The sequence below is a fragment of the Lutjanus erythropterus genome, chromosome 19 (assembly GCF_056507025.1).
Source record: "Lutjanus erythropterus isolate fLutEry1 chromosome 19, fLutEry1.hap2, whole genome shotgun sequence".
Taxonomy (NCBI): Eukaryota; Metazoa; Chordata; class Actinopteri; order Lutjaniformes; family Lutjanidae; genus Lutjanus; species Lutjanus erythropterus.
In genome coordinates, this window is record NC_139335.1 from 34,209,148 (window position 1) to 34,281,236 (window position 72,089).

At 38.7% G+C, this 72,089-nt stretch overlaps 2 protein-coding genes, 1 long non-coding RNA gene and 1 pseudogene across 3 annotated transcripts; 3 read left to right on the plus strand and 1 right to left on the minus strand.

Annotated features, from left to right (window-relative positions):
* The first annotated feature begins 10,959 nt into the window (after nucleotides 1-10,959).
* Nucleotides 10,960-17,392, plus strand: LOC146310332 (amine oxidase [copper-containing] 3-like). The gene is made up of 5 exons (XM_084744701.1): nucleotides 10,960-12,569; nucleotides 12,694-12,812; nucleotides 16,465-16,631; nucleotides 16,776-16,908; nucleotides 17,020-17,392. Exons 1-5 carry the CDS (start codon nucleotides 10,997-10,999, stop codon nucleotides 17,311-17,313), a joined length of 2,286 nt encoding a protein of 761 aa, XP_084600827.1. The 5' UTR covers nucleotides 10,960-10,996; the 3' UTR covers nucleotides 17,314-17,392.
* Nucleotides 17,393-17,671: 279 nt separating this feature from the next.
* Nucleotides 17,672-18,245, plus strand: LOC146310333 (uncharacterized). Its single transcript, XR_014772481.1, has 2 exons — nucleotides 17,672-17,781; nucleotides 17,862-18,245. It is a non-coding gene; the product is annotated as an uncharacterized LOC146310333 (long non-coding RNA).
* A 15,927-nt stretch (nucleotides 18,246-34,172) lies between these two features.
* LOC146310334 (uncharacterized) lies at nucleotides 34,173-37,319 on the plus strand (annotated as a pseudogene).
* A 14,791-nt stretch (nucleotides 37,320-52,110) lies between these two features.
* On the minus strand, nucleotides 52,111-66,882 carry LOC146310335 (primary amine oxidase, liver isozyme-like). Its single transcript, XM_084743740.1, has 5 exons — nucleotides 65,040-66,882; nucleotides 61,812-61,930; nucleotides 58,032-58,198; nucleotides 55,185-55,317; nucleotides 52,111-55,070 (listed from the first exon to the last, which is right to left on the minus strand). Exons 1-5 carry the CDS (start codon nucleotides 66,610-66,612, stop codon nucleotides 54,780-54,782), a joined length of 2,283 nt encoding a protein of 760 aa, XP_084599866.1. The 5' UTR covers nucleotides 66,613-66,882; the 3' UTR covers nucleotides 52,111-54,779.
* Nucleotides 66,883-72,089: the final 5,207 nt, after the last annotated feature.

The following is a 72,089-nucleotide window of genomic DNA, read 5'->3' on the forward strand; positions in this document are numbered from 1 at the left end:
CATTTAATCTGGGTAGTTTGGTTTCACGTTAAAGTTGACACTAAAGAACTACATGACATGCCTACATCCATGTCATCACCTAAATGAGCTGCTTGTCTTTATTCTTCAGTTGACTGGTTTGTAGACAAGTGTGCATCTGATGTCTGCATGTTGTCATATCATTTCATTTCATTTTTTCTCTTCTCCTTTGTCTCTTTCACCCTCTTGGAAAATAATTGAAAAGTGTTGACATTTTTATCTTTTTTCCCAGATGTCTCTTTTTAAAGTCATTGCACCAAACATTGAATATTGGTCTCCTCCTCTCCCCACATGCGACTGCAGCTCTTTCTGCAGTTCTGTTGATAGCCTGCTAAAACTTGCTGTTTGTACAAAAGTCTGAACTGTCAAAAAAAAGTTTTCACACAAGAAATGAACCAAGCTACTGCTGTGTCCTCTTCATACGTCTGTACTTAGACTTCCTGTTTGAACGCATAAATACATTAACATTGACATTTATGGCAAAATGAAGTGCACTGAGTACCCTGTTCTGAAAACAGCCAAAAAGTTGAGTGTGAACGCTGGACACGTCTCACTCTCAACACTCACCATTTTGTCTATGTAGTGGACCCTGGCCCAGGGGAGGTATCACACCAGTAATTTATGTTCGGATCAAACATGAAAGTCCAGACCAAGGAAAGCAGATGTGAAAGTTAGTTAGTTAGTTGTCATAAATCCCTATCCTCATGTTCAAACCTGTCCAGTAGCTCTGATTAGTCCAGGGTTAAGTGTGTGTGAACTTCTAACTTTGGAGTTTGTATAAATATTGGTAATTTCTAAATAGTGATAAATTATCTTGTGAAATAAGCAATGACTCACAGGTAGAGACAGGAGGAAAAGGAGGCATCTTATACAGTAATGATTCAGGGCCTGCAGCTTTTGACCTAATCATTGAAAATGCATGTGTTGATATGTATACGTGTTACCATGGCACCAGAGTCTGCTTGGTCATGATAGGATCCTGAAAAACATTGAGAAGATCAAGAAACACAGAAGCAGCAACTCTGAAGCTCTTTAATGACAACCCTTTACACACACACACACACACACACAGAGAGAGAGAGAGAGAGAGAGAGAGAGAGAGATAGAGAGAGAGAGAGAGAGAGAGAGAGAGAGGGAGAGATAGAGAGAGAGAGAGAGAGAGAGAGAGAGAGAGAGAGAGAGAGCAACAGTCACTAAACCTTACATGCACTCATATCCTGTCCTCTGTTCCCATGAAGTATGTAGAATGGGTGTGGGGTTGAGTGGGTATGTGCTACACTGTGAGTGTGTTTATGTGTGTGTGTGTGTGTGTGTGTGTGTGTGTGTGTGTGTGTGTGTGTGTGTGTGTGTGTGTGTGGTTTCACTTTCCTCCCTCTTGAAAAAACCTGGCCTACACATCTGTGTGTGAGAGACTGAAGCTAATTTCAGGGACATATTTCAGACTCCTCGAAACCAGATAATTGGAGACAGCTTATGGAACTGGGGAGAAAAGCCCAGTCGGAAAAACACAGATCTTTAAGTCAGTGGTTAGGGTTAGGGTAAGACTGCGGGTTAGGGAAAGTGAAAATGACATAAGTAACCGTGTGTGTGTGTGTGTGTTTGTGAGAGAGAGAGAGAGAGAGAGACAGCATCAGACCTCAAGACCCTTTCTTGAACAAATAATCTCATCTTTCATTTTGTGAAGAAACAACAACCCATGGGCTATGCAGCCTGGGAGCCCGCTGTGCACAAGGGGACATTTTAATTTACAAGCTAAAGGCCTGCTGACGTGTCCTCTCCTCCCTCCTCACATCATTCTCTGGTTCTCTCTTCCTCTCCTAGATTGCTCTTGGTTTGGACTACAATGACACCTCTAACCAAAGAACCCTACACTAACTTCCAGAGGCTGGTTTAGGCCATCTACAAACTTCTCCAGACCACCATCATCCACATCTCTCCAAATATCAGGCCGTATACTTGACAGGACAGCGCCCCCCCCCCCACACACACACACAAAAAAATAAATAAATAAATAAAAAAAAAAAAAAATCCCCAAAAAGTCTAGAATTATGGACCCAACACCCAAGTTACATGAATTCATCAGCAAGGTAAAGTCCCTATCATTGCCTGAACAATGCCTGCCCATTTCCATGGATGTGGAAATCCTCTACACCAACATTGATAGACAGATGGGCATAGCAGCAGGTCATAGAATTTTGGAAAAATACCCAGATGCATCATGCCCTGACCAACATTTACTGGAACTCCTACACATCAACCTGACATGTAATAACTTTGACTTTAATGGACAAGAGTTCCTCCAAGTTAAGTGCACAGTGATGGGCAAACAATTCTCACCAGACTACACCCACATGAATTGTTCATTCCACTACAATTAAAAAGTAACTTCAACGAACTAAAGTAATCACCTTAAATTAAAAGACCATCAATATTTTTACAATTAATGTATCTCAAGGATTTAAAAAAAAAGATATCCAGTTTGTTTTAAAGCTTAAAACAGAACAACAACTTTAAAATCTACACCCAGGTAAATAATATTTTGCAAGAAGAACCAAACTGTTTACAGGACATTCAACCTTCATTTCATTAAAATATTTAATTGTTCCAAATACTTGACCTGTGTGTGAATAGATATGAGTTTTCAATTAATTAAAATTTTTCCCCAGCACCGAGAAGCTGTATAGTCAGTACGTTCTCACTCCCAACTCATCAAATACAGCAGCTTGCTCAGTGGCCATCTAAACTACTTGGGCAGATGCAGAAAAGGATCATGGTCAGGATTATGTCACGTAAGTTACATACACAAAAAGTGACTTGTGTACGCAACGTACATAATATCTTTAAAAGAAGTATATGCTGACTTTTGGTTTCACATGGCATACAGACCCCAGTCTTCTGGGTGAAAGCCCTGTGTTTGTTTGACCCCTCAATCCACCTCCACCATACATGGACATTCTCACTCTTTACACTATGTCACCTGACTTTGAAGTCTCATTATAACATAACGCCTGGAGGTGTGCCTCCAGAAATGACGGTGCGTGTGTACCTATAAACGACACAGCTTGATGCACAGGTGCACTGACCAAACCATTGTATTTGATGGACTGAGAGTGTGCACCTATGTTTAGTCTATGATGTTCCTCTGGTAAGAATATTGACTTAACACTTGTTGCTTCTTCTCAGAGTGTTTGATTTGTATTGCCTCTGGTCTTTCTGAGCATACTTGAGCATGGCCTCTGTGCAGGCTCGTAACTCAGACACAATCTGCAGAGACTCAAGCTGCAGTGTCTCGTTCACAAACAACACTTAAAAGCCTCCTTTGAGACTCTAAGTGAGTCCACACTTATTCATTTTGAAAGAGCAATGGCCAATGGCCAGAACACTCGACCCACAAATAGTGTAACTTCATTAGGGACAGACTTAGGCTTTTAGGGCTGGCCTGTGTTCCTGTGGTGCAGTCAAAAAATGTATGAGTCAGATATCAGTCAGATGTTCAGTGGTCTCAGCCTTGAGCTACATAGAGTGAGCCTACTTTGGACTGAATGCTCATGTTTGTCAGTGCATACATTTACAGTGTCAGTTTACAATGTTTACATTACAGTTTATACTACAGTGGTTTGTCAGTAAGAAACAGCGATCCAAAATTATTCAGACACATTTTTGCATTTCATTCAAAAAAGTGACTGCTGTCATTAAAGCAAAAATAATTATTATTAAATATTACTGAAATGATGACAGAGGATTCTTCACATGCAAAATCTTAAACCAGGGATACTCAACCTGGTTTCCCTTGGGGCCACTTTTGTTAAATGACATGATTCTAGGAACTGTTTTTTTTTTTTTTTTTTTTTTTTTCAACTTCACTTTTGAACTAAATTAGGATTGATACAAGGCATATGTGACAGATAAATTAGGTTTAACAGCTACACCTGCATTTTAGTATATTATGTGGAAACCCTGCAGCTGTTGTCCTCCAAATATGAAATGAAAAAAATATAAAACTATGTTCAGTAGATTAACAAAATAGTTGTCCATTAATTTGGTGTTGATCAAATAACCAATTAATTAACTAATTATTGTGTATCTAATCAGTGGCACAAGTAGAAAACAGTCATAATATCAACACATTGAGTTATACAGTGATGTTTATCTTAAGTTTGTTAACTTTAGCTAAGTTTAGCCACCATGAGGTACTGGTCTTACCAGACTAAGTAAGGCTGTATCAGCAAAACCAGAGTTTCTGAATTGATCAAGGGTGTATTCTTATTGATTACAAATGAAAGGATGTAACTTTTTGTAAAAGGGAGATTATTATGCTTTAATCCACCGGGACCTGAGTGCCTCATTTTGTTCCTTGTCACGTTCAACATGACATGCTCAGTAAAATATCAGTATACTTGCTTTAAAGTTTATCAACAGAATTGAAAGAAAGTTAGTAACGTCTGACTCACATGTCCAACCAACATTGCAAGATTCATTAAAGGATAACATATAGCAGTGTGATGTCTGCATAGAGGTGAAATTTGATGTCATATTTTAATACTATTGGATCCAGCGACAGAATAGTGGTCTAACAATAAATCATTATCAAATTTAGAAGATGCATTCTGCCACTTGGCAGCATAGATGTCTTCTGGTTTCCAAAAGTCCGCAGAAAAAAAAAAAAAAACATCACACAGAAATATAAACATACAGTCTGGCTCCAGGACTTTCCTGTCCACATGGGGTCTTGTCCTCTCATTGTTGCTTTCCAGCCATGCTGCACAACAAGTACTGACTGATTTTCACTAGAAATATTTATTAAAATTGGTGAATGTTCAAAAAGATTATATTCTTGTACTCCTTGTTCTTGATACTCATATCACAAATTTTAATCATCAGCTTTGTTTGTTTTGCTTTTTTACTTTGCAGCTCTCTAGTCTCACCTGGCCCATGACATGGCCCTCTCCTCGGCTTCGCTCTCTGGGAGGTGATCCCCAGTGAAGCTGAACACCTGCAGCATGTAGGAGCGCTGGTGACCCCAGCGGTTCTTGTCTTTGCTGGCAGTGTGGAGGTAGCGAGGTATTTGATAGTTTTCAGATCATTTTATATTATTATATTCATTGGTTTGTCAAATACACACACTATTACTATGTTATTACTGTATTATTATTATTAATACAGTATATTTTGAGTTTAGAACGAAAAACGCATGTTGTCCACTCAAGTGGACATGTGAAAATATCATTGAAAAATATGAATAAAAAAAATTCAAATCTTGTTTTTTCATGCCCTAAGAACAATAAAAACACTTAAGAAAAAAAATCCTGACTGAGGTTGTCATAATTCATGCATGAAAGGGTTATAGCCCCTGCACAGCCATGCCACAGCCATACATGCATTTTTAAACATGATCAGACATCAGGTCTGTGTGGGCATGTATAGATTACACTTGATTGACACCCATCTGTTCCTCTTATTGGTTTTGTTTCATACCTTATCATTTTTAATGATTCATCAACTTTGGTGATGTGATGTCATTCCAGCCCAACTACAACCTGAGCAGAGGTCTGATAAGATTAGATTAGAATAAGTAAAACCACCAGTGTGGAGTGTATAAGGCCTCATTTTAACCCAAACCACAGCCTTTTACTAAACCTAACCAAGTACTTTTTTTTTTTTTTTTTTTTTTTGGCTTTTTTTTTCTTGCTTTTCTACTTTGAAGCCATTGACCAAGCTGACAACAACATGTTGGGAAAAAGACAAACTGAAGTTAGGGATTGACTTTACAGTGCATATAAAATATTTATACAGAGTTTGCACTTTTCCACAGTTTTTAAGCAAACAAAGTAATAAGGGAACAGACCTGCCTGCAGGTATGCAGATAAAGGCTGTCACTCCTCTAAAAAAATCTAGTTTCAACAAATTCAAACTAACTCATGATTCTTTGGAATAAATTGTAATGCAGCTCATGTAATTTTTCCAGATTCCTCTATTCATTCAGTCCTGTGAAGAATGGGGCAAGATCATTTCAGTCATGTCTGTCAGTCATGAATTAATGCAGCTCATGCAATTTCAGTCAGATTAAACATGTAACACTGTCTCCTGATTGCAGCCAGTTAAAGAGAAGGGCAGGGAAAAGCTGATTGTTTCTACATTGTCCTTGTTTATATAAGGGCATGGTAAAAGGTTATTAATACTGTGATGACAATCAAGTGTTTGATAAGGTACTGGATAATATTCAACCACATTTACTTTGTGTTCCTCCTGCTTTTTGCCCTCAGTATATGCGGACATTTGAACAAGCAAAATCAGACGGTGTTTCGTTCATTCACAGTGCCTTACTTAAAGCTATTACAAGGAACTTTAATATTGTGTTGATCACAAAATATAATGTCAAAAATGAAATTTTGTCAAAAAAAAGTCTCCTCCTCCCACTTTTAAACTGGGTAATGATCTACTCACTGTAATGCTGCTTGGGAAAAACGTAAATACAGGCTTTTAATTCTGGTGTCAACAAGAATCCAAGAAATAGCTGATCTTGTGGATGGTCTTATTTGCTTATGTAGGTCATATAGAGGCATCAGTATTACAATTGAGACTGTTTTATGACCAGCTAAAAATTCCTTTTAGTAGCTTTAAGTAACAAACTAGCATATGACATGGCTGTGGCATTTTAAACAGTGCATTGAGGGAACCCCTTTTGAGTACATGGCATAGTCTGGTGTTCTTGCTGAATATTTAAAGGATGCTTTTTTGGTCATAAAATGAAGCCCATATGTAAGCTGATACAGCTTCAGCAGGCTGAATTAGACAAATAAGAGAGTATCTTGAAATTTTGCAGATTCCTTTGTGCAAAATTACAGTGCAGACCAGCTGTTACTTTTATACCCTATATTGAAGACTAGCATGTTGACCTTGTTTGATTTAAGATTAGATTAGAAAATGACAAACTGAAGTTAAGGACTGTCTCAAAAGTGCATGCAAAATGGTTTTATTTTCATTTGGACCTCCTCCCATTACTTTTTTGTTTTGTTTTTTTTATCATAAAAAAAATAATTTTCTCAGAGGTATGGGCTAAATACAGTTAGGCTTTAAAGTGTCATTATTTTAAGTACACTTATTTTGTGTGATTGTGAGCAGCTAAACAAACACACAAAATGAGGCAATTATGAGAATTTCCAGCTACTTCCTGTATAGGCCCCACACAAATCTGAATAAATATATTTTTGTAAAATGACCGGACACAAATAGTAGCTTTGTCTTACATCTCATGAATGCCTTTCTAGTACCAGTTAATCACATTGCAGAATCATCTACAACTTGTACCCTTATCTGATTAAGACGACATTATAAGCCATGTGTGTTAACCCAAATGCCACAGACTTCACATGAACCATGTCAGAGGTTTAACAAACTGCAGTCCATGTGGTTTCCTAACATGCTTCCCACATGGCAAAAGTTAGTCTTGATTGTTACTAATCCTGTCATCAAAGCCAGCCAACTTCACACATAACAGAATCTGAAATGAATCCAAAACCATAATGTATTTGGCTGGACGTTAATTTACCTGGGCATGTCTCCCAAACCTTAACATTGTGGGAATGGAAAACATTGGCTGGACTAGAGGCCTGTTTATTTATTAATGTTTGTGTTCTGTTCAAGGAAATCAGTGGTGTACATTCAAGTGCACTTTAAATCAGCAGGATCAGTCAAGTTCTGACAGGCGAGCCAAAAACCTGCAGGGCTTCATCCAGCCAAACAGTAGCAGGTCCTTCCATATTCAACCCCCTTTCTGACAGCAAGTATGTCATACAGTCCCACTTAAAAAAAAACAAAAACAAACTATCCCTTTAAGATTCTGTAAAGAAGCCATCTTAAGGTTACTTAGTTCAACTTATATTGTGCATTTGTGTGTATCTTGTCAAATTACCACAAACTAATTACCACAGACAATCTAGGTGGGACAGGCTGCTCTGTTGCCTTCATGGGGAGTTAGTCTGTTTCTTCCACATGTTTGTCCCTTGTTGTTAAATGTTGCTCTTTCTTTTTGAGAATCATTATTTTAAGATAATAAAAAACATTTTTAAGAATCTGGCAGTGATATTTGTCCTTGTAGTTTTAGTTTTGTAGAAATTGTAATGTTGACAATTAATGATGATAATTGGAGGTATCTTTTTAAATATTGTTTGGTTATACTATATACCAGTCCTGCAGGTAGGCCTACTGTGGCAGCATCAAGTTGTTGACTTGTATTGACCCAACTAAGGTCTTGCATGCATGCATGCATTAAGGACACGGTTGGTCAGAGTCTGTTTGCCTTTTGAACTTTTATGCCATACAAGCAGTTTTTCATGATAAGATCTCTTCCACTAGAACAACACAGCAATTTGAATGTTGCTATTAAATTTTACGATCGTTCAACTTTTATAACCTACATAAAATCTCTACCCACATAATTTCTGTACCCTAACCCCTAAAACTGAAAATGACACAAAGTACCATCAAGAGGTCAAAGACTAAGAAAAGCCAAGCAGAGGTGTATTTTATCACCCACAGTTAAAATAATAAAACTATAGATCCAAATTGAGGTTGGCTTACAGGATAAATGTGATTACTGACATGCCTGCAGGTGTACAGAAACCAAATTACTAGAAACCAATTTTTTAAGTAACCTTTTTACTTAAAGCTATAATATATAACATTGCTGCCAGTGGTGGACAGTAATGAAGTACATTACCTGAGTACTGTACTTTAGCACATTTTTTAATATCTGTACTTTTCTTGACTTTCACTCCACTACATTTCTAGGAAGGTTGTTGTTACTCTTTACTTTTAGTCTAAGCATAGCTTTGAAGTCAGCTGTTGGTGGTTTTTCTTTTCTAAAATGCAATTGGTCACACACTGTGTTCCTCACAGAAGGAAACCAATCACAGTAGCTCCTCTCAACTGGGACTGATGTAAAAGCAGAAATACATCATCCAGATGCTCTGTAGTAAACTCAAGTAAACTCTCCTTCTGTCATTCAAACAAAACTTGGTAATGGTGACAGCAGGAAAAAGACAAAATTAATTCTCAAGATATTATTATAATTAGAAAAAGTGAAATAATTCCAGGTAGCTTTTAATGTTGGATTGTTTTTATTGGGGTGAAAAATACCACATAATTCATGTATATACTGCCCCTGAAGACAGAAAGAAATCTCAGTTATTTAACAGACTTGGAGAACTCCTTACAGTTAACTTCAATCTAATTTTATGCAGTGATTTTAATACAGTTACATCAGAAAATGACAATAGCTGTCCTTTTTGTTTTTGATTATATTTCTATGCTGAAGTTTTTATAGGTGTTTCTATAGGCTTTGTGTAGCAGAGTGGTTCTACAAGCAGGTCAATGAATGGAATAAAAGGCTTTGTACTTCATGTAATAATAAACTGGGGATGATATCTTGTTTTGTTTTAATGTAAAAATTCAACCATTGCTGAGTATAGAAGGAGGCACTTCCCAAAATACTCTGTTAGTCTTCCGTCTATATTTAAACTCATATTATTAGTGTAGACACACAAACCAAGAGTAGTAGGTAAAGTAGGTGCTTTTTTGAACAAGGTCCTGTCTGCTTTTAAATGACGTAGTTTGTCATATCACTCTATTCTGGTTGTTTACCGCTTTGTTGTTGAAAAAATATATTTTTGAAGTGTCACTTTAACTACTAAATATCAGCATGTCAGCAGTCATACTCTTTGTTTAGCATGACCATTTTTCTAATGATCTCTGAAAGCAGTATAGCTGAGGCTAATAGGAATGTCATTAGTTTTGCAGGTATTTGGTCTTTAAAAAAGTATTGAACAACCTCATGAAGACACTAGAAGAAAAGTAGGGGGTCACCAAAGTTATCTGGATACATCATCAGGAAACAATGAATGATCTTTTTCACATTTTCTGCTGTACCCATATAGTAGATGACTAGATATTAAGTTAGATAGCTACAAAATCTTTGGCCTAATGATGACATTAAATGAATAGTTACATAGTTTTTAAGATTTATTCTTTGGAGAACTTGTATATGTGTACCAATGTTCATGACAACCCATCCAATAGTTTTTGAGACACACTGTGTCACTTAAAACCAAAAATGTCACCCTGCTGGTGGTGGTGCTTGATGACAAGTCAGGTGATTGCTCATTAGGATTCATCCTGTGAGAATATAGAATATCTGTAAAAAGTTCATTCAATTGTTGAGATTTTTTAGTCTAAACCAAAATGAAGAGCCAGCCAACCCACCAACAATGTATATCCACAGTTCAATAGTCAGGTTTCCATCCAAATGTCTTGGATGTCTTTCCATTTGTTATTATTTTGCGATCATTGAGAGAGTGCGCCATGAGATGACGTCATCTTTTATTAACTCCAGAAAAATTTCAGTTTCTTCGTCCCCACAAACATATCTTACTTCATCATCCACCACCATTTTTTTGTGATCACAACGTATACGTGTGACATGGTATCCAGTCCAGTCATCATTTATCCACAAAACCTCTTTCTATAGCAAAAAGTCGTACTTTCCTTTTATCAATACGCAGACAAAAAACTTTTTTGCGAATTTTCGGCCTTTTTTTGAATTTCTAGTGTTTCCATTAATGTTTATTTTCACTATTTTTGAAAATTCGAATAAGAATAGGTGGATGGAAACCCTATTATCATCACTGCAGGAAAGTATGGCTCTTAATGTTTATGCTTAAGCATTCTGAAACTGAGAAACAATTTGTTGCGCACAAGCACTTGCCTGAATATCTATGTGCTTTTTCCTTCTGTAAGAATTGTTATCTCTTTTCATGTTACCCAGTATTAATCATTACAGTTTTATGGGCACTGCTGTGTTCTCTCTCATCAAAGGAAATGCCTCTCAGGTTGTAAAAGCATGGCCTCACTCCTTTAGGCTGCCTCCTAAACAGCTACAATTTTTTCTCCTCATCTACAACTGTTGTTCATCTGCAGAGAGATGGTCCCTCACACTGTTCGCACTGTCCTCTTATGCCTTCTGGTTCTGGCACTTGTTGCCTCATTGATAGGTAACTTTGTCCAGATATGGCTCAATACTCAACGCACTCCAAGCTGCCCTGCTCAACAGGTAAACCCAGTCCAACGTGCAGTGCACAATGAGCATAGCAATGTCTTTGCTGACCTCTCAGTGGAAGAGTTTCTGCAGGTGCGTGACTACATGTCCAAGATCCCAGGGATGCGCATCACATTTGAACCAGCTTCACCTCCTTCAGCTGACTACCTGTATCTGATTGACCTCTCCCTGCCGAAGAAACAGGACATTTTGCACTATCTCGATGCCAAGGGACCAAAACCAGCAAGAGAGGCAACTGCAGTGGTTTTTCATGGCACTAAGAACAACATAAAGGAGTACGTCGTAGGCCCACTCCCGAACCCATCCTACCACCGTGATGTCACCTTTGAGAGATATAAAAAAGAGATTCCTTTGACTGCTCGTCCAGTACATTTTGGGGAACACATTCTCATAACAATGTTTCTGCAGCAAGCATTTCAGCCAATCCGTACACTTCTGAAGGAGAGTTTTGGTATTAATGCATCGGCCTACCCTGCTTACTATGACAGCATGCCCAGAGGAGTCAAGCCAGGGGACAGGCAGACTTGGATTGCACTATGTCGAAATGAGGAGGGCTTCTACATCCATCCGGTGGGCTTTGAGGTCTTAATCAATCATCAAAGCACCAATTACTTGTCCTGGAATGTGATGAAAGTGCTTTATAATGGTCAGTACTTTGACAGTCTAGCGGATCTGAAGCAGCAATACGAGGCAGGAACTGTGATAAAAGTCTACTACAATCCTGTGGTGAATTATGCATCACTCAAACCCAAGCAGAAACCCACAGGCATTGGACCTCAGCAGTATTATGTACAAGGCAAGCGATTCAGTGTGAAGGACAATCACGTCGTATACCTTGACTGGAGCTTTGCCTTTGGTCTGAGCCCGCTTAGAGGCATGAAAGTTTTTGATGTTCGTTTTAGAGGAGAGAGGATCATCTACGAGCTAAGCATTCAAGAGGCTATGTCGGTCTACGGGTCAGTCACCCCAAACATCATGCTCACCAAGTTCCTTGACGGCAGCTTGGGTATTGGTCGATGTGCCTATGAGTTGGTCAGGGGGGTTGACTGTCCTTATTCTGCCACGTGCATAGACACTGTCCATTTCCTGGACACTGGTGTTCCACGCCGACTCAGAAACTCAATTTGTGTCTTTGAGCATGACATGGGTCGTCCTCTACGGAGGCACTTCTCAGAGATTGTCTTCAACAGTTATGGAGCACTAGCAAACAGTGCCTTAGTATTCAGGACAATCACATCTATAGGAAACTATGACTACATGTGGGATTTCATTTTCCATCAGAGTGGTTCAGTGGAGGCCAAGGTGCATGCCAGCGGCTACATCGCATCTTCCTTTACATTGAAGGACAGTTTTCCATTTGGTCACCAAGTGGCACAAAAAGTCACTGGAAATATCCACACCCACTTTATCAACTTCAAAGTGGATCTTGATGTATTAGGTGTGTATCCTAGGAATCCAGATCTTGAGCATGTCTGAATATAATTAAACAATTTATTATCACCTACATATGATTGTAGAAAGTGAATGTAACATGTAGTCAACTGCATGTGTCCCTTCTCCAGGAGTGAAGAATGTGTTCCAGACCAAAGACATGGAGTTTGTGAATGTCTCGCTGCCCTGGATGCCTGAACGCTACGCCATGATCCCTCAGGTGGTGGAGAAACAGCTTCAAACAGAGCAGGTGCAGTGTTACTTCAGAATTTAATATTGTAACAGTGATGGTCTGATATAGCTGCATAAGTGCAAACAAAGGTACAATCTCACTGCAAATGTAATTTTTAACATTAAATTGATTTGCACTTTTATCCAAAGCAACTTACAACCAACCATGTGAATACAACCCAGAGATTCTGAGAATCGTGCATACAGACCTACATCAACTTCAAGTGCTACATTTAGAGTAAATTATTGTTAGAGTTAAATCTGAGAAAGCTCAACATCTTTCCCCAATTTACTCTGCATCATTTTGGATGAGGCAGGTTCATTCTGCTAAATTTGGTGCATTTTCATTCTCAACAACTCACATACAGCAGGTCAAGGTAAAAAAAAAAAATGGAAAGATACAACATTCGGAGCATTCAGACAACTGAAATGTTACACTTGGCCATGCCCATGTTTTTATACTTTTGGTGTGCCCCATGGGACCTAACTACGACACTACGACGTATTTTTATTTTGATCATGTTTGAACTGTTCCAGGAATTACACAATGTTTGTCAATTTAATATATAATTTTACAAGTCCAGAAAGTTGTTATTTGTGTTTTTTTCTCATTAAGGCTACAGTATCTCATTGAAAAATAGTTCACCCAAAACCCAAAATTCAGTCATTATCTAGTCAGATAGAGTGAAGATTGGGTTTAGTTTTTTAGTTCAAATAACACTGCTGAAGCTTCACAGGAAAACAGTTTTGCAGAATCTTCCAAACAATGGTATGGTACACCCAAAATTGTGTGACCACCTTTGTGTTTAATTGAATTATTGAGCTGTAGAACATAATTCTTTCTAATTTTGAGGGTTTAAAATTGTCCCTAATGAGATCTGTGACAGTCACATTATTTTATTTTTCATATGTAAAGTGAAGGAAATATGGTGAGTGTAAGCAGCACCCAAGCGGAACCTTTCTCTCAGGAGCAGTTGTGCCCCGGGTGGTCTAAGGTGGGACCTCCCGCCTACACCTCAGACGCAACCTGGACGATGAACTGAGTGTTCTATGTCTTCATTGCCACTACATTTTATCTGTTTTTTACAGATTTGTACTTTGTTGCTGTGGTACCATATTCTGGGACTCGTAACAATGGCAGTGAATGGTGATCAGTTTTCAAACGTAAAAAAAAACCTGAGAATTAAAAAAACAAACAAACAAACAAAAATTATATATATATATAAAATGCCTCTATACTGCTTGTTTGGTGTAATCCAAGTCTCCTTAAGCCATGACATGCCTTGAAAGACATCATTTACACCATATTTTTAGCCTGAATCTTCCCTGCAGATCCTTAGCTTTGACCCAGATGAGCACTGTGGAAGCTTTTTATGATGTTTTTCTGCTCGTTTTTTCCGTTTGAAAACTGGTCACCATTTGGTTCAGTTGCTTGGAAGATTCTAAATCACTGTTTTCCTGCGAAACTCCAGTAGTGTTTTGTGGACTTAAAAACTAAACCCAACCTTCGATTGGCATGAGGGAGAGGAAGTAGATAATGACTGACTGTTCATTTTTTGGTGCATTATCTCTTTAACACCACTGTAATGTTCTTTTCTCACTTTCTCTCCTTTCACTGGATTTAGTAAAGCTATGAAGATTGCTTCATGCAACTAAAAGCACCCTACAAATAAAGCATTAATGGAATCAAAATGTAAAGATTTACAAACTGCATCTTGACAGGGCTGAATCATATCATACTGAATCATTAGCTATTTAAAAATTTTGAGGTGTATGATATTGTTGAAGATGTATCGAGATGGTTAGCACATCATCTCAGTCAGTGAGATGCACACCCCTAGTGGCATGTTCGCTGTCAGCTGATAGGAGCTCTGTTAAGTTACTGCTAATGGAACCAACACTTCCTGAGTTTGCTGCTTCATAATAAAAACTTTTAATTAAAAAATAATGCTGAAGAATTTATAGGAAGTGAACATTCAGCATCAGTCACTTGACTGAAAAGCTTTTCAGCTAACAGGCACACACTTTGGCAGCACTGAAATGTCAAGACCGTGGGGGCTGATTAGCCAAGTCAAACCAAGTCAAGACAAACAGCACAACGATAACAGAGAAGTAGACCCAACAATTTTATGGGATGCCCTGAACGCAGTAATAAGAGGGAAGCTGATTTCACACACATTTGCAAAATAGTCAGAAACATACCAGAAACAAAGTGAAAAATTAAAAGAACTGGAACAACAACATAAACAGTCAAAAGATTCAAGAATACTTAATCAGGTTAAAGAAGCTATGGAAAAAATAGATGATATCCTGCTGGAAGAGGTGGAAAGGAAAGTAAGATTTATAAAACAAACCTACTATGAGGGAGGATCTAAAGCCACTAAAATCATGGCTAGACGCATAAAGAAACAACAAGTATTAAATAATATATATAAAATAAGAGACCCTGTAACTAATGAAATTCTATATGAACCAGGAAAAATAGAAAAGGTATTTGAGGAATATTACAATAAATTATATATGTAGCCTACCCCTATAGGTGAAGAGGACTTGACAGAGTTTTTAGACAAATTGGATTAGCCAGCAATACGTGCAAAACAGAATGAGATGTTGATTTAAGATCAACTTAAAATTGTCTTTTTCGCCTTGGTTCCTGGTTCATACTCACTTGTTTGGTTTCCCTTCTCCTAGTGTGCTCTTGAATTCTGTTTGCTTGTGATTTTTGGTTTCCCCCTTGTATGGATTTTTGTATTTTTTCCCTGCCTGGACTGAGGACTCTCCTGCTTTATTTCTGTAAGCTTTTGTTTGTCCTTTTGTTTATTAAATATATTTTGAACTGCTCCCCTCTGTCTGCATGGTCTGCATTTGGGTCCAACCCTGACAATTCCTGAATTGTAACAGGTTTGGCTTTACCAATCCTTAAGGAATATTTCTATGTCACACAAATCAGACCTTTGATTTGAGCATGTGGCAACATGGAAAAGTAGAGAAATAGGGATGATAGACACTCAAGTATTAAACCTAATAGCACATAAATGACTGTTGAGCAAATTCTGTAATCAATTGGATTTAATAGCCAAAATTACAGTTAAAATATGGAATACAGTTGTTGAAAGGTATACATTGGAGATAGACAAATTTTGAGTTGGTTTGCATTTGATTCTAGGTTTATGCCTGGATAAAGGGTTCAAGGAATGGGCGAGAAAAGGCATCACAGCAATATGCACAGTGGTTGAACAGGGTAAACTGCAGAGTTTTGAAAAGTTAAGGGATAAATTTGGACTTGATGAACACAAATTATATCTGTACTTACAAACGTAACCAGTGGCTTCGAGGTCTAGAAGCACAGTTGGAAGGGTAGTTCAGCTGGGGGCTACAGTGAACCTCCCTATATAGTGAACTACAGTGAACATCCACCCTATATGTCACAAAGCTGGCTGTCTGCAACTGTTTGGACTCCAGAAAGTAGCATAAACACAACTACTACTACGTGTGTGGTGTCCACAGCTCTCTGTGTATGTCCAGTTGTTAGTACAGTTAGTCCTCTACAAGTGACAAGGACTGTGGTGCATTCAAACCTGGGAGAAAATATAATTTGTCACCTCCACCCATGCAGAATCTATGACTTGACAAGAAATCCTCTAACATACTTCTTATGTTTGACTACACAGGATGCTGCTCTGCGACATGACACCAAGATTCCACGCTACCTCCACATTGCCAGCACCCACAAAAACCGCTGGGGTCACCAGCGCTCCTACAGGCTGCATGTGACCAGCTTCAATGGGGATCACCTCCCAGAGAGTCAGGCAGAGGAGAAGGCCATGTCCTGGGCCAGGTGAGAGGTCAGGCTTCTTGTGAGGGGATAAAAGGCCTGAAGTTAATCATCATCACTCTGTGTCTTCTCTGTCTAAACAGTGTGTCCTCATCATCATCTAGTCTTTTCCTCTTCCTGGAGTCTCACTAAACCTCACTTTCACAGGTATAAGGTTGCCATCACCAAGCAGAAGGACTTTGAGCAGAGCTGCGGCAGTCTGTACAATCAGCACGACATGTGGACTCCAGCTGTTGACTTTAGCAAGTACATTGAAGACAATGAAACCATTGAAAATGAGGTGTGTGTGTGTTGGGTCGTGTTTTCATTTGGAAACTAGCCCTAATTATGAAAATTGAATGAAACTTCACAAATAATGTTTCCTCATTCCTTATTATTTCATTCTCCCTAGGACCTAGTTGCCTGGGTGACCACCGGCTTCCTCCACATCCCTCACTCTGAGGACATACCCAACACAGTAACAGTGGGAAATGGGGGCAGGGTCCTACTGCGGCCCCACAACTACTTTGATGAGGACCCGTCCATCCACTCTGTTGATTCTGTGTACATCAACCCAGGCAGTGAGAACAGCTGTGACAACAACAGAATGGCCTGCCTTGCTCAAGAGACCTGCAGCCCCGTGCTGGAACCCTTCACCTACCATGGCTTTGATGGAGGATTTGAGGGAATGCGGGGAAGGACTTGAAATGTGATTCCTCATTTGTTCTCTTTCTTTCATGTTGATTTTGCTTATATGAAATTACAATAAGATCATTTTTGATGAATCTGTTTATGTTTTATGATAAATATAAATCTGCTTGTAATATATTCACATACATCACATGTATACATATATAATGAATGCTTTAGGAATGGAAATGTTAATCTGGCAGTTAGTCCACTCCTTGAAATACCTTAACAGCTATCATTCATGAATCAGTTCACTAGTCACAGATCCATTTCCTGTCATGCTGCACACAAAGTACAGTAAACAGATAATTAAAAACAGAATGAAATATGCTAAAATATAAAGATACAATACAATAACACGAAGCTTTTAAACATTTTTGAATGTAAACAGCAGTAAGATAGTGATAATATTGTCAGCATCTTCACTTTAAAAGTTAATCAACTGTGATTGTGTTAAAAAACAGTCGTCCTCCTCTTGTTTTGTGTGTTGTGTCCTGCCAGCCTGGAGTGCGATCCACCCATCAAATGCAACAGTTTGATCTGTGATGTTGGGGGTCTCAGTAGGATATAGCCAGGAGTGGAAGTCTGTATTTTTACTTGTACTCAAGTATTCATTTCACCATGTTAGTTACTTTCAGAATCACAATTGAGCACTGATTACAAGTTTAATTAATATTCAAATATTTCATCTGCGTTTTAGTAGCCAGTAAGGTGATCTGATCACAAACGGGCCAATGAAAACCTGTAGGTACAAATGAAAAACCAAACACTGCAGCAGCACAGGTAATAATGTCAGGAGTAGTGATGTTAATGAAAATAATTAATTAATAGACACTGAGAATTTAACCAATTAAAACTGTATTCTTGAATATTTGATCTATAGTCTAGAAGTGGCTGAAACCTCTTTGACTGAATGCTGCTGATGTATTAAACATCAACGCTCATAAAGTAACTAATACTCGTAGTAGTTTTTGAGATAAGTTTTTTCTATTTTTACTGAATAATTTTTCTAACACCAGAAATTTTACTTGTGAGAAATATTTTAGTAATGTAACAGTACTTTGTACTTGAGTACAGATTTTCAGTACTCTGAAGTCCCAGCTGGAGCATCGCTCTCTTCCACTCTTCCTGGGGCCTATGTGGCTTTGTGTCCAGCTGGTCTGACTGCATGATTGAAACATGCCAACTGCATTTGTTCATCAATCAATCAGGGCGTGGTAACCAAATATATGTGTCACACAGTATATAAGGAAACATCTTTGCTGCCTATTCTTCTGACAACCTCTTCAGCAGATGGTGATGGAGCAACAGGGCCTGTGCTAATAGAACTGGGATTCCCATATCACACCCTCGTTCTATCTCATATAGGCACTGCCCTCTATTGGACTTTATGGGTACAGTAGATGGGGCCCAATGACTGGCTGCCCTTCTGTCATCAGACTCATTCCACTGTTCTCAAACAACTATAGGTTACGGCTGGTTCACACTACATGCTTGAGCAGCGCGTGTACTTCAGCTAGAGATTTGGAGGCTTGTCTATTTTTTTCTGTGTGATATGTGTGGTTCTCAGCAAAAATACACACTCAGAATGATCTGTTGACAGTTTAATTAATTTTATTGTCTAATTCTGTGCAAATGGTGTGAACCAGCTGTTAGTCATCACTACACTCCTACTGCCATCACTTAAGAAAAAGGAATGAAGAGGCAGCAAAGATGCTTCTTTATATACTGTATGACATACAAATTTGTTGCTCTGTCATGATTGGCCCACTACACACGTGCATATTTCCTAGTAAGGCAGAGCCTGCATGACATAGAACTTGACAATTTCCATAAAATGTATAGAAATTTTGCATTCAACTGACTTTGCAGATCCTTTGACTTAATTAAAAAAAAATATGACAAAAATTTCTGCAAAACTAATGATATTACTAGGGGCTGCAAGTCATCCACACCTAGGTTAACAACAGTCTCTTGCATTGTGGCTCAAAAACATCCATAGACAGGTTTAGTCTCATCTTAAAGGACAAGTGTGTAGGGTTTGGAGGCATTTAGCAATGACCTTGCAGATTGCTAGTCTTGCATAGAGCAGGGGTGGAGAAAAGTCTGCTTCCACACATTAATTTTCAGCTATAAATGGAAAAAATGCTCTGCCTTGTTTGTATTTCTCTTAAACCAATCACAATTGTATTGGACGGAGCGTGTGTAGATTTTGAGCACCAAAAAATATTGTGAGCACAAAAAAATGTTTTGTGAGCACAGCAAAATATTTTGAGGACAAAAAAATGTGTTGTGAGCACAGAAAAATATGTTGTGATCACAGACAAATAGTTTTACCAGGGATGTTACGAATGTGCCACGATTATCAACCAATCAGAAAACTCTGGGGCGGGTAAACTCTGATTGGCTGCTTTGGCTCCAATGAGATTGCAGCATCCTGGTGGAGTTGTTGCTACCCACCAAAGGTCAAGAAGGAGGAGAATTTGACTGGATGAAAACCCATTTTCGGTCAGTATTTCACTTTAAATATTAGTATTATTGAATGATATTACATTATAGTGGAGCTGTGTTGCGCCCACTTCCAGTAAAATGTCTATTGACAATGAATAAGGTGCATCACATGGCCTGTTGCCTCTTTCATGTAGTTTGAGATGTCACATTACAGTACAAGTCCCTTTTCTTTGATAATTTGAGCTCTCTTTGTACAACAGGACATGTTTTAAGTACAGTTCATGTCTAATTGTTGCAATTTAAACTTAAAAGATGTTAATGTGGTGCAGTTGAGTCAGTAGCCAGAAACATTTTGTCTTCTCTGTTTAACACTCTGGCCTCAAGCAGTTCAACAAGGCCGAATGAGACCTGTCCCTAGAAATCTAACTGTGCAGCAAGATATATATACATTTTTGCAGTTTTTGCTAACCCTGTCTGCAACAACAGACTGGTTAGCACTGGCCACCACCTGCTGAAACTAATGCACTGACTATGCCTAAGCCCTCTATACAGCCCCACTTCAAAAATACTGAACTATCCCTTTAATAAACTTGAGGGGATGTTTTAGGGAAAAGAACTTTGCAATGTTGTAACCAGCTCAGTTCATATTTCAATATTTCACTGTCATTGTTGGCTTGACACACAGTGTAAGACGACCATGTGACTCAGCATGTTTGAGAGGATCAACAGCTCTCTGAAGTTCTTCGAGAACTTCATCATCCAGTGAGCAAACAATTTCAGGAACCACAACTGTACTGTTCGAGTCTTCTTTCAGCATGGCACACTCCCTGTCAATCCCTGGGTCTTGAAGATCCTACAAATTCAGAAAAACAGTTCAAACTGAGTAAAATTAAGTTAAAATGTTGTACTTAAAATCTTGTTGTGGTGTTTTTTTTGTGTGTGTGTTTCAAAAATAAATACACAAATATTTCAAAAAGGTGTTTGTTTACTCAAAAGTTTTTATAACTAATATTCAAACTATTAGTTGTAGAACACATAGCTATTGTTAATAATTATAGACTTCTGTCAGATATGCCTCATCACTTGATGCAATGGAACTTAAAGGCATTATGGTTTGTAGATGAAATCATATCTGTCTACCCTCGCAATCAACTGTTTTTAAAATGTTTTATGAGAACTGCCTTTATTATAGTGTACCTCAAGTCTCTCCCCTTCATCTAGATCTTGTCGATGTCCCATACACCACAGCTGTTCAGGAGTGAGACCTCCCTCTGTCCGCACAGGATGATTATTCCATCCTTCACTGAAGGTGTCAAGGTCTGCTTGTAGTCAAGGGACAAAGATGTAGTGCACACCAAAGAGGTGGACCACATCAGAGATGTCTAGTAGGCCATCTTCCTCCAGAGAGTGAAGAACATCATGGTACTTGCTAGTGACCGCAATCCAGATGTCCCACCAAAATCGCTCAATCCTTGTTTTAAGTGCTTGACTTGGATTTATAAAGCTATTTTTTCTTTGATTAAAATAACAAAACTACTAGAACTACAAATAATTATGCAGTCAAAAATTTCAAGACTTCTGGAAGGAAGTGGGCAATTTAATATCAGAGATTCTGGACTTGAAAACGGATCTCTCCTTCGCACTGCTATATCTTGGACATACCCCTCAAGGTCTCAGTAAAGGTGACGTGTATCTTTTGAAGATTTTCGTGGCTGCGAGTAAAAAAACAATAACAAAGTGCTGGCTTCAGAAGAACCCCCCCACCATCACCGCCCTCATCAACATAATCAACTCTATCCGCCTTATAGAGAAGATGACTTTCACTCTTCGACTCCAAAAGGAGAAGGGAGATGCATACTGGCACAAATTGGATTGTTATAACCATAATCATATAGACATTCATTAACAGTAACTATAACTTCTTGTTACTTCGAGTCAATTTGAACACTGATTGAACTGTACTTGTGATCCTGTTTTTCTTTATTGATCGAATCGCACACGATCACGTCCCAGACCTCTTGTTTTTGTCATTGTTCTTGCTGCTGATGCTTGTTTGTTTTCTTGTTTATGGAAAAACTGAAAACTAAAAAAACTTTAAAAACAAAAAATTCAAGACTGAAAAACTACGAACCTCTGATTTTGAATGCTCTTTCCTGTAGTGATGGGAATTCTGGCTCTTTTTAGCGAGCTGGTTCTTTTGGCTCCTCAGATTTTTGTTGCTCAAATTAATTTATTACCCAAAATAATGTAAAATGAATTACTAATGTAAAAAACATACATTATATCAAATGTTTATTATTTATATGGCTTTATTTATATACTCAACATACTCAACATGGAGGAGAGTACTACAAGTGCTTAATTTTGACAAAAAACACCACATATTATATTATACATATATATATACATATGCATATGCTGCAAATAAAGCAGGAGAAGAAGAATGCCGTCAGAAAATGACTGATCGACTAAATGCGGTCTTAATGCTGCTGTTTATTCTAACATGAAAACTGCACATTAAACAATATAACTCCATACAGGAGATTTAAACATGATGAAGTCTGTCTGACACTGTCCTATGATGACAGAGACGTGGACATCACTGAAGTTTTTGACCAAACCAACGTAAAATGAATGTAACTGATTTAAGATTGTCTGTGATAAATGATGTTGAATTTTCTGATCAGTGATCTGAGCTGCAAAATCACCAAGACAAAACAGATAACAGTAAAAAGTATTCAAAGTGTCTGTAGTTGCTTCATCATTATTTTACTGTGTGGATTATATACAATATCAATTTAAAGTGTTAATATGATCTGGAGCAAACGGGGAAAATGACTCTGCATCACCAAATGGAGGTTACCATCATGACAGCGCGATGCATACAGTTTTGTGCTGCTGTTACGTTTTTACATTATATGGATTCGTTCGGTGATATTATGAACATACAGCTCAGTGATTTTTCAATGTTAACGTCTTCCCTCAGTTTAAAAGCTAAGGACAATAATTAGTTAAAGAACAGCGCGTTTTACAGACGATTTAATTTGAAACTCTAAACATAACCTGCTCGCGACCAGGTTATGAGTTTAGTATAAGTTACCATGTTACCATGTTAAAAGAGAGCCACCTTCGTGACACTGAAAATCCTGGGTTTAGACTCAACATAGCTCGCTAACACATTAATCTCGCTTCGTAGTTACACCCCTCAGAGCAGCGCACAGCGATATAACTTCCGAAGCAGAGTGGGGGAGCGGGCAGGCCTAGAGCACATACCGGGGTATGACCATATAAGTAAGTGTGGCACGCATTGATGTCAATGTTACTACACCGTTAAAAAAAAGACAATAAAACACAGCGTGCAGAGCCTCCAAAACAGCTTGCAGGGCTCACTTCCAAATGCATGATCCTCAATATTTGACGCTTTGGAATCGTTTAACATGAGAATCCGACATTGTGACAACATTTATACGTCAGAAAAGAGGAAAAGCATAATAGTTCCCCTTTAAATGTATGACATCCACTCCCAATGCTCTGTGTGTACATAATTGCATAAATAGGCTATTTTACTCTACCTTATCAGTTTATGATTTGTATCAATGTGGACCAAAGAGAGAGGGCCATGGACAGAATAACTTTTTCACACAACACACCCCAGTTCTAGGATCCATGAGAAGATCCCCGTAGCATCAACTCGGCATATGGAGGCCATCATTCTTCACCACTGAACATGAAGGCCCAGTGAAACCAGATGGCCTTGGACCGTTCGGTATCCAGTTAATGCCTGACATTATGTTGTCAAGTTTTTGTTCAGTCACAGAACTGTATGTGATCCTCTTACTGACAAGCCAAATTCTTGCGTTTTCCTGCAAATGGTTCTTCTTGAAACACCAAGGTATTTTGCAATGCAGAAGACTGGCAGATGTGTGTCCAGCAAACTCTTCAGTTTTTCTTTCTCTATTACGATTTTGGGGTGACCAGGACCTGGACCAATTTCTGTTTCCTGTTCCACAATAGGCATAGAGCTGGCATTAACTTCCCTCTGGACAATGTGATGGAGGTTTTGGAGTGCCTCTGTAATCTCTGATACGCCTCCTATCTGCTCAGAGATTGACCCAAACAGGCAAGTAGGAACTCCAAATAATCCAGATTTAGTGGTTGCTTGTTTAAAGCAGATTGCAGTCTGGTGAGAAGCCTCTCCATCAGCTCCTGTTTCAGTGTATCCTGTTGGACAGAGAGATTGGTAAGAAAAAAAAAAGGAACTTATGGTCAGCCATGTACTGTATGTGACGTCTCAGGTTATGCCTTACGGTAATTTTTCTAAAGCAGTCCTACAAATCAACAGCAATCTTTTAAAAAAAGTTACAGTTACAAAGCTAAAGAGGGATATCAGTAAAAATTGTCACTTAACGGCTGATGTCTCAAGATATATGCATGTGTAACATTAATGTTAATCCAATCAATGCAATACGGCAGCACAATAATGTAATCATTCAATAATACTAATATTTAAAGTGAAATACTGACCAAAAACGTATTTTCATCCAGTCCAATTCTCCCCCTCCTTGACCTTTGGTGGGTAGCAACAACTCCACCAAGATGTCTCATTGGAGCCAAAGCAGCCAATCAGAGTTTACCTGCCCCGGGTTTTCTGACTGGTTGATAATTGTGACACATTCGTAACACCCGTGGTAAAACCTGAGCGAGCATGCAGGGGAAGTTGCCCACAGTGAGGGCAGGTCGAGAGGGAGAGACACATCTTGAGCAAGCATGCTGCGTACTGCTCGCGTACCAAGAACTTTGAGAGTTTGTGAGAGGGAACGCATTTAATTTGTCCTCAAAAGTTGATTTGTGTGCTTGCACAAAATATTTTTCTGCACTCACAAAATATTTTCTGTGCTCACAAAATGTTTTGCTAAGCTCACAAAATATTTTTCTGTGCTCAAAATATTTATCTGTGCTCAAAATATTTTTCTGTGCTCAAAATCTATAGGAGTGAATCCCAGGATAAAACGAGCATTTTCCTGCAAAATAACATTGAGGGAACTTGTTTTAGTGGAAAATTTGCACATGGGGAGGTGAGCCATAACGTTAAAATGTCTAAATTCCCACAAAGGAAAAGGTAACTTCTGCTAGCTTCTTTACATTTGTTCAAATAATGACCCAAATTCACACTTGGATAGCTCAGTTGGTAGAACATGCGCCCCATGTACAGAGGCTGTGAGTCCTCTGCAGCAGCTGTATCGACTCCCACCCATGGCTCTTTGCAGCATGTCTTTCCCACACTCTCTCTTCCCCTTTTTCTGTCATGTCTTCATCTGTACTGTCATTAAAGGCATAACATGCCCCAAAAAACATTTGAAAAAATAAAAATAATAATGGCCCAAATTCTAATTTGCCATTTTAAGTGTGTAGGTTGCTCTCTCTGAGGTTGCTGTTGTTTCTCAGGGCTTTGAAAATGTACACAACAGATGCTGCAATGCTGACTGTAACCCAGCAACAACGGTAGCAGCTAATGCTGTTTAAATGTGCAGTCACATTGCCCTTCATTTAAGACTTTAAAATGCATGCCTGTGTAATGTGCAGCCATAACAACGTGACACTTCTCACTATTAATTGCACAAAACATTCCACAAAATAAAACAGAATATAAGAAACTGCTTTGAAGTTGCAAGGACTGCTTTCCCTGCAGCCCTTGAATGTGGACACTGATAAGCCTCTCACTGGCTAACCATTGTGTTCAGTTTCCTGTTACTGTTTTTAGGGTGGCTAAAAAAAAGAAAAACATGTGTTGTTAATTAGTCACAGCCTCCATGGATTGAAAACCTATCAATTTTTTTATGGAACTGGCTCTTGATTGTATTTGTGTGTTTGTGACAGCCTCTGCTCTGCACCACGCTCTCATCCAGCGACACAGTTCACATCCACTCAGCCCACCATGAGTGTACTGAGCTGGGTGACCCGTGAGACAAAAACAGCCTGCAGTCAGGCTCTTTACACTGTGTTTGCCTGGTGAATTAAGGATTTATTTTGACCAATCCAGAGTTGGTGACTGTTAGAAGAGTGGAAGGACTAACAAAGATGGTTTTCGGTGAGCTCTATATGTTTTTCTGTTGAGTTTGTGTTTTCTGAGGAGTTAACGAGCCAATTAAGGTCGTCTTAGTTCGGTAGAAGAGACTGTAGTTGTATTTCTCTGTTTGAAATGGAAAATTAGTGTGAGAACATGTAATTCCTAGACACTTTGGGAGTTTATTTTGTATGTTGGACATAGTGAACATACGCAAGATGCGTAACATACTGAATTTGCCACTTGTGCACATCTCCCAGCTGAGACCCGAGAGAACCAGAGGAGGTGGGGATGAAGATATCGCCAATTGCTGATAGAGGGGCTGACATGATCATTTGGAAAAATTTAACATATTACCAAACTCTACCGGTTACACTCTCCGTGCCCTCTCTGAACAGGTGAGCCACCAGTTTAACGTTGTCGTTGCCATGGAAAAATGATCCATTTTTATTGGCTTTAGCTGGAAACTCTCTGCAGACAGTGCAGTACATAGCCGGCATTGTAGCATTGTACTCCACCCACGTACATATTTCTTTCCATGGAGGGAGAAATGTTGTGTGTCTCTTCTCTGTCTCATAAGCTGCAGGTTAGCAGAGACACTCAGCCAGTGGAGGCAGCGGCACACTGTAACTGGCCACTCTGGGGCTCTGTAGGAACAGAAACAGGAGAGTAAAAACATAACAATGATAATAAAAAAATTATCCCAGTCAATGCTTGCCCAATCGGGCATGTCTGGGCAGGTTTTGCTTGCCTGTCAGTTATTTTAAGTTGCCTTGGTTGCATTTGGCCAACCGTTAATGTACTGAACTATATATAGCAAATGAGTGAATTAATAATCAATACATAAAATAAAAAATACAACTATTTTTCATGGTGGAATGCTGAGGGTAGAGGTAGAATGGAGGTACAATTTATTTTTGAGGACTTAAAGAATAAATTAAGGAAGCTTTATATTAAATTTGTATGGTGTCAGTCATCTGTGTTAAGATTTCATGGACTAATTATCTTTAAAATAAATTTTCACAGGAATGTAAAACATGTTAAAATGCAGTAAAGTCAGAAATTAAAGTTGATATGAGAAACGTAAATTAATGCTAATGTAATGTATGCATGCTGGCAAATATGCAATACACACATACCTCATGCCACCCCTGCATAAGTCAGTGCCCTACTTGTGTCACCCCAGTCAAAAAAAGGCTGGAAATGTCCCTGTCACTGGTTAAAGAAGTAATGAGAGCATACAACAACACACATGGACACCAAAATCATCAGCATGTGTATAGTATCATTATCAATCACATACCTATACACTCTGAGTGCTAATGCATTAACTGCAAGCAGCTAATGCTGTTTAAATGTGCAGCCACATTGCCCTTCATTTAAAACTTTAAAATGCATGCCTGTGTAATGTGCAGCCATAACAACCTGACACTTCTCACTATTAATCTGCTGACACACTTCCTGACAACTTCCCACAAAATCTCCTCCTGACATGATGAGTTATTGGTATTATTGTTGTAACTCCAGACACTGAGTTTTGTAAAGAAGGACTTTGAGAGCCCTCTAAAAGAGCAGAGCCTTTCCCACCAGTCTAACTGTATAACCATTTAATATAAGTAGACAATTTCTTGATATATGTATATATGTTTAACATTTTGACCGTTACATACTGAGATTGGCAAACATTGCACAAAACAAAACAGAATATAAGAAACTGCTTGGAAGTTGCGAGGACTGCTTTCCCTGCAACCCTTGAATGTGGACACTGATAAGCCTCTCACTGGCTAACCATTGTGTTCAGTTTCCTTCCTCTCCTGTAGGCCTACTGTTTTTAGGGCGGCTAAAAATGACAAGCTGTTAAGCTGCCTTGGTCAAGGAAAATCAACGAAAACGTGTTGTTAATTAGTCACTTACAAATACTACTACCACAGCCTCCATGGATTGAAAACCTGTTAAACCTGTTTTTTATGGAACTGGCTCTGGATTGTGTTTTACAGTATGTTACATGATTTTATACATTTGAATGCTATGAACCATGCAATTACACAGTATTGTCCTGATTCCAGACCTCTGACAAACTCTTCAGCAAATCAAATTAAGCTCAGCTTAAGTTCAATCAGGAAGACCTTCTATTACGCTGCCTTCATTTACAACTTTCCTTTACTCTGTCTCTCTCCTCCTATTCCCTCTAATCAGCTGTTTGTGGGCGTTCACCTTCGTCTTTACTATCCAATCAGATTTTGCCACAGCCTCGTTAGCCAGTCAATTTGCTGCTGCCAAACTTTAAATGGCCTCTGTCTTTGCTCCATCAGTTGTCATTCAGTCATTGGACCCAGGTAGCCAGAAGATGTTCACCTCAATCCTCCCTGACGCCCTCTCCTCCAGTCTTCAGGTCCAGGCAGCAGGAGTCCAGAGCCACTTCACCTCACAGTCTCTGCTTTGCACCTCATCACCACCACCACCAGTGTCTAGACCCCGGGGGTTCTCTTCACTACAGCTTCATCACCCCCATTTATATATGTGCATATTGTTTCACCTCAATGGGGTCTAACCACCAAAGACTTTCATGTTTCATATCTCATGCATGTGTCAATAAACTATTTTCTTATACTCATAGTCTCTCCTGATTGAAATAGATCTACTTATTTTTGACCATGTGAGTGCTTGTATGAGTAAGTGTGTATACATGTGAGATCAATGGATCTGGTGCTTGTCTTAAAGCTGCAGTAGGTAGAAAGCCTAAAAATGGTTGATTGCTGAGTCTTATCTGGGTTAGGTTTCATTTTCTCTGTCCTGAGCCCCTCCTACCAGACGAGCTAGTGATGTGTCGGTCACGAACGATCCGGATCTTAGAGCCGGCTCTTTGAAGTGAACGATGGGAACCGGCTCTTGATTGGGAGCCAATTTGTTTTTTTCTCCTCTTTTTTTCTGTTAAAGGTGCACATGATTGGTGGCGTGTGTGTGTGTCCACACTGAGTAGAAGGGGGAGGGGAGGGGAGCATAGAACATACAGCAAATTTTAATAAGTCCACATGAGCCTACGTACACACATACACACCAACACATTCACACTTTCACTCACAGGGAGCAGTGTTATAAGACAAATCTTAATAATAGTAACAGTCACAGTTCTTCTAGAAAAAATTAAAATAAAATAAATAAATTAAATAAATAAATTAAAAAAAACACGTGTTGTCACTGTCCAATGGAAACCACCCAACTCCAGAACATAGGGGTCCTAATCCCCTGATTAGACAAAATGTGAGAGTGTTTCCCCAATAAACTGAGACACATCTTACATTACTCAAGCTATACAACCAACAACAAAGCCACTAACCCAACTGAAAAAAATACATTGACACAAGGCTGCTAAAATGGGTGTTCCTTCTAGCCATGAGAAGTTGATATCTTGGAGGTGCATGGTTACATAGGACGATAACAACATACATACATAAGTACATACATGCATACATGGGTACATAAATTATGGATAATTGAAGTTCAATGTTGATATATTCATGTATTTCAGAAGCCCAATTTAAAGTTCGTCTTCTATACTACTTAAGACTGGCTGCCAGATGAGCAGGAATTGAGCCATTTTGTTCCTACTTGTGTATGATAACCTTTCGAGTGGAATTAGATTCAGGAATTTTTCAAACCAAAGAGAAACATCTGGAGATTCATCACCAATCCACCTTTGAAGAATACATAACCTTGCAGCGTACCAGCAGATTCTCAAAATATGCTTATACTTAGCAGCATGCTTTTCTCCCTCATCTAGTCCTAAAATACAAATGCCTGGGTTTAATGTTGACCTACATCCCAGCATACCATCAATTTTCCTTTTGACACTATACCAGAATACAGCAATATTTGGACACTCCCAGAAGACGTGAAAATATGTAGCTTTGCCACTCTTACATTTTGGGCAGATTATAGTACAATCAGAATCATACTTGGATCTGATGTACTGGGTAACATGCAGTTTATGAATGATCTTAAATTGAGTTTAATGAGATGTACCCAAGCAAGTTATCTTTTTTGCATTTAGTAAGATTTTTCCCCAATCATCCTTACTTATTGTGGTCCCAGAATCCAATTGCCAGGAACATCTGCTAACATCAGTATCAGTTTTCTCAGAGTTAACAGGTTCTCCATACAAATAACTTAATGTTTTTTTATGTACTGAAACAGATTTAACCAACAATAATTCAGGAAAGCTACTCACTGCCTTCTTTTTATAGTGGCAGACCGAATGAACATAATTCCTCAGTTGCAAATATCTAAAAAAATGAGTTTGTTCTAATCCGTACTCAATTCTTCAACTGAGAAAACGATTTCTTCGCACTTCCATCAAACAGATCCTTTATATTAACTATCCCTACTTCCCGCCATCTCCTGAATCCAGTGTTTAAGCAAGAGGGGGTGGGGGGGGCGGGGGGCGGGTGTCAGGGTTATTAACCACAGGTGCAAAAAACAGAAAAGGATCCCTCCATCCCATAATATTTACATATTTTGTACCAAGTGCTTAAGATGTTTTTGACCACAAAATTGTCTTGTATCAAAGAGTGCACACTAGTTCTCTTTATAAATGGTAAAGCAGATGGTATTAGTGATTCGCACCCTATCATTTCTAAATCTGTGAATATTGTTTTAGGATCCTCTTTCATCCAATGTGAAATATGTCTCATCTGAGACACCCAGTGGTAGAACTTAAAGTTAGGTACAGAGAGGTTACAGAGAGGCCTCCTTTAGAGATGGGAAGCTGCAATTTAACTAATTTAAATCTTGGTCTTTTATTATCCTATATGAATTTACATAAATATTTATGCATATTCCTAAAGTATTTAATTGGAATATTGTTTGGCAACATTTGAATGGGATACAATATCCGCGGTAAAATGTTCATTTTAATTAATGCAATCAGAGAAAGATGAAGCACAGACCATCTTTGTAGATCACTTTTCAGTTTGGCTATAACAGGTACTAAATTGAATTTTCTTAATTGCTGCAGCTCCTATGGGATAAAAATACCCAAGTATCTGATACCTGACCTATTCATCTGAAATGGGGTATCTTGCTTACTCTCTCTTAATCTGCCCATTGGTAGAGCCACAGACTTCCCAAAATTAATCTTATACCCTGGAAAACTACTGAACTCATTAATAACCTCTATAAGTTCTGGCAAAGAAGTGTTTGGGTTTGTTAAAAACAAAAAGATATCATCTGCATACAAGACAATTTTGTGCATGCTATTCTTAGTTTCTATACCTGTAATTTTTCCATTTAATCTAATAGCTTCAGCCAGGGGTTCCATGACAAGAGAAAACAGCAGTGATGACAGAGGACACCCTTGTCTTGTGCCTCTGTGAGTGGATAAAGTTGACAAGAGTAAACCATTTACTAAGATCGCTGATTTTGGATCTGTATAAAGTAACTTAACCAACTGTATAAATGTTCCAGGAAAAGAAAACTTATGAAGAACCTTAAAGAGATACATCCATTCAATTCTGATTTAATTCAACACCTGATTTAATATGAAGGCTAAACATTTGCCTGCACTGATTAAATGCACTCCTTCTTAAATGTTAAAGAGGACCTATTATACTCATTTTCGGGCCTTTGTATTTGATTTTGGACTCACTTAGAGCAGCTACACACGATCGCCCGCACAGAAAGCTTTGTAGATCTTCAGGACGCTGTGCCTCTCGCTGCATCTCTTCCTTGTATTTTCTGCATCCCGTGAAAACAGTCTGTGTAATTTACTCCACCCCAGGGCCCTCCTCCATGTACGCCTCCCGCCGAGCCCACTCCGCTGTGATTGGTCACACTCCCGAGGACTTCCGAAGGGCTGGCGAGCGCTGCCAAGCCCAGCTACCAGCTAATCCAGCTTCGTACTGGCTCGTGTTGACAAAACAGTCCCCTGTGAAGTGCCGTAGACAGACAAACACGGAGGTATTTTTCCTTTGCTGGCCAGGAAAAAGCAACTCTATCCACTTCCGCCTGGTGCTCGCCTCTTTAGGAAAGCTAAACAAAGTTAACTTTCCCTCACACCCGAACAATCATTTTCTGGGAGCCATTGCTCAACGTACTAACACTGAAATCATTGTAGACAGCAGGGGGCTGTGTTAGGACAGAAGCTCAACACAGCCAGGCTTTCTCTGCATGATCTGGATCGACAAAGCCTAAAACTGCAATCAGAGATAACGGGTATCACGATGGTGGTTATGAACTCACTTTGTTAATCCAGGCTTTGGTCTTCAGACTCTGTGCGCGTTCACATAAAAGAGGCGTCTGTTGCATCATTTGACTCTTCTTCCACATGAAGTGAAGCGATCGCGAGCCACTTAAGTCAAAATCATCAAGTTGTTATAATTATGAGCTGTGGAAAATATACAAAATACATTAGGGCAGAAAGCAACATTGTTGAAAACTGGGTCACATATTGACACCCTTTCTTTTACCTCTCCTCTCTCTCCTTTCTCTCTTAACTTTTTTTGAAAACCGGATTATGTGTTAGTACTAGGCAGCATTATAGCATTCTGGCGCAACTACTGACTGCTACTGGGCACCGTTACTGATATGTGAGCTAAGGCAGGACCAAACCATTTCATGCAGATACAGGGGGGTGTTCAGTCAATATGGATGTTTACTCTGTGGTCAGTGTGGATATTTAACTTTTACTGCCAAAAACAAAAAAAAACCACTTTTGCTATCTGGGAATGATGATGGTTTAATAATTTTATATCAATTTTTACCTATTTTGTGGGCCACTGTCAGTCAGGGCACTCAGAATTGTCCTAACTTTTCCCCCCTATATGGCGCCCCTGTTGGTAGGAGTCTTGCTAAGTGCGTTAGTCTCATTTTCAATGTACACTAAGATATAAACCCATTATGGGTGGCTTAAATATCAATGTACAGGTCAAACACCTATGAAAACACATAGTGCAAAGTTATCTTGATAATTGTCCTGTAAGGGGTTACAAGATGATTATAGAGATAATTAATAATGCAGATATTCTCCCAAAATAGTGTGTAATTATACTTACCATACAAGCTTTGAAAGATTTGCTGGCGTAATCCTCAAGGAAAAATGGAAGAATGTACGGCCATCGATGGGTCTACAGAGATGTGTGTGAGAGAGACTGATGGCGACAAGCAAGAGACACAGAATCAATAATTGTTTTGCATCACACTAATTTTTTCTCAGTATCTACAAGAATCAAGTTGGTTGAACTTTGACAGTTAAATCTATTAATTATATAAGACCATGTTACCTGTTCTGTTACCGCTCTTAAAAGCGCTGGCCACCGTTCCAACCTCTGCTCCTGTTATTTTCCCTCCTTAATTCAAGTTCAAGCTGGTTTGGCAGATCTGGCGTCCTTTTCTTCCAAACTCCTCCTGGATTTCTGGTTTAAGAAACAGACCAAGTATTTTGGACCGTTTAAGTGCTTTTTCAAGCCATCTCATTGGCTACATTTTGCTATTTACACTGTGCATTTAATTATTTTAGAAATGCTACTGAGGAAAGACTGTAATAGGTCTATAGGATGAAAACATTACAGGAATTGTTTTGTGATAATAATGTTATATATATTTTCAAAAAGACTTTGAGACTTGAAACGTCATCATTATAAAATTGCTAAGTCACTGAATACACATTGAACATGCATTAGGTTGCCAATAAAACACAGATAAAGCCTCATTGAACAAAATATTTCATTAACACCTTTAGACAATCGCAAAACTCGATCAGAATGGGGACTGACAATGCCATTCCCAAATGGATCTAGCAATAAAGTAGGAATATTGACATGAAACATACAAAATCGAAACTTTTCATGTCTTCCTTTGGCATTTTGAATCACAGGAGGATTGATTTAGCATGCTAGCAAGCATTTTCTCATAAGAAATTCCCAAACTTCCTGAACTAAGCTGTAAAGGCAATTTCTTTTTACTTTAACTTCAATTAAAAGTATCAAAGGGATGGTTAACTAGTTTTAAGAGTTAACTGAGAGATAACAACTATGATATTTTCTGTTCAGTCTGCATTTGCTTGAATATCAGTTAGCTAGTTGAACTTAGCATTACCCAGACCCGGCATTGATGAAATTGAATGCAGTTTTGCAAAAATGACACTGCCATTACTGAAAACGTTTGACATGTGTTATTAGACTTAATATCTAAAACTGTATTTTTAACTTACCTGAGAAAACTATTAGTTCTTCTAGTGCAGCTCTCAACTCCACAGTCTTGATGAGAAGTGAATAGCACGGAGGTTGCATGCAAAGCCAACAAAGCTTTTTGACTCCTGAACATTAGATGGCGCACTTCAGGACACACGTGCGAAAATAGGGACGATGGACTGTGGACTTCCTTTTCTGGTGAGACTCTGGCAAGATGGTAGGTACGTATTTGCTGAAATATCAATCCATCTCTTTACTAGGCAGCAAATACAGCTATTTTAATGAAGCATAATGTAATACTACATAAATGGTCCTCAGCTTTGTGAAACTGCCTCGTTTTATACACTGATTTTAGTCCAATTTCATGTCACTTTGGCACCATAGTATGAGTGTGTTTGCTGCTAATGCTAGTTTCGTTTGTGCAGGGGGGGAATACAAGTCATGATAAAAAGAAAAAGAAAGTAAAATGGAATTGGAATTACTTTTGAAAACTACCATAGTGCCTATAAATATTCACATTAGCCGAAGCTTTTACGTTAACAAGTCACTACTCACTAACCAGAGCTAGGCTGATGGCTACGAAATGTTCAAGCTATAAACCTTGTTATCTAGCGGCTCCCACATGGCAGGGGATATGGTTTGTTTAACAAGTACTGAGTGCAATTTCTCATGTGCAATTTGAAGCAAATTGCAGCCACATGTTCCAGATGTTCCACTTGGTCAGCATGCGAGGCCCGACTGAGCTGGTACAGGCCTCAAGGTTAACGGTCCTTACAGTCCATTTGGTTCCATTTATACACTGTCCTAGTTGGGGGTCCAGGGTTTTACCACTTCAACTCCATTTTATGCTTTAGCTATTCGAAAAAAAAACCCAAAAAAACAGCAGAATTCTACACATACAAGCTTGTAGAGCTGCTTTTTTTTTTAATCTTAACCTGTTTTGTCTATGGATAATTTTGAAAATTTTTAACAAATATTCAGTTGTGTGCTTGTAGATTGGCTATTTTAGCTTGTAGAAACATCAATGTTGTGTAATGGAGTATGAAAACCTGTAAGTGTCTAACCCATTTTTTCTGTCTCATTGCGTGAATTGTGAACTCCTTTTTTCCTTGGCAGCTTTACAGCAGGTAATGGACTGCTTTACTGTTTTGTAAATGAATAGCCAATCTCCAAGCTAATACAAGCATAATCCGTTGTGTGCCTGTAGATCATCTGTTTTAGTTAAACTATACTTCATGGTCTGATGGTGTCGCTAGTTCAAGAGAACATATCTGTTCTTTTTGGCAGACAACACTGTTGTGTGGTGGAGTGTTGAATATTGTAAAGCTTTAGTTGGGTCTTTCTAAACTAATCTTGTTTTTCTGTCAGGTGGTGTGCGGTGTACATTTTGGACGTGGAGTGAGGTGTCCTGCCCTTGAGGAGCTAAAGCACCTAAACAAGGTATGTGTTGTGACCTCATCTCCTTACGCATGCCCCAGTCAAATAAGCAGGAAAACTAAACTACATCTGTGTTTACAGATGGCTTTGAGAATAAGAGAATGGTGAAAATGCCAAACAGAACTTGACCTACTTCTACGTTATTCTGACAGTGATGATGAACACTGGGGCATTGAAAATGATTGCAACAGTGAGCCTGGGACCCCACATAGTTTGATCAGTGGCTATGAACCTGGGACATCAGATAGTTTTGACTTTGACACTGATGTGGACCACTGGTCTACTGACTCAGAAGAGGAACCAAATGATGAAGCTGAAGTGACCAGCAGCTTTTAAGACGACCTGAGACAGTGGGCCTTAGAGCACAAATTGACACACAGAGCACTTAATGGTTTATTGTCTGTATTAAGAAAGCAAGGGCACCTATTACCTGTGGATTGCTGGACACACAACAGAACACAACAGAACCTAAATGTGGCAGACATACAAGTACTACGGCTTAGAAAAGGGGATCTGTCATTATTTAAGTCAGTTGGAGAGTAATGATGTGCACCTCAGTGTAAACATTGATGGTATCCCACTGTTCAAAAGTAGTGGTGTCCAATTCTGGCAAATACTGGTGAAGTGTGGCCATTTTGATCCATTTATTGTAGCTATATTTAGTGGACAAAGTAAGCGAAGTCCACTTGAGGAGTATCTTAAAGACTTTGTGACAGTACAACCATCTCAAAGACAATGGTATAGTTTATAAAGGCCAGACTTACACTGTCAATATTGATGCTGTGATCTGTGACGCTAGCAAGGGCATATCTAAAATGTATCAAGGGTCATACTTCCTATGAGAGTTGTGAAAGATGTTTAATCAGAGGTTCTCATGTTGAGGGAAGAATAGTTTTCAGTGAACAGGAATGCACTTCTCGAACAGATGACAGTTTCTCCAGAGTGGAGTTCCTTGTGTCAGCTCATTTGTCTTGGATTATATGCATATGGTCTGCTTGGGAGTAGTTAGACGCCTGTTAATTTACTTGACTCGTGGCCCAAAAATCTGTTGTTTATCTGTGAGGCAAAAGGATGCAATTTCTCAAAAACTAATAGCACTGAGAGGGAATATGCCGAGTGAATCTGTTCGGCAACCGCGGGGTTTACATGAAATAGACAGGTGGAAAGCCACAGAACTACAGCAGTTTTTGCTATACACAGGACTTGTGGTATTAAAACCTGTGTTGTCCCCTGGAAAATACAAGAATTTCTTGTGCTTGACAGTAGCCATGTCGATAATGCTGGAGTCAGATGACAGGATTCGAAATGCCTGTCTCCAATATGCTCATGAACTAATAAAACACTTTGTCATGTGCTGTGCTGACCTGTATGGCAATACCTTTCCTGTATACAATGTACATGGATTAATTCATCTCCATGAAGATGCCAGACACTTCAACTGTTCCTTAAATGACATTTCCTGTTTTCCATTTGAAAACTACCTGCAACAAATCAAGAGACATGTGAGTAGAAGAAGTCCCCTGGAACAAGTCACCAGACGTTTGTCAGAAATCGAACATTCAGAAGGGAACAAGAGCAAAATGCACCCTAAAGTGTTTGCTTCTGTTAAAGAAAGGGACAGTTGTTTTCTTCCGAGAGACAACAGATTTGCTTTTGTTCGACAGAAAAATGCAGATGGTACCTTTGCTTGTGAAATCCTGCGCCAGCACCACACTTCACCATTATTTCACCAACCATGTAGTGTGCATAGGAAATGGTCAGGTCAGGATGAAAAATGGACTACTGCGTGAAAGGGATCTTTTCCACAAAGTGGCCTGCCTCCCACAAGAAACTGGTGGTTTTGTCCTTATACCCCTTCGCCATGGTCTTGAACACAAATATTAAAGGTTGAATTTTCTTATTCTTTTAGCTCTCTCTTCTTGTCACAACATCCTTCTCCCAATGTAACCCTCATCCCACATGTCCAAACCCTCTCAACCTCACCTCTCTTGCTTTATCCACTAACTTTAATTTAGTTTAGTTTATTTTGCACGATTAAAACACATATTAAAGGTAGCAAAAGGAAAGAATAATGAAATACAGTGCAGGGAGAGACAGAAAAAACCCAGAGGGCTTATTTGAAGCCTCCACCTTGTAAAATGTTCACAAAGTAATTAAAAACTCAAAATACAGAAAAATACAGAAGAGTACATAAAATAATACAGGTGATGGCAAACTACTGATGACAAAATATGTTTGGTTGCAACAACAAAAAAACAGCAATTATAAAATCAATTTAAGAGCAAAAAATGTGAGTATGTGATATGTATGACGATGTTAACGTGTATGATGTGTATGTGATGGGAAACCAGTTTATACTATGTTGACCCTTGAGTAATAGTAAAAAAGCTTCACAATGAATAAAACTAATTTAAGCATGGACAGTAATCCATAAGGAAATCCCATTACAGAACAGCAGTTAAATGTTTTTTCAGGCATCTTTTGTAACAGTTTATAGAGATACAGGTTTTTGCCAGGTGAAAAAAATCATTCCATAGTTTAGTTCCCCTAAATCTTATTGAAAATTGACCTCTACAAGTAAGGAATTTAGGAAGATGAAGAGCTAATGATTTACGAGTTAAATATGAATGTTGTAAAATAATTTATTGTAAAATAAGTTGTGAACTGCTCAGGAATATTCCCTTCAATTAAAAATGTTCTGTAAATAAAAACACATATTTGAAAAATATTAATATCATAAATGGTGAGAATCTGAAGTCTCTGAAATAATGGGGCAGATGAAGTGTGCGACTCTGATCGGATTGCGATCCTAACAAATCGTTTCTGGAGGACCAGAATTTCGTAGAGAGTAGTTGGAAAAAGTACTCGCCCAAACTATATTACAATATGAAAGATATGATTATACCAAGAGATTAATGGATTTTTTTACTAACCCAGTCAGTTTGTTCTCTCCAGTTCAAACTCTCATCAACAAAAATGCCCACAAATTTTGTTTTGTTGTAATTGTAATTTTGGATACATTTTTAGAATATGTTTTTTTTGCCGCTGAAAATAATAAAGCTAGATTTTCTTATTGGGCAAAGAATATTGGAGACATTAGATAAGTCATTTATATAGATGAGGAATAATAATGGTCCCAGAATGGACCCCTGGGGGACCCCACAGGGTAAACTAGCTTTGTTAGAATAGCAACCCTTAACACAAACAGACTGACTTCTGTCAGTGACATAATTAGTTAACCAATTGAATGCAACATCTTGAAAACCATATTTATACAATTTTGCTAATAAAATGTGACGGTTTACTGTATCAAAAGCTTTTGAAATATCAATGAAAATACTACAAGTATACTCATTGTTCTCAAGTGCAGAGTAAACTTTGTCCATCAGGTGAAGCAGAGCCACATAAGTGGAGTGATGTTTTCGAAAACCATACTGATGTTTGTAAAGAATTGAATTTGAATCTAAATGAAAAAGAAACTTCTTTTTTTTTAATTTTTGAAAAACATGGCAAAATAGATATAGGTCTATAGTTGTTAAAACAACATGGGTCATCTGTTTTAAATAAAGGTATAACTTTGGCAATTTTTAAATCCTCAGGGACAATGCCTGTTTTCAAAGACAATGAAAAGATATGAACCAGTGGCTGCAGTATTGACTGTTTCACCTGTTTGACAAGATATACAGAAATATTATCATGACCAGCTGAAGATGGTTTTAATTCATCAATTATGTCACTTATTTCATGGATATCAGGGGGCTTAAAAGAAGAGATAATAGGAAAATTACTTGGGATAAATTCCAGTGGGTTACCATGACAAGGAGAGATTTTATTTGCTAATTCACAACCAATATTAACAAAAAAAATCTTTAAATTTTTGAGTTATATTAAATGAATTGTTAAAAGAATTGTCACCATACAAAAAGAGTGGAGGTAATCATTTGAACACCTCTTAAATTCTTCACTGAAATATTTCTTTTTTGCAGATCTAATTGAATGAGTATATTTATTTCTGTAGGATTTATAAATACTATGGGTGAGAGGAGTAGGATTTGAGACATATTTTTTATTGAATTTATTTTTTTTTCCTCAACAGCTTCAATAAATGACCTGTAAACCAATGCTTATTAAAGTCATGACTGTATTTCTTGGTAGGACTGTCAATTGGAAAACATTCATTGGAACTTAAGCTTATAACCTTCAAAAACATTTGATATGCAAAATCAGCATTATTTTCTTCATATACATCATTCCATGAAATACTGGCAAGCATATCCTTAAATTTAGAAATATTTAACTTGCTCATTATTCTTTTGTGCATTATTCTCCTGGAATATTTTGGTCTATTAGCCTTGATTAAAGAATAGTGAAATATGGGGAAATGATCTGACAAATCTGAATACAAAACCCCAGATTTCATCTCTTTGCTCAGAGAGTTAGTTAAAATGTTATCAATCAGAGTTGCTGAATTTCTATATACTTGTGTGGACTTATGAATAAGAGGGAAAAAGTAACTAGAATAAAGAATATTAAGAAAATCCCCATTAAGGGTCTGTGATTTATGTTGAAATCTCCTAAAATGTAACAGAGTTTTCCTTCCTTATTTATCAGATAAAGAGAACTTGACAAACTGTCATAAAATCTTTGATGATAGAATCAGGTGGGTGATAAATAACACCAATACTAATATTCTTTCCACCAGAAACACCAAAGAGCTCTACAAATACTGATTCCACCTCAACCTTATTAGATTTCAGAGAGAGATCAGTCCTGATTCTAAATTCATAATTATAATGAATAAACCTCCAGATCTATTCTCCCTGACATTGTGAACCACATTGTATTTAGGTAATTTAAAATTCTTTTTAGATGCTTCTGTAAACCACGTTTCTGATAAAGCAATAACAAAAAAATCATGTTTGAGTGAAGATAAATAATGTGTGAATTTGTCATAATTACTGGAAAGACTTCTTATATTCAAATTAAATGTAGAGAATATATCAGGAGGTAAAAACATGCATAAATCATTAAACCGAGTTTCGTTATAATAACTACAAAGGTTAGAAACATCAAATGATGAAAAAAATTGTTGGTCTGGGTCAACATCAAAATTATAAAAATCAATTGTAAAGCGATCAAAAAGCTTAAAGGTCTGTTCTTCAAGATCAGATGTGTTATGAACCATAATATGTGAGAGGGATAATATAACATCGTGAGATTAAATAATCAAAATGCTGATGGAGACTAATGAGCCAAACTCTGAGCATCGGCCTTCCCTCGTTGAGATGGGTTTTGAGCAGGTGGATGTACAAAAAGTTTTTTCATATCTCAAATATGCAATATCACCTCTCTCACGAGCTGCTTTCATTGCAGGGAGTAGTTCTTTTCTTCTTTGCTGGACAGCTTCAGGAAAGTCCTCATTAATGAAGATACCAGAGCCCTTCAAGTTTTTAGCTTTATCCAAGACAGCAAGTTTGTCCTTCATCCGCACAAATTTGACCATAATGGGTCAAGGTTTTCTTGATGACGACATTGGCTTCCCAGCCCGATGAGCCCAGTCCAACTCTATTTTTAGATTATCCAATTGTAGTTTCTCACTGAATAGTTTTCTCACTTTTTGTTCAGATTCAGACACCTTTTCTCTCCCAGATTCTTCAATGCCACCCACAACAATATTATGGCGTCTTGACTGGCCCTCCAGATATTCTGTTTTGTCTGACATCGAGATCAAGCTTTTACAGACTGTGTCCAAATCAGTCCTGGTATCGCTACATTTCTTGGTCCAAGTTTTACATGAGACTTTGAAATCATCAAATTCCTTCTGAGTCATTTCTAGACTCACCTTCAAATCATAGACCTGCTTTGACAGATCATCAATCCTCTTGTTTGAAGAGTCAACTATGATTTGCACACAAGTTTTGAAGCTTTTTTCCTGTTGTTTAAGCAAAGTTCTGTAGAAATCTTTTTGTTGGTTCAACAATTCATGCACTTGAGCCATAGTGACATATTCCTCAGTGATGTTGTTTGAGGCTTCAGGAGGCATGGTTGGTCACTGAGGCCAGTTCAGCAGGATAAATCCTAAACTGAGCCAAAACCTCCAAAGATACTAGCAATTGTCCACAATTTTTCACTGTTGAGTTGGTATGAAGTATCTTGATTCAAACAGCAGCAGAAATTTTGAGTTTCATGCAGGATTCCTCAGATTTTTGTTAGATAGAGAATCAGCCACAGGTTCAGAGAAACACAGAAAAACACAGTAGCCATCTTGCTTCATTCATCAGCTGTTGTTGAATGAACTTCACCTGGGCTAACCCTCTAATGTAGTCAGTCACACCCAATAAGAACCATTGTATGTTAGTTTCTACCTCCAGCTCCAGCTTTCTCTTCTAACATGATAATTGGTGATTTGTTGAATAGGGTTCATCTCATTTTCTATGCTATTGCACCTGTAATTTGCTTCATATAAGACTGTCTGCTACAGTGGTTCTCAAAATGGGTCCCAGGGACCCTCAGGATTCCTTCATTGGGTTCCAAATTGGACGCTTACAGGTCTGTAACTTTGTACAAATGGAACCTAATGGAACCATAAGGGTCCATTTGGTTCCAGTTGTACATTCAGAGTTATGAGGGTCTTTGAAAGTTTGAGAACCACTGGTCTACTCAATGTGTAAGCTACAGTAAATGAAAACATTAAGAACTTCAAGTAACATGCATATGCTGTCCTTTCCAGGTCATGTATATGAGGGCTGTTTGGAGGGAGGGTGAACTAGAGGAGGAGGGTGTAGTTCCTGACAATTGGATTGACAGGAACAAGAGAACCGTTAGATGGTCTTGTAATACGAGCACCACAAAAAACGGAAAGAGCTCTAAAGGACAAAATTAATCTTCAGGACGACTGGATGACGTTCTCATTAATCAAGATAAAAATTACAAGTTTTGTTTTGATGAATAGAAAATTAAATATAAATTTCAAGTCAAAATATTGCTGAGGAAATGTTTTTTAAAGTTGAATTGTCTAACTTCTAGATAAGCATTGTGAATGCGACAACTACAACCTGACCAGTCAGGCGGAGGAGGAGGAAGAGGATGAGGAGGAGGTGAATTGGGCCTCAAATTTTAGACATCAATGTTTATGAACATTTTTTGCAGAATCGACAGATTCAGATGATGAGGAGGAGAGTGTCAGGGGTAATGGTTTTCTATAATGAATTTATAATTCCAATTAAAAAAATCAATCAAATTATTTAGTAAGAATATGCTTTTCTAAGATTATATTTTTGGAGATGGAAATGCTTATTTTTACTTTATTACATCTGTATAGGTGTCAAGCTGCCCAACTACCCTACTGCACCAAGGAAGCTGCAGTCCATTCAGGACACCAACATGTTACACAATGCTTGTGAGTACTAATGACAACTCATGAAGCATGCAATGTGTTGTGTATACACAACATGATAGTTACAGACTGATTGATGTGTTTCAGCCTCTTCAGCTTCAGAAAATGAAGCCATGTCTGTCAGTTCTCAGGGCGTGGTGCAGATGCAGTGACAGAGAACCGAAGGAGGATATTTCCATTGCCTTGGGATGGTAAGTATTGATGTATTGGCATTGTGAGATGACAGGACACTGAGCAAGAGAGACACTTTTAATAGTACCACCACCTCTCTTCCTTCTTCCTCTACTGTTGTTTCTGTGTCCACAGAAACTGCTTTTCAATTATAGCAGTGGCTTGTTTTTTTTTTACCGTCAATTGTAGGGTGGTTTCTATCATGTCAGATGATGACACTTGTTTGAATTTTGTTTTTCTTTGTCCAATACCATCTACTGTATTAATAACAAACACTGAAGCTGAATACAAAAACAATTGAGAACCAGCTAGCTAGCCTTGCTATTCTAATTGGAGGAAATCATTGTAATCAACAAATGTGTTTATTTATTTCAGTCTACCAGAAAAAGGTCTTGAGCGTACTGGCTGACCTCCAAGATCACCTTAAACAAGCACAACCTGCCTCCTCAGCTGTGCACATTGAGAGGATGGAGACCATAGAGGATTTTGAGAGAGAGGAGCAACACCTCTGTGATGCAGAAGCCTTTGATGCCCTGGTAGGTATTACAAGTCTGTAAGTAATGGATAGCTTAGCATAACACAAAACAATGTACTTGAACACTGCTAGGTTCCTCCGGGGAGTGTCAGTCAACTTTATTGTGGACTTAATCCAACAGGTGCTGCAAATTTCAAAAATTGGAGGGAAAAACACCAAAGTATGTTCCTACATACAGTATGTATATTAATAGGTGATAATTAAGCAAAAATACAGTTTCACAACACAATGTATTGTGAGCTTATAGACCAGCTGCTCTTGACAAGGAAATTTGTTGTAGAGGGATAAAAGGAGCGGGGACCACTCTAGGGGACACTGATCAATGTAGTGTAAAGGGTTTGACATGTGGAATGTTATTCTTAAATATATCATTCACATTGATTTATAAATGTAATTTATTTTTCTTTAGGCTCTTCACTAACGCCCTAATGGCAAATTTCAACATGAAGGGGAAGGGGAAAAGGGGAAAGAAGCCTTTGGAAAATACAAAGCTTTACAGAGCAATACAAGGCAGGTCTATAATTCATGTTGACCAAGGGAAGAAAAATAGCTCCTGCCAATCTGTAAATAATGATTGGAGAAAATATTTCCATTCCTGTTGACATTTAAAATACAATGCCAACAGTCTATCATGGCTATCTTAACATTTGCTCAAATGGTTTTGTATTAATTGAGTATTGGTAGTGGATGCTCAGGCAACATATTTTGCTTACAAAAATGGGGACTTGCCTTTGGATATTTCTAATCATTTGTCTTTTTCTGCCCGTGCAGACAGAGTCATGAAATTTGATGAGACAGCCACCGAGAACTTCATAAAGATGCATGCCGCAGAGCATCTGAAGCATGCGCCACAAAGAAGTGGCGGTGGAGGATACACAGCAGTCTGATTATCCGTGGAGAATGTCACTCCCTGTTCACTCCCTGTTCCTTGTTTTTGCTAGTTGGCAGGAAATTCAAGCTCAGTACAGGAAATTCACAGTAAAAAGCTTTATTAAAGGTTTACTAAGTCTTGCCATCCGTGTAGTAAACCTTTAATGACATGTTTGTGCCAGTGACTAACAAAAATAAAGATGTAATTAAATGAGTGTGTATTGAATTGTGATTTATTTGTAAACCTCTGTGTATAACTGTAGTCCCATGTTTCCAGGAGGTGGAGGACCTGTTTCCTCTACCAGTAAATTTTCCTGTAGCTTCATTTGGCTCAGCAGCAGGTCTGAACTGGAAATGTATTACACCTTTGCATTTGCAGTTATCTGCTGCTGAGACAATCGAATGAAGCTGTAGGGAAAATGAACTGGAACAGTATGCCACCTTCTGAAATGCGACTACAGTTATGCACAGACCCTAGAAGCAGCATAAAAACCATGTGGGATTAAATTTGACGTGGAAAAGACGTCCATAACAACCACATTTGGACTACAATTAGGCTTAGAGGTCCTGTGGACATCAATATTGCACTTTCGGTAGACGTCAGGGAAAAGATGTTGTCTGGCGTTACAGTCTGCACCTTCATGGGACCAAATTTGGACGTGCAAAAACGATGTAGAAAAGTTGTCATTTGGACATGTCTTTGCGCAGTGGGTTAAGTCAGTTATACATTATAAATCACAAATCATCCAGACAAAACATTCAATATGAAAAAAAAATATGTAGAAAAATACATAGAAAAATGGAAAATAAGCCAAACTAATGTATTACTCACACAGATACCTACAGCAAGGAAAACCATGCACATAAGTGAAAAGAGATAATAATCAGGGAGGCAGCATTAACAAATAGAAACTTCTTAGAGAAACAAACAAAATATATTTGTTGAAATATCTGTAGAAGTGAAGCAGAAGTGAAGTAGAGTCACAATAATAAAATGTTTACAGCCTAGATTCTCAAACTGTGAAAACAATCAGGACATATGACTTGACTTACCTCAAATTTGGATTCAGTTGGAGCAGGATTTATTAGAAATAAACCTGCCTCCTGTGTGAACTGCCCAAAGTCATAGCCGTAGTGTCGGTCTATGCTATAGTATTTTTACCTCAGTTATGATAGTAGTACCTGGACAGGATAATATTTTCTGAGGTGGTACATGGTGTAACAGTTACAGCAGACAGCAGCAGAGTTCATGCAAATGTTTAAAATAGCCCAAGACCAGCTGCGGAGCTTTCTTGCTTTAGAGTACACCCCTCTGGAAACGAAGATGGAGAAACAAACACAATCAGAAGATTGACTGTGTTATCTCCTGGTTGCGGACCACCATGTAGTTCATAGCTGCTAATTAGCTAATGCTAGTTCTGTTGCTGCATAGATATGATACATAATAAACAGGGACTTTTATTTCTTTTCTGTGACAGCAAACAAGACACACAGCCTTTGAGTAACTTCTATTCTGTAACCAGTGCAGATCTATGTACTTTTCTTCATCAGGCAACTTAAAACAGCCTCCATAGCAACATCTAAAGCAGTGACCATCATTGTTATTACTGCTGTATGGTTCCGGTGCACAGCTTAGTAACCCTTGACAGCAGCTTGATAACAGCTTTAAGCTCACCCATGGCACTGACTAGACAATTGTTGTTGTATTCAAGAAACCGCTGTTACATGTTACAATGACAGACCAGAGAATCGATCAACTCAGTGGAGTGGGCGGATTTGAAGGTCTGCACCCAGACAACGTTAGATCGCCCCTGGTATTTGAATTTATGTCCAACATGTAACCATGATCATGTTCTCTCATGTTTATTACAAACCAAAATTAATGGAAATCTATTCAGAATAAAATAAATTACAGTCAACTGTGAAGTGAAATCTGCATCGCTCATTTGTTTACTAAGTAGAACCTGAATGCTCCATGTAGAAGCTAGCCTATTACTTAGCCACTGAGATGTTTAACCCAGGAGTGACCTGCTTCGCTCTTAGTTTGATTACCGTACATTGTTTTGCTTCTTCACATGTTGTTCGGTGCAGCATAACACTCTTTATTTCTTCCATGCATAAACGTTAACAATGTCCATTTTTGTTCCACAAAAGACCAAACATTCAACTTATGGTATGACAAACATTTTAGGTCAAACACCTGATAACAACAGTAACCCCCTACCTTTACGGCATGTATGATGATGTTAGAGTGACACCCAGTGTTCAAACAGTGAACTAGAATTTAACCTCTGGATTATTACCATATTTGACTCCTACACTCCAACATTGCAAATGCTTAGTGGAGTTGTTGGCAAAGCTAACAAAGTGTGAATTTATGATGAATAACTTTAGTGGATCAGGCATGGAATTAATTTGCAAATGCTTCAGTTTAAGATAAACTAAAACTTCTCTGTTGATGTCCGTTTTTGAGCCATGAGAAAGCCTAAATGTGGCCTGCAACAGATGAGGTAAGCCTTGTTTTTATCCTAGCAGTTGTTAATGACTTGCAGCAGTCAATATAAAACAGCAGTCTATAAAATAGTTTTTTCAAAAATTGTGAATCACTGCAACCATGAGAGGTCTTTGAGCATATGAGGGTAAATGTTGACAAAAAAAGACTTATGGGTATGTGACATTAGCTGCAGTCAGAATAGACAGTAGCTCCAGCCTGTTGGTCACTCACACACAATCTATGACATGATTCCAGACTTTACAGAATAAATCAGTCAACATTTTTACTGCACAACCACTTCTTCTACTAACTGCATTATGTTGATATAGTATTACTTACATACCGTTAATTAAGTAGGATTTACACTACTTTTACTTGTACTAGTATTTTACATTTTTGTATTTGTCATGTTATCAAGAAAAAGATCTAGATATTCCGTCCACCACTGGTCTATTGGCTGTGACATTGTAAGAATCATGGAATCAGGGTGCATTTCATCTGTGAGAACAAATAGGCTCAGCATGGACTCACTTGGTCTTTGAGTGCAAGTTCTTGTTGCCCTGCTCGCCTTTGTTTCACACATCCTGCCACTGCCTGCATCCAACAAGTGCAAGTCACAGAGGACAGTGAAAGCTTTAACAGAAACACTTCACCACTTACCATGTTTGACACACACACAAACACACACACACAACAACAGTCACTAAACCTTATATGCAGTTATATCCTGTCCTCTGATTTTGTTCCCATGAAGTATGTAGAATGGGTGTGGGTATGTGCTACACTGTGAGTGTGTTAGGGTAAGGGTAAAACTGGGGGTTAGGGCAAGTGATAATGACATAAGTATGTTACAATCTGGGAATAATCAGGGTTGGACCCAAATGCAGACCATGAGACAGAGGGAGGGAGTTCAAAAGATATTTAATGGACAAAAAGATCAACAAAAGCTTACATGAATAACAAAGGAAAGTACTCAATCCAGGCAGGGGGAAAAAAACAATAATCCAGACAGGGGGGAACCAAAAAACACAAGCAAACAGAAAACCAGGAGCACACTGGGACAAAGCAAACGAGCAACTGCGGAGAAAAAGACACAGGGCAGAGAAGGACAGGTGAAAATATCAGTGATCAAAAAAGAGTGGGAAAACAGACAAAGACAGGAAGTAAAAAAAACAACACACAAGGGAAGACACAGCAGAATAAAACAGGAAGTGACTACAAAAAACCTAAACCATGATGAAGTAAATGCATGTGTGTGAGAGAGACACAGCATCAGACCTCCAGACCCTTTGTTGAACAAATAATCTCATCTTTTATTTTGGGAAGAAACAACAAGAACAAGAAGAAACAACAACGGTAGGTCAAACTTAGTATATGGCTGGATGTGCTCCTGAGGATGTCACTGAGGACTGACTGCACCTTGCTAATGCAAAGGTATGAGTGCCTCCCAAAATTCTTCCTTCAGATACAACATTAATGTTAATGTTAATCCGGCAGCATGCACAGATCATACCCTGTTATCCCTCCAGGGAAACAATACCAATTGGATGCATGCTGCATCCATGAATTCTGCAGGAAATCTTAAACAAACACTCCAGATGTTATTCTAGGATGACTGGAGCAACGCTTGTCAATTGGCCCTTTGTTGGGCCTGTCGCTGCTTTCCACACCTTGATCATGGCACCCAAGAGAACTCACCAGTTCCCACTGGACACAAAAATACCCACCCAGGATGTGCCAGTTGCAATGTCTCAACCACCCCTTCCACAGACTACAAATAAAATGCAAACAGATCCGATGGAAACCTTGACATTGGTGTGGACTTTGTTTCGACGGCAGGTGGATTAGCCACCTCACCTCCCAAGACTAAACAACCTTCCACGAACACATTCCTGCCTCACCCATTCTAGATTTAACCCATTGTGGTCCTTCTTCAACTGAAACCATGGTTCCCACACAAAACCCCCCCAAAAAACCTGGGTTTGGCCCAGCCTTGGAGATCCTCCAATCCCTGGCCTCAGTCAAAGACCAAGATATGCTATACCCTGGGGCTTCTCTTACTGGGATAACACCCCAGGACCCAGTTACTGAATGATTAACAGGGGGATCTTCTGATCCATGGGAAGAGATTCCGTCCCCTTTTGAGTCTCCACCACAGCCATAAAGAAAGCCAAGAGTCCTCCCACCAATCCCTACTGATTCCTTCATGTCCTCAAATTAAGATGAAAATAATACAACTCACTTTACTCTTCATGAGCATCATATATGATAACAGAGTTGCATCAAAAGTTCAAGTGCCCATCCTTTCATTTGGCCTCAATCATCATGAAAAGAGAATCACTTTTCTGCTAAAAAAAAAAAAAAAAAAATGCTTGGATCGGCTCAGGCTTCCCTCCCATAAGCCTGCATTTACATTCCCTTTGTCAAGCACTCAGACTGCCTTCGCCCCTTGATGCAGGCAACATCAGATTTCTTGACCACATCATCAAAGATACCAACCAGCTTAATAATAATGATAATGCATTTTATTTTTAGGCGTCTTTCTTGACACTCAAGGTCACCTTACATCATCAACATAAAAGCAGACACAATATTAGAGAGACAACAAAAATAAAATACAAAAATACAGTTTAAAATTAGACAATGCAATTGTGATCAGAGGGAGTAAGCCAGTTTAAACAGATGGGTTTTGAGTTTGGATTTGAAATGTGGTAGTGAGTCTGTGTTACGGAGGTCAGGTGGGAGTGAGTTCCAGAGCTGGGGAGTAGAGCGGCTGAATGCTCTGCTCCCCATGGATGGAAGAAGAGGATCTGAGGGTGCGGGCAGGTGTAACAATGTGGAGGAGGTCAGAGAGATATGTAGGGGCAAGCTTATCCCCCACCTAACCAAGGTATCCTTTAGGACAGTGAGGGACAACATCCACTGGACACAGGAAATGGCGACAGCCATGTGGAACCAGAGGAAGGATTTTTTAGATTTAAAGATCGTCTATTAGTCCCCCCCACAAACACACTCATTGAAGATAAGTCGGTGATCAACTTCTTAACCTCTCTTAATCTAACACCCATCCACTTTCAACTGCTAAGTAAAGGCCTCTCATTCATTCCCACCTCAACAATGTTCCCGGACATCCACCAATCCTTTGCCGCTCAAATTCAACAATTTCACAGAAGGTTAAAATTTGTGGCCTTCTACGAAGATTCAGTCAGCCTCGACACCTCACCCTTCCAACTCAAGTCCAACTAGGAGCCATAGGACGGGAACCTACCTTCAGCACTCTTAACCCTGATTACCAAAGACAAGAAGGATTTGTCCCGTAAGACTTTTCAACTGGAACAGCCAAATCTATCTAAAATGGAAGATGAGGCCTCACAAGACCTATGGAGCCTAACCGCGGACAGAGGCTTGCCAATAATAATTATGGACAGTAAGGACAACATCTAGGAAGCCCACTGACAACTGTGGGACATGACTTACTACCGAGGACTGGATGACCCCATATATCCACGTACAATGGAAAGAATTAGCCTTATCCTGGAACAAATAGTTGATGAAAACATCTCTCCAAATATCAGGTCATATACTTGAGAGGACAGTCCCCCCCTCGAACAAGGTATTTTTACCCCCTCACCAAAATCCCCAAAAATCAAGAATTATGGACAGTCCCCTACAAGATTCCTCTGGGCTGCCTGTCAATCTCTGACTGTGGCAGCAAATCCCATGGCACAGCACCATTTCCTCAACCGACTTTCTGCCCAACACCCAAGTTACATTAACTATACATGACTTCATCAGCAAGGTAAAGTCCCTATTATTGCCTGAACAATGCCTGCTCATTTCCATGGATGTGGAAATCCTCTACACCAACATTGATAGACAGATGGGCATAGCAGCAGGTCATAGAATTTTGGAAAAATACCCAGATGCATCATGCCCTGACCAACATTTACTGGAACTCCTACACATCAACCTGACATGTAATAACTTTGACTTTAATGGACAAGAGTTCCTCCAAGTTAAGTGCACAGTGATGGGCAAACAATTCTCACCAGACTACACCCACATGAATTGTTCATTCCACTACAATTAAAAAGTAACTTCAACAAACTAAAGTAATCACCTTAAATTAAAAGACCATCAATATTTTTACAATTAATGTATCTCAAGGATTTAAAAAAAAAAAAAGATATCCAGTTTGTTTTAAAGCTTAAAACAGAACAACAACTTTAAAATCTACACCCAGGTAAATAATATTTTGCAAGAAGAACCAAACTGTTTACAGGACATTCAACCTTCATTTCATTAAAATATTTAATTGTTCCAAATACTTGACCTGTGTGTCAGTAGATATGAGTTTTCAATTAATTAAAATTTTTCCCCAGCACTGAGGAGCTGTATAGTCAGTACGTTCTCACTCCCAACTCATCAAATACAGCAGCTTGCTCAGTGGCCATCTAAACTACTTGGGCAGATGCAGAAAAAGATCATGGTCAGGGTTATGTCACGTAAGTTACATACACATAAAGTGACTTGTGTACGCAACGTACATAATATCTTTAAAAGAAGTAAATGCTGACTTTTGGTTTCACATGGCATGCAGACTCCAGTCTTCTGGGTGAAAGCCCTGTGTTTGTTTGACCCCTCAATCCACCTCCACCATACATGGACATTCTCACTCTTTACACTATGTCACCTGACTTTGAAGTCTCATTATAACATAACGCCTGGAGGTGTGCCTCCAGAAATGACGGTGCATGTGTACCTATAAACGACACAGCTTGATGCACAGGTGCACTGACCAAACCATTGTATTTGATGGACTGAGAGTGTGCACCTATGTTTAGTCTATGATGTTCCTCTGGTAAGAATATTGACTTAACACTTGTTGCTTCTTCTCAGAGTGTTTGATTTGTATGCCCTCTGGTCTTTCTGAGCATACTTGAGCATGGCCTCTGTGCAGGCTCGTAACTCAGACACAATCTGCAGAGACTCAAGCTGCAGTGTCTCGTTCACAAACAACACTTAAAAGCCTCCTTTGAGACTCTAAGTGAGTCCACACTTATTCATTTTGAAAGAGCAATGGCCAATGGCCAGAACACTCGACCCACAAATAGTGTAAACTTCATTAGGGACAGACTTTATCTTTTAGGGCTGGCCCGTGTTCCTGTGGTGCAGTCAAAAAATGTATGAGTCAGATATCATTCAGATGTTCAGTGGTCTCAGCCTTGAGCTACATAGAGTGAGCCTACTTTGGACTGAATGCTCATGTTTGTCAGTGCATACATTTACAGTGTCAGTTTACAATGTTTACATTACAGTTTATACTACAGTGGTTTGTCAGTAAGAAACAGCGACCCAAAATTATTCAGACACATTTTTGCATTTCATTCAAAAAAGTGACTGCTGTAATTAAAGCAAAAATAATTATTATTAAATATTACTGAAATGATGACAGAGGATTCTTCACATGCAAAATCTTAAACCAGGGATACTCAACCTGGTTTCCCTTGGGGCCACTTTTGTTAAATGACATGACATTTTTTTGAACTTCACTTATGAACTAAATTAACTTGGTTCAAGGATTGATACAAGGCATATGTGACAGATAAATTAGGTTTAACAGCTACACCTGCATTTTAGTTGTAAATTCTTTGGTTACATTTAGAATTATATACATTTATACACAATTAAACATAGCTGCAACCTCCTCCATCATGCAGTCACTCAAATGTTGGAGAGATTCATGAATATAAACTACAAACATAAACACTACCCTGGACGAAATGAATGACATATTTGAGCTCTTTTAGTGGATTAAGGTTAATATACAACTTCTCAGCCAATAGACAAAAAACATTTACTTACTGGTATAAACAATTTAATTTATTTTCAATATGAATTAGAAAATGGTTGGTTGGCCACTCAGAACTCTATTGTATTTTAAGTATCCCTGTTAGATCACTTTTCTGGGGATGTTTAAAAAAAAAAAAAAAAAAGCGATGAATCACAGGCAACAGTAATTACTGATACAGTATCAGTTGGCAGTTTTGAGTCTTGTAAGTATAAGTCAAGAAATATATTTTCAACTAATAAAATGAAAGTAATGGTGGCATCACCCTTATTAATGTTAATATGATTTATGTTTTATGTTTTTATTGTAATACTGACAAATTCACATTTTCACTATTATAGATGTAATTACTGAACCAAAAACAAGCAAACAAACAAAATCTGTTGCTGTGGATTGCTAACTTTGGGGATACCAACAAAAAAAGCACAACAAGTGTCTCCAGCCATGTTAGCAGTTCTGTGAGGCTGTACTCCTACACAGTGAAGCTAAATGCTAAGGTCAACATGCTAACATGCTGATGCAATAACACATTATCACTTCCAATACGTCAAACACAGCTTGATGACTATGGCAACTATGAAGCTATAGCTTAAGCTTTGCTCATGCAGGGCTCTGCAGTCAAATTAGCAGTAATAAATATTCAGCATCTGGGTAGACTTTCAAAATAAAGGCAACAAAGCTACTTGGGTAGGTTTATGGAAAATATGATGGTTTGGGTTAAAATAAGTAAGTAATAAATATGTACATTAGTAACATAGCTCGCACAACATATGTAACGTAACTTAAATATGGTACATAACATAACTTGTGTCTTGTGTCTCACACAGTGTAACTTATATAATGCATGCACATTATGTAAGTTAAAAAGAAGTCAATACTGAATCTAGGTTTCAAATGGGATGCAGACTCCTGGTATCATGGGTTAAAGTCATGTGTTTGTTTTACCCATTTGCCCATTCTGCCTCCTCAATACAGAACTATCCTGCTATTTATACTGACTTCAACAGCAGGGCACCTCCAGAATTGCTGCTAGAGGGGTACCTACAGTGTCACAGTTTGAAGCATTTGGCAATGACCAATTTGATGCCTTAGGAGTGAGAACAGATTGGATGTTTAAAAGCTACAGTGACCAGAGCTTTCTGTACATCACTAGGCGTTTAAAAAAAATTTCACAGCCTTTTTAAAAATGTTTGCCTTGAGTAGGAACTGATGGACTTGTGGCTCAGGATTAGGAGAATGTATGGAAGGGTGGACTTTTCATGGGGATTGTTGACCATTACAAATATATAGAATAACAGCCTCATTAATGATGTGATCGAACCTGAAACATGCTTGAGAGCAAATTGCAATTTCTGTAAAGTAGAAAATGTCAAACCCATTCTTGAGAATTGGGACTAATCATGTCCTACCAACTTTAACTTTTTTAATTACTAAGCTAGCTCTGTGTCAGAAAACAGCCTTGTCCTTGGCTGCTCACTATGACTATGCTCTGAAATGAAAAAATGTAACATTTTGTCAACTCCATAAGATATGTCAATTCTGCCAGATTTTTACATCTGACAGAGTTGACTTTTACATTTAACAAAGAATTTAATCACTAGGAGGTTGGCTCATTACAAGGTTTGACAGCCAAGAGTTTGATCTTATAAAATATATTTTCCAGCACTGGAGAGTAAAAATCAAAACTTATGAAAACAGAATAGGTTTTTGTCCCAGTTCTCAAGAATAAGACTGCAGCTGATGGACTAATGGATGTAGATAATGGATTACAGAATGATCTCATCCCTCTGAGAATTAGAAGATTTTCCAAAATATAGAAGATATTCCTTTACTCGATATACTGTATTGCCTGGTGCAGCTTCAGACACATGTAGCACAAATATTTGCTGCCCCAAAGTGCCTCTATAAACATGCTTACATTAATAAAGATCAATAAATCAACAACAATCAACAATCAACAAATAACCCCAAAGACATCTCTGTCTTCATCAGAGCTCTTTAGATATTATCCAGCAGTGCTCAACAGATCAATTCCAGTCCTCAAACTTCATGACTCCATCAAAGCCATGGTAGGTGAAGGGTTCCAGCACGGGGCTGCAGGTCTCTTGAGCAAGGCAGGCCATTCTGTTGTTGTCACAGCTGTTCTCACTGCCTGGGTTGATGTACACAGAATCAGCAGAGTGGATGGACGGGTCCTCGTCAAAGTAGTTGTGGGGCCGCAGCAGGACCCCGCCCCCATTGCCCACTGTTACCGTGTTGGGGATGTCCTCAGAGTGAGGGATGTGGAGGAAGCCGGTGGTCACCCAGGCAACCAAGTCCTGCAGGGGTGTTTTCATACTCATCATAAAAATTCATTAAATTATGTTATGCACATTTACACATGGGTTTGTATTATTATTATCATTATTTCTACATGCAGAAGCTCAACCAACCTCGTCCTCAATGCTTTCGTTGTCTTCAAGGTACTTGCTGAAGTCAACAGCTGGAGTCCAGATATTGTTTTGACTGTACAGACTGCTGCTGGTCTGCTCTGAGTCTTTATGCTTGGTGATGGCAACCTTGTACCTGAGGAGAGACAGAAGAGGCACACACAACTTAAAACATATATCAGTGGATGGTCAGCAGAGCCATGTCTGAGGACTTCAGGCTGTGGTGTGTGGATTTCAACCTTATCGCTAGACAAGAACATTGCAATTAAATGATTGTTCAGAACCTCAAATTATGTTCAATAATGATATTTTTCTCCATTTAATGCCAACATCTCTAAAGGGTAAGGGAAAGATTAGGGTTATAGTTAATAAAAGACTTCAAACTACAGACATGAAAGCCAGTTTCTTGCATCAGAGTCTGCCACACTATACACACATTCACCACCTTGACTGTACATTTAAAAAAAATATTATCTCAATACCTAAACCATGATGCAATATTATTGAGTTTAAAAAAAAGTTGTGATTTTCTAAGTACTGCGATAACATATATATATATATATATATATATATATATATATATATATATATATATATATATATATATATATTGTGTTTTACTATGTTTTTCCACTGAAATGATGTTACTAAAGAAAAACTTTGTCAACATGTGTTTTATCTAATAAGATAAGGTTTACAGTCTGTTCATCTCATCTTCACTCATTTTTATTGCAGTAAAATGGCACTGACCAACACATAACTTCATAAGAACCAATAAATCCTGCTGATTGTGACCTTTGCTGACCTCTCCAGGAAAAAACTCACCACCATCTAGTGGACTGAAAAAACTTTATTTTATCATTTTAGAAGCAAAAAGTTTCATTTGTATTTGCAATTTTAATGGTTTATATAATAAAAGATGACTTTATATCCATGTGTCAATATAATATTACTGCGCAAAATATAGCTAAACTATGCTATGTCGACTTTTTCCCCACAACTAATAAAAAACACATTCCTCATAAATCCTTATGTGCAGAATCATCCAGTATGGATGCACTCTGAGTCCCTCGGTCATTGACATATTTATGAGTTTCTAATGCTAATACAAAGTGCATTAGTAGTAGGGATACAACTGACAATAATTTTCATTACTGACAAATATGCTGCCCAGCAAACACTGGTTTGATGACAATTTTGTGTCCCTGGCGAGGAATGATCCTGGTTAGATGCCAGACTCTGCAGCTGGTTATTGCATATATTAAAAAAAACAAATACATGAGTCTTTACAACATTTAATTAGGAATTTATTTAGTTGTGACATGTTTGATACGATGCCCAGGAAGGATGTCCAGCTGATTGCGAGGAAATACCCCAGACAATGGCACAACTTTCAGTTTAGGACAATTTTTGAACTGTGACAGGAGTTCTTGATTGGACATTCAAACAATGGTCACTCAACATCTCAGTGTTTGCTGGGTGATTATTATCCTGATTAATCAATTAATCACCTTGTAGTTGTCTTCTATCATCTGAAAAAAAGACCAAAATGCCAAAAAGCCTAGACCCCGACAGGCTGAACGCAGCAAGTGTTTGGCATTTTTATTTAAAGCTGTTTCAGTTTAGCACCGATGCCTCTATATGACATACATAAGCAAACATGACCATCTGTGAGAAGACTGGCTGTTTCAACATCATTATTCTCAGTGCCTGTCACTGGGTTGGATTCTTCTCGAAATCAGAGGAACAGCCTGTGTTTATATTTTCCCTCACAAAGTCACAGTGAGTTGTACATTAGCCAGTTAAAAGGATGCATGAATACATAATTTTATTTTGAGGTGATATTTTGTGGTTATGGTGGTGGAAACCCTGCAGCTGTTGTCCTCCAAATATGAAATGAAAAAAATATAAAATTATGTTCAGTAGATTAACAAAATAGTTGTCCATTAATTTGTTGTTGATCAAATAACCAATTAATTAACTAATTATTGTGTATCTAATCAGTGGCACAAGTAGAAAACAGTCATAATATCAACACATTGAGTTATACAGTGATGTTTATCTTAAGTTTGTTAACTTTAGCTAAGTTTAGCCACCATAAGGTACTGGTCTTACCAGACTAAGTAAGGCTGTATCAGCAAAACCAGAGTTTCTGAATTGATCAAGGGTGTATTCTTATTGATTACAAATGAAAGGATGTAACTTTTTGTAAAAGGGAGATTATTATGCTTTAATCCACCGGGACCTGAGTGCCTCATTTTGTTCCTTGTCACGTTCAACATGACATGTTCAGTAAAATATCAATATACTTGCTTTAAAGTTTATCAACAGAATTGAAAGAAAGTTAGTGACGTCTGACTCACATGTCCAACCAACATTGCAAGATTCATTAAAGGATAACATATAGCAGTGTGATGTCTGCATAGAGGTGAAATTTGATGTCATATTTTAATACTATTGGATCCAGCGACAGAATAGTGGTCTAACAATAAATCATTATGAAATTTAGAAGATGCATTCTGCCACTTGGCAGCATAGATGTCTTCTGGTTTCCAAATGTCCGCAGAAAAAAAAAAAAAACATCACACAGAAATATAAACATACAGTCTGGCTCCAGGACTTTCCTGTCCACATGGGGTCTTGTCCTCTCATTGTTGCTTTCCAGCCATGCTGCACAACAAGTACTGACTGACAATATTTATTAAAATTGGTGAATGTTCAGAAAGATTATATTCTTGTACTCGTTCTTGATACTCATATCACAAATTTTAATCATCAAAAGGAAAAAAAAGAATTTCTTTTGTTTCTTTGTTTGTTTTGCTTTTTTACTTTGCAGCTCTCTAGTCTCACCTGGCCCATGACATGGCCCTCTCCTCGGCTTCGCTCTCCGGGAGGTGATCCCCAGTGAAGCTGAACACCTGCAGCCTGTAGGAGCGCTGGTGACCCCAGCGGTTCTTGTCTTTGCTGGCAATGTGGAGGTAGCGAGGAGTCTTGGTGCCATAACGCAGAGCAGCATCCTGCACAGGCGTCACAGTAGATATTAGTCCCACAAGATTCAAGAGTTACTTTGTTGACTGTAGCATTGGTGGATTAAGAAACTGTTAATAATTAATAAACAGTACAAAGACGTATGACAATGATTGCAGTCAATGAGTGGTAAATGGGTCATTTGACAAGCTGTACGTTTAAAAATCTGCCTCTTGAGCTGCCTGACCGATCAATTAAAGTGCAACTAACTGGAGAATAAATCATCCCTTTATGGAACTAAAAATGTCTTTGTGGTGTTGGTGTGTGGCTGATGTTGCCTGCTGAGCCCCAACAGGAGACCAGAGGGTGAACAAACTTGTGCTGTAGCTTACAAGGCGTCTGCAGATAGTGAGACAGCAGCATCTAAACTGGCCGAGAAAACATTTGCAGCCATGTTTACATGCTGTTTAATGTGCCACAGCTGTGAACTGATGTTAACAGTTAGCGTTTCCTGGCAAAAACATCTGTCCTTGTTTGTAAGTTACATACAAACGAGATATTACCAGGAACGCTAATGTAGTTTGTTGTAGTAGTAGTAGTGGTAGACCACTAATTTATACTTTGGCTACTCAGGCGACAGAGAAACAATATGTAAACACAAGACTCTATTATCACCAGGCTAAATATCAGTCATTATGGTGAGTGTGTTGTGTCCGCCTGATCAATGTAAGTCCAATATTCACTCTCTTTTAGCTCTATTTTTGGTCTTGACCAACTCCTGAGGGAATCATCTGGCAGTTTAGCAGCTAAATCCACTATGTTCACAGCTAGTCTCAAACTGTCTGTCTGCTGTTTGGTGCTGGACAGGTACTGTCCAATGGGTTTCAGAGGTTTTATTTCTAAAAGAAATAAATAATGAGCTCAAAGACTCTAAAATGCTCTGTGAGTAAAACATTACAAATAGTCATCTGAACCATTGCAGACATAAAAATATTGATTAGCTTTAATGTGACTCCAGTGCAGTGTCTCACACTGGTAGTTAATGTGAGTTTGTGAACCTGGTGGTGATGTTACTGCTTTATCTATTTCACTTTAAAATGCCAGGATTTGATTGGCTATAGTAAAAGATGTCTCCACAGATACAAAACTACTGGCCCTCTTGTTGGTTAGTGCAAAAATACTGGGCTCCATCTTGAAAGAAAAAAGAAAAACACAGTCTAAATTTCTCCCTTTTTATACACAAATCTGGAGAGACTTAAGAAGGTACAGCAGGTACATGTTTTTGTCAGGATAATCAAATAAATGTTTTTTGTTCTAACACCATTACCCCTTAATTTGCCAGCACACAACCTCTGCAGTTGTCTTTAGAGAGCATAGAGAAAACTCATCTGTAAGAAAACATGAACACTTTTAGTATTTAGATCATGGGGTAGCGGTGCACTTCAGTCTCTTGTGGCAGAAATGAAACAGCTGACAAAAACTGTTTGACAACAGTTGACAAAAAAGTAACTTAGAAAAATTATCCTGGCAAAACGTTCCTTCCCATGTAGGGGTGTGTGATATGACGATATTAGATGGTGAAGGATTAGAACGTGTAGACTATCTGCCAAAGTGAGGAGATCGTATGGATCGTCTAGGTCAGGGGTCCCTAACAGGCGGACCGCGGTCCGAGTCCAGACCCACACGCCGTCCTATACGGACCCGGACCTATAACCACTAAATTATTAAGAGATTTTAAAATTTGACGGGACACTTCTATTTTAACTGGTGCAACTTTTCTAGTCTAGCCTGATCAGCTAATATTTTAGTAGAAATAATGAACACAAATCTCGCGAGAGTTGCGCAAATTAAGAGTTACCTTCTAGACACGACCGAAAAAGGTGTGCAGCTCTGAAAATAGAAAATCATGTCGTGGTGCAGATGTTTTTAATGTGGCGGCCGCCATAAATAAAACACTATTCACTGATCCACAGAGAGTCACTGAAACACTGATCACTGACCTGCTGTGATGGAAAAATACTCACATTCTTTACTTAGGTATTTTTACATTGTGGTATTAGTGTTTTTACTTAATTACAGTTTAAAAATTTTGCATGTTATTGTTTCCTTTTTTGAAAAATCAACATTTTTATTTATTTATTTATCTTGTTGTTATTTTTTGATGACTAAATACAGACGTGCAAACTCAAGAGAGGAGAAAAAGGTGACATGTTGGTAAACCAGTCCCCTGTCCTCTGGGGGGTCTGGGAGCGTCTGTCCTGCTCCAGAAGAAAAATGTTGTGATTTTAACATGTGAACAAAACATTCTGGTGACTGTTTTAGTTAAAAGAGTTAGTTCATCTTCTGTTTCTGGTTTCTGCAGACATTACTACCTTTACTTTTACCTTTGTATTTGAAAAAAAAAAGTAGAAAGTAAAGTAAAAACAGTAAATGTAAATCTAAATACATAGCATAATACATAATATAAATACATGTAAGATCGTGATAAAATCGAAATCGTGATTTTATAATAAAAAAATCGCAATTTTATCGTGATTTTATAATAAAAAAATCGCATATCGCCCACCCCTATTCCCATGTATTTTACAGATAAAAAAACAGTCAGTTAAGGAGATTATCCTGGCATTTTTCCATCTGTTTTTAAAACATAACCACAGGAGAGAAAACAAATTAGATCAGTTTAGAAAATGGATCTCAAGAGTGTCTCTTGCCTCTCTGTTTTTCTGCTTTATTTCTAAGCAGATATATATCATTTAGCAGAAAGAAAAATTGTTTCACCTTTTCACTCTTCCACTTTTCACTAATGCATTAACTGGGTTCATGCTGCCACCTGTAACAAATGGCTTGCATTAATATAAACTCAACTGTATATTTTACTGCATTAAATATTCATTTTATATTCATAATTTAGAAAATATTTTCTTTTTCCACAACAAGTGCATTTAAAATCTAATAAAGTGCCACCTGTCTATGAGGTTGCTAATGTGTACAACAGAAGCATAAATTACTATTTATGAGATTGTTACTTTTTCAAATTCATGGATAATAAAACAAATTCAGCGATTTTTAGGATTTTAATAGTCAGTTAACAATTACTGGCTCAATGGAAGAGTATTTTGGAATAAACCCCTTCATTTTAAAAGTATTACATGTAAATAGCAGTAATAAATGAGATAGAGATAGGAAAGGATAGATCACAAGTTATATTTGTATTTAGTTATTTCAAGATAACAAAGCTCCTTTTAATGTGATGATGGGTTAATTTAACTATCATTTAAGAAAATACTTGTCTTCAAGATAAATTAACCCTTTCTTACAAGAAAATTAACTTTGTTATCTGGAGATAATAAATAATTAGCCTGTTATCATGAGAAAATGAGCTTTGTTATCTCACAAAATAATTAACTCGTGATCTAGAGTTAACAACATTAAAAATAATTGTAAATATGGTCATTATTGTCTTCTGTACACAGTCATGAAGTCCTTAAAATACAAAACTGAGAGATTTCCCACACAAAATCAAAAGACCTTTGTTGCACAATGTTACTCATTCCTGTTACAGCCATTTAAATGTTAATGAAACATTTAATAAGAAGGTTTCTCAGTTAATGAAACCTAAATGCAGGTGAATATTTATGAAAGTGAAAGCAGATAAAGGCAGACCTGTTCTGTTTTGAGCTGCTTCTCCACCAGTTGAGGGACCATAGCATAGTGACTGGGCATCCATGGCAGCGACACGTTCACATACTCCATGTCTTTGGTCTGGAAATAATTTTTCACTCCTGCAGAGAAAATGATGCAAAATGTTTGCAGTGATCATTGTTTCCAAATTTCCAAGCCAATGCAAAGTTGTGTGAAGACATTTTGATGCTCCTGTAGGTCCATGTCAGGGTGTTGGGTTTTTAAATTTCATTATCCTCACCAGAGGTAAATCAGGAGGGTTTTTTTTTTTTGGCTCCACGCCAGCCAGAGGTTTTCAGGTCATCTCATTATTGTGTTATAATATCTTGAGAACATCTTGACCGAATTTCTTCAAACTTTGAACAAATGAGCAGTTAGACTCAGAAATGATTAGATTTTTGTGGTCAAAGGTCATGGTGACCTCACCAACACATTTCTGGCCATAGCTCAAGAACACTAATTGTGACAAAATTGCTCAGTAATATCTAATAGAATAAAATGATGAGATGATGACATTTTATATCCAAAAGATCAATCTTGACTGATTATCAGCCTGGCTGATTATTGAGACTGATATTTTTTTTATTTATTCATTGCTTTGTTTTGTTTCAATCAGATTGTTGACTTCTTTTAAATGTGTTACTTCTCTCTGTCTGTGGTGTCGCTCAGTGTTCCACCCACAGGCTATCTGATTGGTCACACATCACAATAGGTTATCAACCCTGAGGGCCCTATCTTACGCTGATCTAAAGCGCAAGTGGAAACCGCAAGTCACAATGAATTTAATTTATTCAAGGCGTGTCCAAATCCACCTTTGCCATCTTGTGCCAGGGGCGGGAGTGGTATTTTCCCTGCCCCACCCTTTGCGCCACCAGTGCAAAGCAGGTTACACCGGTCAGATGTACTCAAGTGCCCTCATTAATTCACAGGCCAGCTTAGGCTGAACATGCAATAAACCAATCAGAAAGTCAGCTCTCATCACCTTTAAGAGGCAGGTGTGCCAGCAGTGCAAAGGGTGTCAGCATGACGGCAGATTTACCAGGAGAAAACAAAGAGAAAAGACATCTCCTTGTTCAATAAGAGAAAGTGTGAGAGCATCCAATATATGGAGACACACGCACACTTTTAACTTCAATATTTACACTTTATTGCTGATAGAAAATATGTTCAAATGGCACTTCACTCATCCACACTCCCATGTGAGGGAGAGAATGAACATAAATTAAGGTGACATGTGTGTTCTTCAGCCAAACACACTGAGTGCTATCTTGTGCTGAAAGACCCATTGTGCCACAGACTTTGTGCTTCGACCAGGTTTTAGCTGGTCTAAGGCGCAAGTGGTTTTATTCCAATACACCGAGCACAAGGTAGCAAACCTGCCAGGCCATGCCTTTGTTTTGCCTTTATTTTTAGACCTCCTGCCCATGGCTGCACAGACCAGGCACAAGTGCATTTGCTGTCTTGCAGACATGGCAAAAATGGCACTTGCGTTGATGTAAGATAGCAAAACCAAGGCCTCGCGCCAGGTGTAAGATAGGGCCCTGAATGTTACTGACAGGCAAAAAGGAATGCAGGAGAACAGGGACTTTGAGAGAAGGATTCATATTTCAATACAAATTTAAGTTTTATTTGTTTAAGTTTTCATTTTATTTCATTAATAAGACTTTTGGTTTATATATTCATTTCATTTTTTCAGGTAACTTTATTAGAAATGCTGCAGAGAGCTCTCTTAATGTTTTTAATATGAAGTTGAAATATTTTGTGCATTTAATTAAGCATATGCTGAAAAGCATTTTAAACAAACAAAAAACAAAACGGTCAGCCCCACCATCAGCGTTTTTCTCTTATTGCTCAGCTCTGTACTGCTCTCTACCCTGCACAGATAAACAGCTTTAAATTGAGTTCTGCCTGGGGTGGAGGAAGTACTCACAGCATTTATCCAAGTAAAAGTAGCAAGAGTAGCACAGTGTAAAAATACTCTGTACAAGTACAGGCTTATGTAGTAATGGATTACATTGTAATTGGGATTGTGTAATCATATTACAAAAAAGAAGTAACTATAATCAACTCATATTACAACATTTTAAGAAATTGCATTGAAAATGTTTAACGTGTTAAAAAATTAAAGAATTCAGATTTTTGTTCCTGCATTCATTTTTTAATGTAAGGTGCAATATTTTCAGTGTTTGATTTTGAAGTAATTCAAAGGTATGAATATTCAATTTTTTGTAATCCAACAGGTTTATTTACTAAATACAAAAATGTCCCTGTAATTATTCAGTAACTGACTGTGTTTCAAAGTAATCTGATTCAACCCTGCAAATAAAAGTCCTGCATTCAAAACTTTAAAATACACAAATATACCTACAGTACCAAAAGTAAAACTACTCCTTACGCAGAATGACCCATTTCAGAATAGTGTCTAATATATTATTGGATTATATGCATGTATGATTTTAATGTTGGACCTGTTGAATTTGGAGCTAAGTTTAATTACTTTGTTGATAATATTTTGTATTAAAAATCTAAATCTGCAAAAGTAACAACTAAGTCAATTCATTAAATAAATGTAGTGGGGTAAAAAGGATAATGTTTCACTCTACAAGTACAAAATAAAATGAAACTAGATGGATGAAAACCTCAACAGCAATGTCTCTTTCTAGAAATGATGGCTCAGTTACTCAAGACAATCTACAGATCATCATGTGGAAACTACTTTCTTTTCACACCCACCAATAGAATCACCATGTGAGCATCTAGTCATGCATGATAAGATACAGCTCAGCTGAGGAGGACGTCATTAACAGTTACTTCCAGGGTGTCACAGGCACAAGCCTCTCCTCCATGAGTAGATGCACACTCTGTGGATAATACAGTTGATGGGTATTACAGGAAAGTAGTTCCTACATGGTGTGTGGATTATCTTGAGGTACTGGGTCATGATTTACGGAAGGAGACATTGCTGTTGAGTTTTTAAAATATACTTATTTGCACTTTGAGCACCACATGCCATTCAGTCTCATTATATTAGAGAGAGGGCACACATCTCTACAGCTGATAGTCTGCAACTCACACCATAACAATATATATGTTAAAATAGCACTACAGGTAAGAGGAAAATATATATTGTTGATTTGGGTGAACTGTCCCTTTAAAAGTACTGTATTTGAGTAAATCTTAGTTACTTAGTTACTGAATGCTGCCACTCACCCAGCACATCCAGGTCCACCTTGAAGTTGATGAAGTGTGTGTGGATGTTACCCAACACATTCTTCGCCACCTGGTGTCCATATCTCAGGCTGCCGTCCATCAGGTAGGAGGAGGAGATGTATCCGGTCGCGTGTACCTTGGCTTCCACAGAGCCGCTCTGGTAGAAGATGAAGTCCCACATGTAGTCATAGTTCCCTATGGCCGTGATGGTCCTGAACACCAGCGCGCTGTTCACCATCCCACCGTAACTGTTGTGGAAGAAGTCTGAGAAGTGCCTCCTCAGCGGCTGCCCCATGTTGTGTTCGAACACGCAGATGGAGTTCCTAAACTTGACCGGAGCGGGGACGTCGATGTAGCGGTACGTGTCCACGTAAGTGGCGTCATAAGGACAATCCACGCCACGGACCAGCTCATGCGCGAAGCGGCCCACCCCAATGCTCGAGTCCAGGAACTTGGTGAGGATCATCCCGGGGGTTACCGAGCCGTACACCGACATGGCCTCCTGTACGCTCAGCTCATAGGCGATCCTCTCTCCCTTGAAGCGCACATCAAACACCCGCATCCCGGTCAGAGAGCTGAGGCCGAAGGCAAAGCTCCAGTCCAGGTACAGGACGTGGTTGTGGCTGACACTGTAGCGCTTCCCCTCCGGCTGGAAGAGCTGCGGGCCGACCTGCAGCGGCTTGTTCCTGGGCTTCAGCGAGCCGTAGTCCGGTGACTCCGCGTACACGATCTTCTTCACCAAGCCCGCGTCGTATTTCTTCTGGAGCTCCTCTGTGGAGTTGAAGTACTGACCGTTATACAGCAGCCGCTCCACCCTCCACTCCGACGCGTTCACGCTCTCGTGGTTGACCAGCACCTCAAAGCCTACCGGGTGGATGTACATCCCGCTAGTGTCCCTGAAGAAGGACACCCAGGTCTTTCTGTCCCCGGAGCGGACCCCGCGGGGCATCTGCTCGAACGCGTTCAGGCTCTTGTGATCAGAAATATCGAAGCTCTCCTTCATGAGCTTCTCGAGTTTGGAGAAAACCTCCTCCTTTAAGAACTTAAACAGTAGTGCGTACTCCCCGATGGTGACCGTGCGTGCTGAGATAGGTAGTTCCATGTTGTACCTCTCCTTGGTCACGTCTCTGTGGTAGGACGGGTTGGGAAGAGGACCCACCACGTACTCCTTAATGTGTCCTTTGGAGCCGTGGAAGACCACAGCCGTGGCCTCCCGGACCGGTTTGGAATGTTTCCCGTTCAGGTAAGCCAGCACGTCCGCTTTCCTGGGCAGAGACAGATCGATCAGAAATAAAAAGTTGTCCGACGGCTTGGTGACCTGGTTGGTGGATATGTTCCAGTCCTTCTGTTTAAGCATGTACTGCTGGACCTGCAGGTACTCCTCCCGGCTGAGGTCAGCGAACACGCGGCTGTGCTCGTCGTGTTTGGCCCGCAGCGGGTGGACGCGCTGCGCCGAGCATTTTGGCGCCCTGCTGGAGTGGATGCCGATGAGGACGATGTTGAGGATGATGGAGACGAGGACGAAGAGGATGAGCGCCCATTTTACAAGAGAGTTCATCCTCCGCTCTACCATTACGCACAGCCGAGGAGAAAAGGAGGAGAAAAATGAACTGTGGCTCAGAAGCTAGCGCTCAAACTAGTTTGGAGAGGAGGGGCGCGCCCCTCGACCCTGCTGTTTCCCACCCCTCTCCTCATGGATACCATATCCTCCCCTTTCCTCCCCCTCTTAAATGAACAGCAGCCAGCCACTGTTCAGCTACACAGGCCAACGTGGTTTTACGCATGCTGTATAGATTTTTTACGCACGTTATTTAAACATTATATAATCATCACCCTTACATGTCTTAGAGACAAGAGATAAAACAAGGTTGTGTGAGCATTCTGGTACCTGGAGTCAAACAAAATCTCCAAATACCTTTCGAAGGTGAAATACATCTGAGACACAATTCCATAAACACAGGTACTTTGCTGCATTTTTACGCACACAATTCCTTTTGTCCAAGACCAAAAGAATGACTTTATACACTTTTTTCTTTCATATTTCAACTTGACTTTTTATTTTCAGGAGGAATACTGCTCAAGCACTGGTAAACCTTCTATTTTTAGAAAAATTCCTTAAATAATATTGCTTTCAGATGTGTCTCAACCATAACATGTCAACTCTGTAGCCCATCTAAATCAAAGCTAAATAAGTTGTATTTTGATTAGCATTAAGAGAACTCTGAGACATTTTTAAAAAATAAAGTGACTGCTCACTACAACTATGCTGTGATATTAAAAAAAAACATTTTTTCCTTTTTACAAGTTTTAATAGCAAAGAGTTTGATCTTCTCTAAAAATATTTTCCAACATAACTGAAGAGTAAAAATCAAAACTCCCTCAAAATGCAGTTTTGTCCCTATTCTCAAGAATGAGTGACAAACAAGTTAATAGTAAAAGAAGAAAACACCTACAGGTCAGACCAGTAATATCCATAACACATTCCACCTCAAGTCAGGGATTATGTAAAACAGTGACATGTTTCTATCAGCGCACTTTGTAAAAGACCTTTAAAGGTATTCAAACACAGGAGTGCTTCTATGGTAATGGTATTTGGCATGCTCAGGGTTCATAAAAGGAGAAAGCAGTTTTATCAAGCACTCAGTGCCCCTTAGGGACATTTAAAAGAATAAAAGTGGATCTGCTTTAGTAGCTGATATGATAGAAAGTTTGGAGATATACTCAGGTATGTTACCTAACAATGTTTTGGTAATAAACAGCACACAGATTGTACAATCAAAAAAACTCATAGTCTTTTCATGTTGTACACAAAAATGACATATTACTTTCAGAATAGAATAGGAAAATAATAATAAAAAACAATGATATATGCAGTTATTTATATACATTTATTAGGTAGTCTTTTTAAACACTCAATTCTGATTGATCAACAAATACACAGTTCTGATCATAGAATCCAAAGGAGCAATAAAGTCATCTTTAAATAAATAAAATCATAAATTAATGTGTTAAATTACTGATTTCAGGCGGCACGGTGGTGCAGTGGTTAGCACTGCCGCCTCACAGCAAGACGGTCCTGAGTTCCATCCCCTGGCTTGGGTCAGGGCCTTTCTGTGTGGAGTTTGTATGTTCTCCCCGTGTCTGCGTGGGTTCTCTCCGGGTTCTCCGGCTTCCTCCCACAGTCCAAAGACATGCATGCTAGGTTAATTGGTGATTGCCCGTAGGTGTGAATGTGAGTGGTTGTCTGTCTCTATGTGTCAGCCCTTCAATGAACTGGCGACTTGTCCAGGGTGAACCCCGCCTCTCACCCAGTGTCAGCTGGGATAGACTCCAGCAGCCCACGACCCTTACAGAATAAGCCGTTACAGAAAATTAAATTACTGATTTTTTTTAATGTAAGTATCTGTGTTAGTGAGAAAATGTATAGTGAAGGTGATTCTTTGTACTGATTCACTGTGCATTATCCCTTACATGTACAATCAAGGAAACTGACAGTTTTTCTTGTATTCTGTAGTGCATTTTTGGAATTTGCATCAGGCTGAATGTAAACAGCAGCAACAACATGGTGATTATAATATGGTTGACATCCTCACAGTAATAGTTCCACATCTTGGAAACACTGTCCATAAACTGTGACTGTTTGAGCATGCAGCATCATCGATGTAAAAAAAATCCTGAAGGCTCAGACCAGGTCTGCCCATCAAGTGCAACAGCTTGATCCAGGATGTGGTGGATCAGGTCTATGTCAGATGTAGTCACAACAGTCTCTGATTTCCAGATGCTTGTACAGTCTGAGTCAGTTTTTCTGTTTCATTTTCCTGAAATCACATTAGCCTGGATTAGCTATCAGTGTAAACTGGATTAGTATGGCTATTACTGGTCACACACCACAGTGGTGCATCAGGCTGATCTGGTTGGGTGGTTGAAAGATGCTGTGTGCGTTGTTGATCATCTCAGGGTCCACTGCTCTTTAATCCAAACTCCATGCTTCCTTTTCCAATGCCTATAAGTGTTTTCTGTCATAGGTGATATGTGTTTCAGCAATAAAGCTGAAAAATATGAGATTAAAAGAGAAAAAAGTGACAAAGTGTGTGCCACACAGTATTTGCATGCGCTGCAACGGCACAGGCTTTATATAACCCACCATCAAAAATCACAAATTTGTTAGGAGCTTTATAAGCTGTACAGCATAGAATACCATCTAGCCTTAGAATGTGCATGCAGATCAGGAAAAACTCCCCCCAAAATTTTTTAAAAGGGAAAAATGTCAGAAACAACAGAGGAGGGATCCACAGACATGCAATAGATTTCATGTACATGCCCTTTGCACACTGTTAGAGCACACCACATTCAGGCAAGTGTGCATGTGCATGTGAACTTGTGATGGACCCCAAGCTATAGATGTACAGTGAAGATTCAGGCTAAAACATGATGTAAATCACAATTTTTAATCAACTTGGCATGTTGGGGCTTTAGGAGACTTGGATTACACCAGACAAGCAGTATGGAGGCATTTTATGTTTTTATTCTGTAGTTTTTCTGTAGTTTTAGTGCCTAAACCTAACCAAACTGTGACTAATTCACAACATTAACCACATGTTAAAAAGGCTGCCTGGCAAAGTCTCATACAGATGGGCAATGAGATGCTGAAGAGCGTGACAAAGCAGCATCAATATTCAGCTTGGGATGAGAACAAGTTGTTCAGTGACACTGAGAGCAACCTGTCAGATGGATAATGGTAACAGTGACAGCGACAGTGAAAGGTAGACAAATATAAGCAGTTATCTGAAAGTTAAGATGAATGGTCTTGGCGGAGAAGATGAGTGGGATTTAGTATAAAGCTGAGCTATACAACCACGCACAAGGTTAATAGCTCAGCAGATGATGAATACTGTCTTTTAACATGTTTTTGATGATGAAGTCCTGTACTGTCACAGCTTAACTCACCACAGTCACACTCACAGTTACTGCTAAAAGCTACTGATCAGTCAGTGATTGATTCATGTGGTTCCTGTGGCTGAGTGGTCAGAAGATGTTGTGGGCAGTGATTGTCATAACGGTCCGCTGAACTTAAACATTCATTATGCAACTATTGTACCTTAGAATAACAAGTTCAAAATCATTTTGCACTTTGTAACTTTGATGGCCAGATCATAGTGTTTAATGCTTTACAACATGAGTCACACACCAGGGGTGAGTGGAAAAATACCAGCGTACACCTTCAGATTCAAAGTTCCTCTCTTTTACCAACTAAGACTAGCTTAAGTGCCTTGTTAACTCATCGTAAAACATACAAAAGCACCTTGGTTAGTCATTCCACTGTTCCAACAATCAACAAATCTGGCTTGGTCGAGCTAGTAAGAATAAGAGTCTGTCGCTGAGCAGTGGCTCTTGCTTGTTTAAAATAAAATGACAAAAATTGGCCAAAAAGATTGCCCAAAAACAGAACAACTGGCAATGGACTCTGCTAGTAGCTGATACATTTGGCAAATTGCCCAAATATATCACTGAAGCTGGGTCATGATTTATTAGTTGCACTGCTACAAGTGTTGGTGTGTACAGTGCTAGCACAAGGAGCTTTGAACTGCTGGTAGGAGGATTTTTTTCAAGGGAGAGGGGAATGCTGGTGGACAGCCTCTATGGACATCATGGTAAAGGCAAAGAGACTGACAAAGATGTTGACAGAAGAGCTAAAAAGAGAGTTGAAGAATGTGATTGAGCAAGAGGAAAGAAATGAGTGTAAACGTGGGAGTGATTTTTAGTTGAGAGCTTGGTGAAATAAAAGGCTTGACGCTAAGCTTGGATTAGTCAGTGATATTGTATTACAGTAATATGTCCTGTGGTGTTGTTGGTCATCAATAATCTAATCAGAACAAAAGCACATGCACAGTGGTCCATGTTAAGGACAGCATTTTATAAGTGAACTGCACTCTGAATCAGGGGCACCAAATCCCCAAATATATCAAATATTATGTAATGTTGTTTTCCCATCCTCATAGCAAGATATGTGTAATCAGTGGTTTTATATTTTTAGCTAAATATTTAAATATATATGTCTCACTCCCTTCCCATCTCTCATCAGTAAAGCTGGACGTGCAGGATCAACAATAGATGGGACCCCTGTTGTTGTTTCCTCCAGGTTGTGGCAGGTCACACAGAAAAGGAATTCAGCTCTAATTGGCCTGATCTTGAACTGCTGTGCTTCCTGTGAGGCCAGTTGGAGAAGTTTGTCAGATTAAGCTTGCAGCCAATATTCTGTCCCACATTCTGATGTGTTTGATAGCTATGGGATTTTACAGACTTCCCTCTAACATGTTGACGCAAGAGAACAGATACAGCTTTTGGCACAGAGTAAGTTTGGCTTAGATAATGAAAGAGTTGCAATAGAGAGCTAAGTCATGCCCCTTCTGGAGTGCCTCATTGGAACTTAAATCAGAAAAAATATGACTGGTAGTCTATAGAAAGAGTCACATTATTGGACTCAGGATCACAGCTCCCAGTGAGACCAGTGAAAACACCAGTCCTGCTTATTCAGCAGGATGAGAGTATTCTGCATGTGTGATTTGTTCAGATCTTACACAACTTTGGTACAGAAGAATTCAATGTAAGGAAAAAACATTATAATAAGTTATGCTGCTGCTGTATTTATTGATGTACTATCCAGTTTAAATTCTGTGAGATATTGTGTTGAGTGTCACAAAAAATGGGAAATTCCAAGTTAAATGTTGTGACAGTTTCATGAACTGAGCTGTGCATCGTGCATGGGATCAGCTTTAGGCTTTTACTCTTTGGTTATGGTTCAGAAAAGATGGCAGCTTTTTGGTGGCTTTTGATGTCTCCTTTTTTCAGGGTTCTCCCTTTTTCCCTTTACACAGACTTCAAGTGTTCTTGACCAAATGGTTCCCAGTCTGCCTGAGTTAAAAGTGGGAGTAGAGCACAGCTCCCTGCCTAACCTCCCATGGAGTGGGAAACCAGCCAGTCCTGAAATGAATTAGCTGCAAACATGCAATTGGGGCTTTGTTCAAAGCTTTAGTGGGATTATAAAATTTA

Coding starts and splice junctions, on each gene's coding strand:
- LOC146310332 (XM_084744701.1), top strand. CDS start 10,997: ATGGTCCCTCACACTGTTCGCACTGTCCTCTTATGCCTTCTGGTTCTG. Junction 12,813..16,464: donor AACAGCTTCAAACAGAGCAG/GTGCAGTGTTAC, acceptor TTGACTACACAG/GATGCTGCTCTGCGACATGA. Junction 16,632..16,775: donor AAGGCCATGTCCTGGGCCAG/GTGAGAGGTCAG, acceptor TCACTTTCACAG/GTATAAGGTTGCCATCACCA.
- LOC146310335 (XM_084743740.1), bottom strand. CDS start 66,612: ATGGTAGAGCGGAGGATGAACTCTCTTGTAAAATGGGCGCTCATCCTC. Junction 58,199..61,811: donor AGCAGCTCAAAACAGAACAG/GTCTGCCTTTAT, acceptor ACGCCTGTGCAG/GATGCTGCTCTGCGTTATGG. Junction 55,318..58,031: donor AGGGCCATGTCATGGGCCAG/GTGAGACTAGAG, acceptor GTCTCTCCTCAG/GTACAAGGTTGCCATCACCA.